The 72,089-nt window shown below is 39.3% G+C and overlaps 1 protein-coding gene and 1 pseudogene across 2 annotated transcripts; one reads left to right on the top strand and one right to left on the bottom strand.

Annotated features, from left to right (window-relative positions):
* Positions 1-2,298: 2,298 nt before the first annotated feature.
* Positions 2,299-5,557, top strand: LOC308611552 (UDP-N-acetylglucosamine--peptide N-acetylglucosaminyltransferase 110 kDa subunit-like; the record flags this gene model as incomplete). Its single annotated transcript, XM_081260277.1, has 1 exon — positions 2,299-5,557. Exon 1 carries the CDS (start codon positions 2,417-2,419, stop codon positions 5,555-5,557), a length of 3,141 nt encoding a protein of 1,046 aa, XP_081116403.1. The 5' UTR covers positions 2,299-2,416.
* An 11,432-nt stretch (positions 5,558-16,989) lies between these two features.
* On the bottom strand, positions 16,990-53,522 carry LOC308611559 (ferritin light chain-like; annotated as a pseudogene). The gene is made up of 2 exons: positions 53,515-53,522; positions 16,990-17,598 (listed from the first exon to the last, which is right to left on the bottom strand). The product of its transcript is annotated as a ferritin light chain-like (transcript).
* Between the last annotated feature and the right edge of the window lie 18,567 nt (positions 53,523-72,089).

Here is a 72,089-nt window from a genome sequence, read left to right as displayed (position 1 = left end):
TTTTCTCAGTGGAAATGTTGTTTTGCTTCAAAATATTTTACTCTACCTGGAAGTAGCAAATCTTCAAATTACAATTTGTTAAATGCTTTGAAATATCAATACTATAGGTGTCACAAAATCTAGAAAAATGACATTTGAAAATTAACTACTGCCAGATGTGTCTCTATAAAACTTTTTCCCCACTCTTGTAGCTATATATTCTTTAACTGCCTCCTGTTTTAGAAATAAAATTTTAAGAAATAAACTTTGTAGTTTATAGACATAGATTTCTTTTCACATGGTTGATTAGAGTTTGCTTTTAGTTATTAATAGTTTAGAAAAGTTTATTTCAGCATCACAATTTATTATTGATAATGTCGCATTAATGTTCATTGTTAACTTTGAGAAAACCTCTATGGATTACTTCCTCATAAATATTTACTATTATAAATGCATTACTGATTTCAGTACTGCTATAGGTTTGTGCATTACAGGAATTCTGATAAAATACTCATTGACACCATTCCATTACACACATTATTGATGGGGTATATTCTTTTATTTCTTTCTTTATTTATTTTTGACTGTGTTGTGTCTTCGTTGCTGTGCGCAGGCTTTCTCTAGTTGCAGCGACTGGGGGATACTCTTTGTTGCGGTGTGCAGGCTTCTTATTGTGGTGGCTTCTCTTGTTGCAAAGCACAGGCTCTAGGCACACAAGCTTCAGTAGTTGTGGCTCGCAGGCTCAGTAGTTGTGGCTCACGGGCTCTAGAGCGAAGGCTCCATAGTCGTGGCACACGGTCTTAGTTGTTCCGCGGCATGTGGGATCTTCCCGGACCAGGGCTCGAACCCGTGTCGCCTGCATTGGCAGGTGACTTCCTAACCACTGTGCCATCAGGGAAGCCCCTGGAGTATATTGGTTTTTTTTTTTTTTTTGCGGTATGCTGGCCTCTCACTGTTGTGGCCTCTCCCCGTTGTGGGGCACAGGCTCCGGACATGCAGGCTCAGTGGCCATGGCTCACGGGCCTAGCTGCTACGTGGCATATGGGATCTTCCCGGACTGGGGCACGAACCCGTGTCCCCTGCATCGGCAGGCAGACTCTCAACCACTGCACCACCAGGGAAGCCCTGGGGTATATTCTTGACAGAAGGAAATTTCCGTTTTGACTAAGCATTGAAGAAAACTGAATCTTTGACTTATCCTTCACATGCCTGATGATTGAAATAATTTTCCACAGAATAACTTCTGGTTTTATACTTTTCAGTTCTTTTTTTCTTCTTCAAACGCACATGCTTTGAGAGCTGTGAAGTGCAAGACATGGCTATATTGTAAGGTGGTTTTTGTCCTTACGCTTCTGTGTCTTGTGCTAGTTAAGTCAGTAGAGTAGTCAGTAAGAGTACTGGAAGTTATTCCTGTAATGGGATATTATATAGTCAGTTACATATGGTGGTGTCTGAAAATCACATAATAGCCTCACTTAAAACATCTCCTTAGCCAGATTTCAAGAAAGCCTGTGACCAATCCAATATGATCCAACATAGCAGAATATGATAGAAGGAAAATTGACAAAGAAATAGACGCTGGACTTACCTGATGGAAATTAAAATATCTCACTTTTGATAATTTTCCAAAAACCTATAATTACATGAACTAATTTCTAGGGTTCTTCGTAGGACCTAAAAAGGAACCCATAGAGTTGTGGAACAACAATAGAAGCTACTGTGATGAGAAGCCCGGACACCGCAACAAAGAGTAGCCCCCGCTCGCCGCAACTAGAGAAAGCCTGCACGCAGCACTGAAGACCCAACGCAGCCAAGATAAAAATAAATAAATAAATAAAAATAAATTTATCTTTTAAAAAGTGATACTCAGGTTTGAGGCATGAGAAATTTGATGAGGAGAAATTAGCTCATGTTTGCAGAACTTTTAAAATATCAAACTCAGTCTCTAAGATTTTAGCATTCTATACAACATCGGTTACTTATTAGTGGTTTGGGAAGGCCAATTTAAAATTTTCTCATCTTACTGTATTGAAATTCACGGCCCTAATGTTCTCCACGTTGACTATATGAATGATGAAGAAAAGTCAATCATGTATTTCATTTCCAACTGGACAGAAAACAATATTTTGAAAAGTGTTTGGCCTACTGACTTTTGATTTCTTCTAAGGCAAATGGATAGGTAATTTTTATTCCCTGATTAGGAGAAAAATGGGGGAAGAGGGCAGGGTTAAGAATTAAGATTTCAAGAGCATGAGAGGTAGATGGCCAACCATAGTTCCTAAGGTTCGGTGCCTGTAACTGTTGCCGCTGCTTAAGCGTGCCAAAGCAGTGGTACGGCTGCTGCGCTCGTGTTTGCTACCACTAGAAACATTCTTGCCAGTAGTGGCGGCAGCGGGACTCAATTACTCCCTTTTTTCACTCTCTCCAGAAGCTCCAGATGGCGTCTTCCGTGGGCAACGTGGCCGACAGCACAGAACCAACGAAACGTATGCTTTCCTTCCAAGGGTTAGCTGAGCTGGCACATCGAGAATATCAGGCAGGAGATTTTGAGACAGCTGAGAGACACTGCATGCAGCTCTGGAGACAAGAGCCAGGCAATACTGGTGTACTTTTATTACTTTCATCTATACACTTCCAGTGTCGAAGGCTGGACAGATCTGCCCACTTTAGTACTCTGGCAATTAAACAGAACCCTCTTCTGGCAGAAGCCTATTCGAATTTGGGGAATGTGTACAAGGAAAGAGGGCAGTTGCAGGAAGCAACTGAGCATTACCGGCATGCATTGCGTCTCAAACCAGATTTCATCGATGGTTATATTAACCTGGCAGCCGCTTTGGTAGCAGCAGGCGACATGGAAGGAGCAGTACAAGCTTACGTCTCTGCTCTTCAGTACAATCCTTCTTTGTACTGTGTTCGCAGTGACCTGGGGAACCTGCTCAAAGCCCTGGGTGGCTTAGAAGAAGCCAAGGCATGTTATTTGAAAGCAATTGAGATGCAACCGAACTTTGCAGTAGCTTGGAGTAATCTTGGCTGTGTTTTCAATGCACAAGGGGAGATTTGGCTTGCAATTCATCACTTTGAAAAGGCTGTCACCCTTGACCCCAATTTTCTGGATGCTTATATCAATTTAGGAAATGTCTTCAATGAGGCACGGATTTTTGACAGAGCTGTGGCAGCTTACCTTCGTGCCCTAAGCTTGAGTCCAAATCATGCAGTGGTACATGGCAACCTGGCTTGTGTATACTATGAGCAAGGCCTGATGGATCTGGCAATAGACACCTACAGGCGAGCTATTGAATTGCAACCACATTTCCCTGATGCTTACTGCAACTTAGCCAACGCTCTCAAAGAGAAGGGCAGTGTTGCTGAAGCAGAAGATTGTTATCGTACAGCTCTCCGGCTGTGTCCCACCCATGCAGACTCTCTGAATAACCTAGCCAATATCAAAGGAGAACAGGGAAACAGTGAAGACGCGGTTCACTTGTATCGTAAAGCATTAGAGCTCTGCCCAGACTTTGCTGATGCCCATTCAAATTTAGCAAGTGTATTGAAGCAGCAGGGAAAACTGCACGAAGCTCTGATGCATTATAAGGAGGCTATTCGAATCAGTCCTACCTTTGCTGATGCGTACTGTAATATGGGAAACACTCTATGGGAGATGCAGGATGTTCAGGGAGCCTTAGAGTGTTATACTCGTGCCGTGCAGATCAACCCTGCATTTGCGGATGCCCACAGCAATCTGGCTTCCATTCACCAGGATTCAGGGAATATTCCAGAAGCAATTGCTTCTTATCGCACTGTTCTGAAGCTTCAACCTGATTTTCCTGACGCTTATTGTAATTTGGCTCATTGCCTGCAGGTTGTCTGTGATTGGACAGACTATGATGAGCGAATGAAGAAGTTGGTCAGCATTGTGGCTGACCAGTTGGAGAAGAATAGGTTGCCTTCTGTGCAGCCTCATCATAGTATGCTCTATCCTCTTCCTCATGGCTTCAGGAAGGCTATTGCTGAGAGGCATGGGAACCTCTGCTTGGCTAATATAAGTGCCCTTCATAAACCACCGTATGAACATATAACAGACTTGAAGCTCAGTGATGGTCGACTGCGTGTAGGATACGTGAGTTCTGACTTTGGGAACCATCCTACTTCTCACCTTATGCAGTCTATTCCAGGCATGCACAGTCCTGATAAATTTGAGATATTCTGTTATGCCCTGAGCCCACATGATGGCACAAACTTCCGAGTGAAGGTGATGGCAGAAGCCAATCATTTCACTGATCTTTCTCAGATTCCATGCAATGGGAAAGCAGCTGATCGCATCCATCAAGATGGTATACACATCCTTGTAAATATGAATGGTTATACCAGGGGTGCTCGAAATGAACTCTTTGCTCTCAGGCCAGCTCCTATTCAGGCAATGTGGCTGGGGTACCCTGGGACTAGTGGCGTGCTTTTCATGGATTATATCATCACTGATCAGGAAACGTCACCTGCTGAAGTTGCTGAGCAGTATTCTGAGAAACTGGCTTATATGCCCCATACGTTCTTTATTGGTGATCATGCTAATATGTTCCCTCACCTGAAGAAAAAAGCCGTCATCGATTTTAAGTCCAATGGGCACATTTATGACAATCGGATTGTGCTGAATGGCATCGACCTCCAAGCATTTCTTGATAGTCTATCAGATGTGCAAATAGTCAAGATGAAATGTCCTGATGGAGAAGACAACGCAGACAGCAGTAATACAGCTCTTAATATGCCTGTCATTCCTATGAATACTGTTGCAGAAGCAGTTATTGAAATGATTAACAGAGGACAAATTCAGATTACAATGAATGGATTCAGTATTAGCAATGGCCTGGCAACTACCCTGATCAACAATAAGGCTGCCACTGGAGAGGAGGTTCCCCGTACCATTATTGTAACCACACGTTCTCAGTATGGGTTACCGGAAGATGCCATTGTGTACTGTAACTTTAATCAGTTATACAAAATTGACCCATCTACTTTGCAGATGTGGGCAAATATTCTGAAGCGTGTTCCCAATAGTGTACTGTGGCTGTTGCGTTTTCCAGCAGCAGGAGAAGCTAATATTCAACAGTACGCACAAAATATGGGCCTTCCCCCAAACCGTATCATTTTTTCACCTGTTGCTCCTAAAGAGGAACATGTTCGGAGAGGCCAGCTGGCTGATGTCTGCTTGGACACTCCACTCTGTAATGGCCACACCACAGGGATGGATGTCCTTTGGGCAGGGACCCCCATGGTGACTATGCCAGGAGAGACTCTTGCTTCCCGAGTTGCAGGTTCCCAGCTCACTTGTTTAGGCTGTCTTGAGCTGATTGCTAAAAATCGGCAAGAATATGAAGAGATAGCTGTGAAACTGGGAACTGATCTCGAATACCTGAAGAAAATTCGTGGCAAAGTCTGGAAGCAGAGAACATCTAGCCCTCTGTTCAACACCAAACAATATACAATGGAACTAGAGCGGCTCTACCTACAGATGTGGGAGCATTATGCAGCCGGCAACAAACCTGATCACATGATTAAGCCGGTTGAAGTCACTGAGTCGGCCTAAATAATGACTGTGTGCCCAGGAGAATTACCCCTGTAGCTGAGCCTCAACCTTCTGGGGGAAAGGGAACTACTTTTTCAATATCATGGTGCAGATGGGTGACAGACAATGATAAGAAATAGCACAGCCAGACTTGCTTCCTGCATGGTCACGATAGGGAGAAACCCAAGAGATGCGAAACTGCTGTTCCACAAGGAGTCTCCATCGAATTTTGCAGCAGCCAGGTGTCTGGAAGGTCTGGAAGGTGAGTCTGGAAGGTAAGTCTGGAAGGTCTGATCTCCCTTGGTCTTCCAGGGGATGGATGGTTAATGTGGAAGGGAGATAGAGATTGCCCGGCCGTTTTGTGATTATCACGGATTGATTGAGTCTTCTGAATTAATTTTTTTCTTTATATTTTGGGTATTGGAGCTTTTAAAAATGTTTGGTTTCAGGTATTTTTATTCATGTGAAGTGTATATGATTCTCTTGAGATAAGGTTTTAAGCTAAAATATTCCTTGTTTTAGTTTCTGAACTCTACCGATAAATGGGGACTTTGCTGGTGTAGTCTTTTTATAGGTTTTATAAACCACTTGAGCCTCTATCAGTCACTTTAGTGTCTGACATAACGTTTGGAACTCTCAGTGCTTTGTTGGTCTGTAGATGATGGCTTCAATTCTTTTTCTGGTCCGTTTCCTTCTTCCCTTCCCCCCACTTTAAAAATTCTCCTGTAACTTGGCTAACAAAATACCAAGTGTGATTCAAAACCTCCCAGAGTGTTTCTCTTCAACACATCATCTGGTGCCAAATGAAGATTGTTAGGAGTGCTTATTAATTATGAAGGGCACAGTTGTGGTACTGTCACTGACGATAATAATAATGGATTTTTGGCCTAGAGTTTTGACCTATTTCACCAGTGTTTTACCATTGACTGCCCCTCTATGCTGCTTCCAAAAGTGAGAGTGTGTGATAAGATTTTTACTTTCATTTCTAAAGTTTGTTTTTTTTAGGTGAGTCCTGTTTTTCCTTTTTCTTTCAGCAGAAATGAAATCCCAGGTAAGTATAAGTATTCAAATATTTGATCAGTAAGTCACAGTTATCTCCAGTACATTAAATAACTTTCATCAAAAAACATGTTATAGGTGAAAAGCTCTGAAGGACCAGCTATGTATATGATAATTATGTTTCAGGCCTTCTAGGGTATTATATATAATAACTTGTCTTCTGGTCGTGGTCTTGAAGTCTTTATGGATTCAGCCTCAGTAGTAGCGAACTGCACTGCTACTTGGTTTGGAGTACAAATTAGACTTTAGCCCTCCTGGAGGTTGAGTTTTTGGTATTGAAAACCATAGGAATGAAATTATTGTATTTCATCAAAGGATCGAGGGCTTGAGGCTTAAACAAGCCAACATATGTGTGGGAAGCAGTCAGCCTTGAGAGCAGGCTACGGACATGCCAGGCATGCCGCCGCTGCTCGAAGGGACTGTCCCTACTTGTTCCCCTCCTTGTTCCATTCCACGGGAGATAAATCACCAGGGCCCAGAAATCAGAAAGAATGTAAAATGAGACAAGCCAATCTGTCTCCACCCTGCACGTGCAGGTTATTTTGGATGATTCTGGGTTTATGGGTTTTCTCCCAGGGAAGTTATCCTTGAGCCGAGACAGTCATTAGATGATGTAAACCACCGTCTGGCAACCTTCCCTTTTCTAGTCGATATAATCTGCAACTGTAGCATAATAAAACTTGCCTTGCAACCGTCAGTTGTCTTGGTCCTTCTGACCCCATTTGTCGGTGCTACTTCAGTTCCTTACCCCGTCCCTTCTGACCCTGGGCGGTGAAATCCTCTTTCTGAGGCTGGTCCGCGGCAAGTGGCGCCTGAACAGGGACCTGAAGCGTGAAGCCAATGAAAAGAAAAAGAAAGTGCAGGTAAGAGAACCCTTATGCAAAATATGTGTGGACACGAGTAAAAGTGAAACTAACAGAGGCATAAGGCAACAGTCAGAAGTAAAATAAGATGGGGCAAAAGGGCTCAAAGGAGCGTGAATTATTTGCTCCGGTTTTACTTTCGATGCTTAAAGCTCGGGGTAATAAAGTTTCTACCTCACAGTTGACTGAATTTTTGCAGCATATCCATGATGTATCTCCCTGGTTTCCTGATGGCGGCTCTGTGACATAGAAATCTGGCAGAAAGTTGGAGAAGATTTTAAAAATTATTATGAGTCTCGAGGGCCTACTCATACTGCCGTTGTTACATTTAGTTTGTGGAATCTGATAAAAATATGTTTAGGTTCTTCTCATGATAGTGTTGATTTGAATGTAAAGTCAGAAAAACATAAGCCTCTGACAGAAGAAACGACTGTATTATCAGCTACTGTGTCGCCACTTCCTAAACCAAAAGAGCTAATAAATTTAAATATTTCAGATGAAGAGGAACATTTTGACTTAACAGATGAGGCTTTTAAACATAAAAGAGAGAAGTATCCTGAAGATGATTTTCTAATGGCTATAATAGATAAGTCAGTGAAAAAGCTGCAAATTAGTAAGGACTGTCTTCCTCAAAATTCTCCATCTGTAAAACTGCTCAGTCCCTTGCAACGTGCTGTACAAGCAGCAATAAAACGAGGAGAAGATCCTATTTTCTGTTGTCCTGTCACGGAAAGACCTGATCCTAATAATCCTCAACAGGCTATTAGGGAGCATCAGGCTCTTCCTTTTAAAGTTTTGAAAGATTTAAAATCTGCTTGTGCTCAATATGGGCCCACTGCTCCTTTTACTACTGCTATGGTTGACACTATTACAGGAGAAGCTCTTCCCCCTGCTGATTGGCAGTCTATTGCACGAGCTTGTTTAAATGGTGGAGATTATTTAATATGGAAGTTTGATTTTTATGAACGGGCTGCTGAACAAGCAGAAAAGAATGCTACCCATGATATTCCAGTTGATTATCATATGCTGATTGGGGAAGGACCATATATTTCTTTACAAGTTCGATTAACTTATCCCTTTGTTGCTTATCCTCAAATAAATCATTTGGCATTACAAGCCTGGAGGAAATTATCTTCTACACACAAAACTGAGGATCTTTCAAAAATTAGACAGGGACCTGATGAACCATATGCTGATTTTGTAGATAGATTGTTACAGCCGGTGGGGAGACTCATTGTGGATGGACTCACTGGTACAATTGTAGTTAAGCAACTTGCTTTTGAAAATGCTAATAATGCATGTCAGGCTGCGATTCGACCTTGGAGAAAACGGGGAACATTGGAGGATTATATTCGCCTTTGTGCAGACATTGGGCCTGCTTATATACAGGGTGCTGCTATGGCTGCAGCATCAACTAAAGTGGGGTTTAAAAACAATCCAAAGAGAACAAAGACTAGTTTTAAATGCGGAAAGGCAGGTCATTTTGCTGGAGAATGTAGATCTTTTCACTGTAACCCTGGTCCTTCCTTCCCTACTCAAAACCCTCCAGATGGTCAGAAAATCCCTGGTTTATGCCCTAAATGCAATAGGGGAAAACGTTGGGCACGCGATTGTTGGTCGCTCAGTGGCCCACAAGGATGGAACACCACTGTCGGGAAACTCCTCCCGGGGCCTTCCCCGGCCCCAACAGATAATAGGGGCAATGTCTGTGTATCCTCCTCAAACTATCAATCAGACATTAACCAAAAACAAAAACATACAATATCTTTGCTCTCCAGAGAAACAGCAGGAAGCGCAGGACTGGACCACAGTACCTCCGCCCGATATGTATTAACTCCTGAAATGGGTCCTCAGGCCTTCTCTACGGGCATCTATGGACCTTTACCCAAGGGTTTGATGGGACTACTATTGGGAAGAAGTAGTGTCACCATGAAGGGTTTAACTATTATGCCAGGAGTCATAGATTGTGACTACGAAGGAGAAATAAAAATCATGGCACAAACTATTAAAAATATAATAATGATTTCTCCTGGGGATAAAATTGCACAATTGCTACTTTTGCCCTTTGTACCTCATGGACAAATTTTACAACATCAAAAGAGAGACACAAAGGCTTTTGGATCATCTAATGCTGCCTACTGGATTCAGAAGATAGGGAAAGAACATCCAGAAAGGAAATGAACCATTAATGGAAAGGTTTTTTCAGGTTTGTTAGACACTGGAGCTGATGTCTCTGTTATGACACAGATTCACTGGCATAAACATTGGCCCGTTAGTCCTACTATTACAGAACTTCAAGGAATAGGACAGAGTTCTTCTCCTATGCAAAGTAGTCAGTTATTATGGCAAGATAGTGAGGGCCATTCAGGATACTTCCAGCCTTATGTTTTGCCTAGGCTGCCTTTAAACCTCTGGGGCCGAGATATATTAAAAGAAATGGGAGTATTACTTTATAGTCCAAATTCTCAAGTCTCTAATATGATGTTGGATCAAGGATTTCTTCCCACAAAAGGGCTGGGAACAAATCAACAAGGACCTGTCTATCCTATTGATGTGAAAATAAAATATGATAGACAAGGTTTGTGTTTTTCTTAGGGGCCTTGGATTCTCCTCCACTCACTGCCGATCCAATTACTTGGCTGAGTGATGACCCTGTATGGGTGGACCAATGGCCCCTCACAAAGGAGAAATTAGAAGCTGCAGAACAATTAGTACTGAAACAATTAGGGCATTTAGAAATTTCCAATAGTCCTTGGAATACTCCTATTTTTATTACCAAGAAAAAATCTGGAAAATATAGGTTATTACCGGATCTAAGAGCTGTTAATAAAACTATGCTAATAATGGGAGCTCTTCAAGCAGGCCTACCCTCTCCAACAGCCATACCACACGATTATCATCTTTTAGTTATAGATTTAAAAGATTGTTTTTTTCACTATTCCTTTGTTTCCTGAAGATAGAAAACATTTTGCTTTTAGCTTGCCTTCCTTAAATTTTAAGGAGCCCATGAGGAGCTTTCAATGGAAAGTATTGCCTCAGGGCATGGCAAATAGTCCTACATTATGCCAAAACTATGTGGCTCAGGCCTTAACTCCTGTGAGAAAAAGGTTTCCAACGTTATATCTCATACATTATATGGATGATATACTTTTAGCCACTGATAATATTTCTTTATTAGAGACTGCTTTTCAATTTTTACAACAATCCTTACAATCATTTGGCTTGGTCATTGCCTCAGAAAAAATTCAAAGACAATCTCCATTTTTCTATTTGGGAAAATATATTGATAACACTACCATTAGGCCTCAGAAACTGCAAATTCGAGTTGATAATTTAAAAACATTAAAGGATTTTCAAAAATTACTTGGAGACATTAATTGGCCAAGGCCTTCCTTAAAACTTACTACTGCTCATTTAGAGCCTTTGTTTGATATTCTTAAAGGTGACTCAGCTCCTTCTACTTCACGCTCTATGACTCCAGAAGCACTTCAAGCTTTACAAGTAGTTAATAGAGCTATCAGCTCTGCACAGTTAACTCGAATGCATACTCACCTGCCAATTTCTTTAATTGCTTGTCCAACACCTCATGTGCCTACTGCCATCTTATGGCAAACTGTTGGCATTATTGAATGGATTCATATGAAAACTACATCCTCTAAGGTTATTAACCCTTATTTTGAACTTAGTAGTAAGCTAATAATGCAAGGTAGAACTAGATGCTTACAACTTCTGGGTATAGAACCTTCTCAAATTATTATCCCTTATTCAGTTAGTCAACAAAATTGGCTTTTTCAACATAGTAATGAATGGGGTCTTGCTCTTGCAGGATTTTCAGGTGCCTTGGAATGCCATTACCCTGCTGATAAATTGATCCAATTCGACAAAGTTAACTGTTATATCTTTCCTTCTATAATTAGGCAACAGCCTATTCCTCATGTACCTTTGGTTTTTACAGACGGTTCTTCTTCAGGAGGGGCTACTGTAATCACTGACGACGGAACAAAACTCATTAAACAAACTTCCTTGACTTCAGCTCAACGTGTTGAACTGTATGCTGTCATGATGGCTTTTAAACATTTGCCTTCTATATCTTTTAATTTGTTTTCTGATAGTAAATATCTTATCAGCTTATTATTTCTTCTGGAGACTGTGACCAGAGGACATACTAATGACCCTGAATTATCATCCTCTTTTCGTTTGCTTCAACAGCTTATTCGTTCCCACGATGGCCGTGTTGCAGCTCTGCATATCCGTGCTCATTCTAACTTGCCTGGTCCATTGTCTAAACTTAATGTGACTGCAGATGTTTTAACTCGATCTAAACGTGATCTTTATCCTGTGCGTTTTCCTCCCAAAAATAAAGTTAAAGTTACTCTTCCTCCTCAATCTCTTTTCCCTAAAGCAGGACATATCCCAAATTACCGTCCTCCTCCTTTCCGTTCGTCATGCTGTCAAGAATGGCTAAGGTATTGCATTCATTATCTTCATACTGTTGATACTCATGGTCCATGTCCTGGACACCCTCATATTATGGTAAGTTATGATCAAACTGCTTCACAAGCAGCACAGCAGTCGCATGCTTTACACCATCAGTTGGCGGCTACGTTACGCAAAGAATTTTCCCTTACTCGTGAAGCCACCCGACAAATTGTTAAGCAATGCCCACAGTGCTTACCTCACCTTCCTGTTCCACATTATGGTGTTAATCCTCGTGGATTATTACCTAGTTATTTATGGCAAATGGATGTTACTCATATCCCGTCTTTTGGGAAATTACAATTTGTTCATGTCACTATTGATACTTATTCTGGTTTCCTCTGTGCTACAGCACAGACCCGAGAAGCTACTAAACATGTTATCACTCATTTATTACACTGTTTTGCTTTTGTGAACCTTCATTTTACAGGAACCAACATTACTCTTACAGGCCCGGCTACCAGCCGACGAGAGGATCTTAAGGATACCATCATTTGGTATAAAAATGGGCAAGCTATTAATATTAGAGGTCGAATCTCATATGCCTCGCCACTTTGGGATTCCGCTATTACTATAGCCAAGGTTCCAGGTGAAGATTCAGGAAATTATTTCTGTATGAAGCATTTACTTGGAGGACAAGGGATACTTATAGTTGGACATAAGGTTACTATTCTTAACAGAAAATCAAAACCTCAATTTCCTCCTTTTATGACCATTAACTTTGCTGGATCCAATTTTGAATGTTGCAATGCATCTTGGAATAATAACCAAATATGGTGTACTACAGATCATACCAAGGGGTCAATTCTTCTCTCTTCTATTCCCATCATAGATAGGTTTATCACATTTCAAAAGAACTGGGATATATGGAAACTAGCTCTAACTTATTCCAATACACCTGTTATAACTTGTGTTGCTCCTCCATATACACTTTTGATTGGTTCTATTAACATTGGTAATTCTTCCAAAGGAGGATATAATATTAGCTGTGTTCATTGTATTTTTAGCAGTTGTATGTTCCCTTCTGCAGGAACACAATCTGTGCTTATACTAAGGCAACCCATATATGTTATGGTGCCTGTACATCTGAGAGAACCTTGGTATGAAGATACTGGAGTACAGGCATGGGTGGAACTCTCTAAAGCCTTGCAGAGAAGGAGACGCTTTATTGGGTGGCTAATAGTAAGTTTACTTGCCTTGGCTGCTCTGTCTGCTACCGCGGCTACTGCCCGTCTTGCTCTTTCACAGAGTATTAATCATGCTCACTTTGCTAATCAATTATCTCAAAATACCAGTCTTGCTTAATCTTTACAAAGTCACATAGATTTACAGATTAATAACAAGTTAGATGAATTTAAAAACGCAATTTTGAGGATTGGAGATCAGATGGCAGCATTAAAATTGAGGATGCGTTTAGCTTGTCATGCAAAGTATACGTGGATTTGTGTTATTCCTTACAAGTACAATGACTGTATTTGGGAATGGGAAAAAGTAAAAATGCATCTGCTGAGTGTTTGGTCAGATAATAATATTAGTCTTGATCTTAAGAAATTAAATGCTGAAATTCAGGATATACAACATGCACATCTTGATGATATTTCACCAGAAGATGTAATTCAAACTTTACTGGATCATTTAAAGTGGTTAAACCCTTAGTCGTGGATTACTAGAGGGTTGTCAGGAGTTATTACCCTGGCCATAATTTGCCTATTATTGATAATAATCTTCTCATGTCTGTTTCGTATCCTCATGCTTCAGTATACTACTCTCGGCACTAAGCTTCATGGAATTATTTTGCAGCAAAAATTAAAAAATAAAGAAGGGGGACCTGTGGGAAGCAATCAGCCTTGAGAGCAGGCTACAGACATGCCAGGCATGCCGCTGCTGCTCGAAGGGACTGTCCCTACTTGTTCCCCTCCTTGTTCCATTCCACGGGAGATAAATCACCAGGGTCCAGAAATCAGAAAGTATGTAAAATGAGACAAGCCAATCTGTCTCCACCCTGCACGTGCAGGTTATTTTGGATGATTCTGGGTTTATGGGTTTTCTCCCAGGGAAGTTAACCTTGAGCCGAGACAGTCATTAGATAATGTAAACCACCGTCTGGCAACCTTCCCTTTTCTAGTCTATATAATCTGCAACTGTAGCATAATAAAACTTGCCTTGCAACCGTCAGTTGTCTTGGTCCTTCTGACCCCATTCGTCGGTGCTACTTCAGTTCCTTACCCCGTCCCTTCTGACCCTGGGCGGTGAAATCCTCTTTCTGAGGCTGGTCCGTGGCACATATGAATATGTTTTTGTCTTGCTGTACTGCACATATGCTGTCTAGTAACAGATATTTTGTCTGCTATTAGTGTTTTAGATTATGTCTTTCCAAAGCGCTGAGGCAGTGCACCTATTTTGATGTTGCAGCTGATGCCTGAACGTATCCTAGCTGACAAATTATTGATTAATAAAAACATGAATTTCTGAAAGATTTGTACTGTTAACCAAAATCTGAGCAAGGAGTCTCAAATGTAATTCTTAGCCAGAATTACATGTTAATGAACCATTTAACAGTGTAAATCAAGGAACATCAATGTAGGGATTTCTTTTCATTTATTTCTTACCTGCTTGAAATATCAGTTAAAGGTTGCCAGCTTGGTTGCAGATGAACAGACATTTGAAGTTCCCTGAACTACGTAATGTGGAATAGGATAGTAGACTTCCAACGCCCTCAAGGCTGTGACCTTGCAGCCATTTTACATAGCACATCATCCTCCTATAGGGATGAACCTTTCCCTGGCCCAAAAAGTAGCCACTCCGTTGAAGCTTTGCTTATTGTAACAGGCTTTTGTTTCCAGGTTACATGTCTGTGGAAGACTTAATTCTGAATAGAGATATAGATATTACTGGAAACTAATTGTTTTTGCTATTATACTCTGCTTTATCAAAAAAGTAAAACATTTAAATTGTGCTACAAAAATTCAGATGTCTTACAATCTTTAAACAATAAATGAATGAATTGCCCTTAAAAAAAAGAATTAAGCAGTTAGTTAAGCTGTTGGTCCCACATCAGACAAATTATCCTTATACCTCCTGTCAATATTGTTAACAGAGACTGTTATTTTATTAATCCTTATGATCCCATGATTCTTTCTTTCATGTTTCGGGGCACAGCAGGTGAGAGAGTGGGTTTGTTAAGCTGGGTGGGTTTATCCTTCTTTTATGCGTTCATTCAATTTTCTGTTCATTTACTTATTGTATACATATGGCAATAGAAGCTGCTAAGGCAATCATTGCTATTCTGCAAAACAACAAGGCACAGAAGCAGATGTCTTATTTCCGAGATTTCTCCCCCCAGGATTATTATGATTAAAGATCCTTTCCCCCCACTCCCTGGAGAGGACAAGGGGCTGCTCGCTGGAGGATTTTTAATGACTTGGGGAAAGGCTCAAATATCCCCCCATTATGGTAATCCACCCCAGGGGCAAACCACACAAGAATATTATGAATTTATTTTATTTTTCTATCCTTGCAAAGGTAATACTCAGCTCATTAGAATATGAAAACTATACTGTCAAATTTCAGAATTACATGGATGAAGAAAATCACCAAAGTGGCATCATATCATGTGTGTTATAGCTGTATTTACTATATTGACTATATTAAATATGTTGTGTTATCAATGTATTGTATAACTATATATTGAAAAGGCAAAATGCTGTAACGTATTTCAGAGAAAATAATTATGTTGGCCAACCCCAAATTGTACATTGTAGACGGGTCCTAGGAAAAGAAGATTCAATTCATAGTGAACAAGAGGTTAGCTTCTGTTTTCAGCCATGTGCTATTTCAAGAATTAAACATCATGAATAATACAGGATATAAGAGGAATAGTCTAAAGATGGAAAAGCACATTTTGATTAGGAAAGAGAATTTAAGTCTTTTTTTTTTTAAGGAAAACTGCCTTATTACTATGAGATAAGAAAATTGTTTCCTTCTTTTCTTCCTTGCTTTCTTCTTCTTTTTTTTAACCTTTTTAATTTTGGATATTTGACCTCTAAGCTGAGATGACTGAAAATGCCTCCTCTGGGCATCAACCTTTTTGAAAGACTTTTTCCCCCTCCCTGAGGGCTATTTGTCTCTTGGAGGCTTTGTCTACATTACTCCTCAAGAGGCAAGCATTTGTCCTTGCACTAAATGCTGACATCTCCTGATAAGAGGGAAGCTGCAGAGTAGAAGAATTGAAGGTCAGTATGTTGATATTGGTCTCAAGCGCATTGATGTACATTTGTGTATTGGGGAAGGGGAGTGAAGCTTGAGAGTGGGCCAGTGGGGAGGGGTAAATATTTTGTGATGCTGTCTACCTATGGGCTTATAAAGTTTATGGCTGCATTAGGAGGACAAGCATTACCATTAGCATGAAAAGTAGGGCAGACCTCAGTTGCAAAAGCTTCTAGCCATACACATAGGGCAATACGTAAATGATACACCTTATTGCATTCACCCATTCACCCTCCCCTGTTCACGCTAATTGGAAATTTCCATCCATTTCAGAGAAGTAACACAACTATCAATCATTTTCCCTGGCACGAATCTTCCAGGAGAAAGAAAATGGAATACACCTAGCGACAGAGCTCACGCACTAGTAGTCCATGTGTCTTAGATTTAATATCTGATGACTAGCTGCATTGAAGCCAAGAGGTGGTTCACAAAGTTGCTGCACATTAGAATCACCTGGGGAACTCTGAGACCTTCCCGTGCCCAGGCTCCTCCCTAGACCTACTGAATCAAAATCTCTGGGGCTGGGACCCAGACACCAATGTTTTTCTTCAAAGCTCTTTAGGTAATTCAAACGAGCAGCAAAGCTTGAGAACCAGCCCAATAATGGGAACAAACTTATTTCACACAGATAAAGTGGGGCAATTCATATGTTAAAAGAACGTGAATATATGTATATATTTCTTTTTTTCACTTTATTCTGTTTGTATTTCAAATAGGCTTTTTTTTTCCTTCTGCAAAAAGCATTATTGTTTCCATTTGGTCCAAGGCTTGGGAGAGGGCTCCAGGGCGGTTACAAAGCTGCCTAGTGGCTGCAGAGTGGGGCTTCAGGCAGAAGCTCTGACGCCAGAGGGTCTCCTCAGACGCGGCTGGACTTCAGAGACTCCTGTTTGGCTCGAGGGTGAGCCTTTCAAAGAGATACTCGCCCAGCACAGCCTGCGGACCAGCCAGCCTGCGGAGGTTGGTCAGGTGGTCTCCCATCTTCTGGATGAGTTTTACCTGCTCCTCCAGGAAGCGGCTCTCCAGGAAATCACAGAACTGGGAGTCTGCACGGGCAGGACCCAGGGCGCGCAGATCCGTTAGTGCCTGGTTCAGATTCTTCTCCCTAAGAATGGCGGCTTCCACAGCATCCTGGGTTTTACCCCACTCATCCTGAGAAGGCTTCTGCGCATCCTGGAAGAGGGCGCGGCCGCAGCACTGGTTTTGCATTTTCAAGAGGCGCTGGGCACCCTCACACTTCTCCTCAGCCAGTTGGCGAAAAATGTGGCCCATACTGTCCAGAGTCCCATTGTTGCTGTCGAAATAGATGCTCAGAGAGAGGTAAGTGTCCACAGATGCATGTTGAACAGGCGGTGGACGGCGGCCTCCACCTCGGTGGAATAATTCTGACGAACCTGTGAACTCGTGGTTGATCAGTGATAAGGAGCTAAGCTCAAAAACTGGTGTTGGCCTGTCCTGGAGGCTGAGGATAGCTGAGTGTCTGATTCCAAAGGTTGCGAAAGGAAGAAAGGTTGGAAGGTGGTCGGGGGCTGGAGCAAGGAGCGTCCCTGGGTCTGTTCATTCCAAACACTGTTGAAGCAAAAGACAGATCTGCAGGACTGCCGAACGCACTGCCTCAAATAGGCTTTGATATAAATGAACAAGAAGTCCAAGCAAGGACAAAACTTACCCTTCCTCCCACCAAAATAGCTGGTGATACTAGAATCTAGATCTGGGAAGGGATTCTTCCATTGCTTTCTTAACATTCCAAGCCACTAGAGCAGTGGTTCTCAAAGTATGGTCACCTTGTAACCAAGCAGTACCCTATGGGGCCTTCCTAGGACAGACCCATCCCCCATATCCTCTATTGTAGTTTCTCTCTGAAGTACTCAGATAATAGTATCTCAGGCATATTTCTTGAGTTTTCAGATGCTAAAAACCACCACCCAATGGAAGAAATGAACTCCTTGATGATCATGAGCACGTAGCCCTCAGACCTCCTGGCACCTAAGGATGGATAATGTTACCTGCCTTGTGGCCTCAACATCAGCCAATCAGAGGATTGTGCACCAGCTGATCACATGCCCTGGGATGTCCCTCCCTCACCTGGCCTTTAAAAATGCTTTGCTGAAATCCTTTGGAGATTTCAGGGGTTTTGGAACACGGACCACCCCTCTCCTTGCTCGATCCTGCAATAAACCTTTCTCTTCTCCAGACTCCAACCTTTAGGTTTGTTTGGCCTCACTGTGCTTCAGACACATGAACCTGCATTCAGTAACAACTTGACCAGCTTTACCAGCGTCCCCTGATAATGTGTCAGATATTCAAGTTTTAGGGCCCTATCCCAGCCCTATGGAATCAGCAACTCTAGTGGGGCTCAGTGATCTCTGTTATAACAGGCCCTCCATATGATTTTTATTCACCTTAAAGTTTGAAAATATCTGCATTGTCAGCTGGCCAAAGTGTCCACCAGCAGGTGAAGGGGAGTGATGCCTGGAAAAGATAGGGAGTAGCCAAGGCAAGTACAGCAGCATTTGCCGTGGTAGTAATGGAGAATGCCTTTTCTCCACTGGTTGGCACAGACTAGTATCTGGGAGCAGTGGCAGGGTTATTTAGGATGCTTTACAATTCAATGTAGTGACCGCTGTCCTGGTTTGCCAGGGACTTCCCCTGTGTGAACACTTAAAACCTCATCCTGGCAAACCCCTTAGCCCTGGATTTGAAAAACTTAGGGAATAACATGAAATTTAGGGGAAACATGATCTAGGATTTGGGCGAGTCACAAGTGCTAATTAAAGCTAAGCAAGTATGGTCAGCATCTAGCCTTCTTTACCCCTTTGTGGGAAGGTAAATCTGATTGGGTGAAAGGACTTATTGTTAAGAAATCTTTGTAGAAACATCCCCTTCTGCTTAGTCTGCTGGTTCTCAGTTCTGGCTAGACACTGGCATCGTCTGAGGAGATTTAAAGTTATTTTATTGGTCTAGGATGACCAACAGTCAGTGTGAGGGTTTTTAAAAAGTGCTTCAGATGATTCTAATATGCAGCCAAATTTAGGTGCCACTGCTTAAGCTTTTGAACCACTGCTACATATTTTCACCTCATCTTCCTATGAGAATATCCAACTGTAGTTGAGGTTTGTTTGTTTTTCTTTTTCTTTTTTTAACTCTCTTATTATAAGATTTACTGTCTTAAATAAGATTGAATGTACAGAAAATCCTGCTAGTCCATCTGGTACAGCTAGATACTTAGAATAATATCGTTAAGATATATACCATTTAAGTACTGTGACTGGCCTTTTTAAAATTAACATATGCATTGAATTAGTACAATCTCTTTTGAAGTTGTCATGTTGGGGAGCTATACCTGTAATCTGCTGCCATTGCTAAATATCTGGACAACTCTTATTAGGAATTGTTTTTAAAAATCTTTAGGGATTAAAACCAAGAGTGCTGTATTATTTGTACTGGGACCACAAAAACCTCACAAAGTTTCCCCACTGTACCTTCTACCCCCATCTCTAACCCTTGGCAACTTCTAATCTGTTCTCTATCTCCACAGTTTTGTTATTTTAAGAATAATACGTAAACATAATCATGAATTACTTAATCTTCGGAGATTGGCTTTTAAAAATTTTTTCTTCAGCATCATTCCCTTGAAGTTCATTTTAATTTTTGCATATATTAATAATTTGTTCCTTTTCGTTGCTCCGTAGTATTCTATCATAAGATTTTATCACAATTTGTTTCAACATTCATCCATTGAAAGACATTTGGGTAGTTGCCAGTTATTGGCTATGATAAATAAAACTGCTATGAACATTTATGTGTAAGTTTCTGTGGGAACTTAATTAAGTTTTTGTTTCTTTTGGATAAATGCTCAAGAGTACAAGTACTGCGTTGTAGGGTGAATCTACTTTTAGGATTAAAAGAGACTGTCAAGCTGTTTCTCAGAGTGGCTAAACCATTTTATTTTCCCACCAGTGACGTGATATAACTTTTCTACGTACTCGCCAGCATTTGATGTTGTCACTATAATTTTAGTTATTCTCTGATATCTCATTATGGTCTTAATTTGCATTTCCCTAATGCTAATGATGTTGAGCATCTTTTCATGTGCTTCTTTGCCATGTGTATATTCTCTTCCATGAAATGTCTGTTCCTGTCCTCTGCCTATTTTCTAGTTGGATTTTTTTAAGTTGTTTGGAGAGTTCTTTGTATATTATAGATACAAGTCATCTGTCTCATATGGGATTTTCAAATATGTTTTCCCACTGTGTAATCTGAGTTTTCATCCACTTAAAAGGATCTTCTATGAAGCATTTTTAACTCATTTTGATGAGATACAATTTATCAGTTTTTGCTTTTATTGATCATACTTTCGGTGTCAAGTCTAAGAATTATTCACCTAGTTCTAGATGCCAAAGATTTTCTATTTTTTTTTCTAAAAATGTCCTGCTTTTACATTTAAGATTATGATCCACTTTGATTTAATTTTTGTGTAAGGTGTGGAGGTTTAGGTTAAGGTTCATTTTTTGTTTGTTTTTGTCAAGGGATGTCCAACTGTTTCAGTACCATTTTTTGAAATGTCTATTCTTCCTTGATAGCTTTTGCACTGCTGTCAAAAACAGGTTAAATGTATTTATGTCAGTCTATTTCTGGGTTCTCTATTCCATTCCATTGATCTATGTATCTACCCTCCAAAATTACTGCAAAGTCTTGAAATTGGGTGGATTAATTCCTCCCATTTTAATCTTCCTTTACAAATTGTTTTAGCTATTCTTCAGCCTCTTCTTACCATACAAATCTTAGAAAAAGCTTGTCTATATCCGCAAAAACCTTGAGGGCATTTTAAGAGTAATTGTGTTAAGCCTCTTAACTTGGGGAGAATTGACATCTTTATTATGTTGTGTTTCCTAATCCATGAACAAGGTATGTCTCCCTATTTGTTTGGGACTTTAAAATTTTTCTTCATCAGCATTTTGTAATTTTCAGTATAGAGGTCCTATAAATGTCCTATTGGGCTTGTATTTAAGTATTTATTTAGGTCAGTTGTAAATGGCATCACATATTTTAATTTAAGCTTCTACACATTTGTTATTAATATATAATGTGATAAAATTGTGTTGATCTTGTACTCTAAAACATTTACAAACTAATATTATTTCTCAAGCTTTTTGTGGATTCCTTGGTATTTTCTCCATTTAGATTATCATGTCCTCTTCAGACACAGACAGTTTTACTTTTCCTTAGGCAATATAATAGGATATATTACTCTTCAACATTCAGTAGGATATATTCCTTCCTATTCAACATAGTAGGAATAGTCCTTTTATCCTTTAAATGAACTTTTTAAAAATTTAACTTTTAAATGTATGTATTTATTTATTTTTGCTTTATTTTCTTACTAGAACCTCCAGTAATACATTTAATAAAAGTGGTGAGAGCAGATATCTGTGCCTTGTTTCTGATCTTACAGAGAAAGCATTCAGTCTTTCACGGTTAAATATAATCTCGGTATAGGTTGTTTGTAGATCATCTTTATGAGTTTCAGTATGTTCCTTTTCTATTCCTAGTTTGCTTGGAGTTCTTTTTTCTTCTTTTTTTAAAATCATGAATGGGATTGGATTTTGTCAAGTGCTTTCTCTGCATTATTGGATAGGATCACATGACTTTTCCCTTTAATCTATTGGATATGGTGGATAACATTGTTTGATTTTAAAATATTTAACCAACTTTGCATAACTAGAATAAATGCCACTTGGTCATGGTATATTATTCTTTTTATATATTTCTGGATTTAATTTGCTAATATTTGGCAGAGGATTTTTACAGCCAATTTCATAAAAAATATTGGTCTGTAGTTTTCTTCTTTCTATCGTATCCCTGTCCGGTTTTGGTATCAAGGTAATACTGGCTTCATAAATTTAATTAGGAACTGTTCCTTCTACTTCTATTTCTTATCAAATCATGTAAAATTGGTGTTAATTCTTTATGTCTTGGGTAAAAGTGAAACATCTAAGCCTGAATATTCCTTTTGGGAGTTTTTAAATGAAAAAACAGTGTTTCTAATGGTTACAGGAAAACTGAGATTATCTATTTCATCTTGGCTGAGTTTTGGTAGTTTTGAGTGTAGAAGCATTGGCCCATTTCACCTACATTTTTCAATTTATAGTGTAGACTTGCTCATAACAACTTGTTCCTCATTAACCTGCAGGATATGCCATGGTATCCCTGGTTGCATTTCTGATATCTGTGATTTGTGCCATCCATCTTTTTATCTTTATCAGTCTTGCTAGATCTTTATTGATTAGATTGTTTATTTCCAAGAACCAGCCTTTTGTTTCATTGATTTTCCCCCCTATTTTCCTGTTTTCAGTTTCATGGATTTCTATTTCATCTTTATTATTTCCTTCTTTCTGCTTGTTTAGTGTTTTTTCCTCTTCCTTTTTTACTGTTGTAATATAGAAAATTAGATTATTGCTTTGAAACACTTTCTTTCCCAATTTAGTGCTATAGACTTCTCTTTCAGCATTGCTTTCACTTCATTCTGCAAACTTTGATCTGTTATATCTCCATTTCCTTTTATTCTATGCATTAAAAAATATTTCCTTGATGCTGTCTTTTTTACCCATGAGTTATTTGGAATTGTGATGTTTAGTTTTCACGTGATTGAAGATTTTCCTGTTGTCTTTCTGTTATTGATTTCTAGTCTGATTCCATTATGGCTAGAGAACATACTCTATGATTTTAATTCTTTTAAATCTGCTAACTTTTTATGAATATATAAATGAAAGAAATAAGAAAACCTCTGAGTCTTAGCATCCAACACTTAGGCACATTACAATTTAAATCTGCTAAGGTTCTTTTTATTGCCCAGTATATAGTATATGAGTGAATATTCCATGGACACTTGAATATGTATTCTGCTGTTACTGAGTGTGTTCTTTAAATGTCAGTTATATCCTATTGATTGATGATGTTTTCATTTCTTCCATATTCTTGCTGATTTTTCTCTCTGGTAGTTCTATAAATTGCTGTGCTGAAGTCTCAAATAATAATTGTGGATTTAAAATTTTCTCCTTTTACTACTTTTTTCAGTGTTTGCTTCATGTATTTTGAAGTTCTGTTGTTTGGTGCACACACATTTTGTATCATTGGGTCATCTAGGTGGATTATTCCTGTTATCTTTATGTAATGACCCTGTTTGCCCCTAATAATTTCCTTTGCTCTGAAGTCTACTTTATCTGATATTAATATAGCCATTCCTACTTTTTCTGATTAACGTTCACATGATATATCATTATCTTCCTTTTACTTTGAACTCCCTATATCATGATGTTTAAAGTAAACTTCTTATAGACAGTATATAGTTGGATCATGCTTGTGAATTTTTAATCTACTCTTCCAATCTCTGTCTTTGACTTGGTTATTTAGATCATTTACAGTTAATGTAATTATTGCTATGTTAAAGATTAGGTCTACCATTTTATTTTTTGTTTTGTCTTTTACCTTAGTTTCTCAATCCTGTGTTTCTCTTATTTTGCCTGGTGGGTTACTTAAACATTTTTTAATAAGTCCATTTTAATTTAATTTATTTATAATCATTTGTGTATACTGTTTGTATAGTTTTCTTAGTGGTTACTTTTGGCATCACAGTATACATATGTAACTTACCATAGCCTACTGGAATCAGTGTTTTATTACTTCAAGTGAAGTTTCAAAATTTTACTTCCATTTAGTCTCTTAATATTCCCCAGTTTTAAAGTATGATTTTCTGTAGTATTTCCTTTCTCTACATTGAGAACCACATCAGATGGTGTCATAATATTTGCTTTGACCATCAGATAGTATTTAAGAAACTCATGAGGCTAATGATAGTCTCTTATATTTACCCCATTTGTTTTCACCCATTCCATTGTTCCCCTTTTCTTTCTGAAGTTCCCAGTCTTCTGTTATTGTTTTTTTTTTATGTTTTCATAACATTAGGTGATATCTGGGCTTTCCAGTGCCATTGGATATGAGTTTCAGGAAACACTGAGTCTGGCTCACTTAATGCTGCTGAGTTGGAGGGTTTGTATATGTTGGGCCTGTTGGCGCAGCAGGTGCTAGCAGATTAGACTAATGTTGATGGGACTAGTGCCACAGGAGGATGGGTTCCCATTCAGGCTATGCTGCTGCTACAGTAGATCAAGTCCCCCTCTACCCCAAGTGTGGGGCAGTGACCTGCTGCTGTCACTGCTTTGTATTAGGCTGCTTTTGCCTCAGGTGTGTGGTGGGATCCCTTGGAAGCTGCTGCTGCTGTCAATCACAAGGTTAAATTCATTTCAGAAATACTTAAGTATAAATATATAGCCTGGCTCCTGTAGGACCCCTGTAATAGTTTTTTATTGCTTTCATACAAATTACCACAAATATAGTGACTCAAAACAATGTAAATTGATTACCTTACAAGTCTGACATTGGTCTCAATTGAGTAAAGTAAAAGTGTTGGCAGGATCGACAGATGAATGGATAAAGATGTGGCACATATATACAATGGAATATTACTTAGCCATAAAAAGAAATGAAATTGAGTTATTTGTAGTGAGGTGGATTGACCTAGAGACTGTCCTACAGAGTGAAGTAAGTCAGAAAGAGAAAAACAAATACCGTATGCTAACACATATATATGGAATCTAAAAAAAAGAAAAAATGGTTATGAAGAACCTAGGGGGCAGGGCAGGAATAAAGACGCAGCCGTAGAGAGTGGACTTGTGGATACAGGAAGGGGGAAGGGTAATCTGGGATGAAGTGAGAGAGTGGCATGGACTTATATACACTACCAAATGTAAAATAGATAGCTAGTGGGAAGCAGCCGCAAAGCACAGGGAGATCAGCTCTGTGCTTTGTGTCCACCTACAAGGGTGCGATCGGGAATGGAGGGTGGTAGGGAGATGCAAGAGGGAGGAGATATGGGGATATATGTATACGTATAGCTGATTCACTTTGTTATGAAGCAGAAACTAACACACCATTGTAAATCAGTTATACTCCAATATAGATGGTTAAAAAAGAAAAAAAAGTGTTGGCAGAGCTACATTCTTTTCTGGAGGCTCTTAGGGGTGTTTCTGTTCCCTGGACTTTATCCGCTTCCAGCGGTCACTTGTAGTCCTTGACTCAGAGTCCCCTTTCTCCACCTACAAAACCCAAAATGTTGAATCTCTCTGATTCTGCTTCTATTAAGACATCTCTCTCTTTCTCTTTCTACAGTTGGGAATGGTTTTCTACTTTTAAGGACTCATGCAATTAGATTTGTTCCATGAGGTAATCCAGGATAATCTTTCTCAAGGTCTGTAACTTCAGTCATATCTGCAAAGTCCTCTTCACCATGTAAGGTAACATATTAATAGGTTCTAGGGATTAGGGTGAGGGCATTTTTAGGAGCCATTATGCTGCCTACCACACCCTTAACAAGTGACCTTGAGAAAATTACTAAGATTTTTAAAGCCTTACTTTCCTCAAACATAAAATGGAAAGAAAGCTAACTAGTTAATATCATGAAAGTGAAACAGTATATATGAAATCAACTAATTCAAAAAATGAGATTTCTTCTTTTTCTTTATGATTTACATGATTCTCAGAGTTCGGTTACTTGAAGAGTTACTTTTTTTTTAAACAGAACTAAGGAATTTCAGGGTTCAGGTGCTGTAAGATTGTCTGAATTATCTGAGTAACAATTAGCTAAGCACAGGTGTAAAGCATTTGATTTACTCCCTGGTTTTCTTTATCTTCTCATCCCAGTAAATGCATATCCCTTTTCTAGCTCCAGCCAGTAGAGTCAGAGCTTGTTTTACTGTTTAACTAAAGTTCAATTTAAATTCTCTCTACATCTCCAGATTCTCAGCCCTGGTTGCATATTATAATCACCTGGGGAGATTTCAAGAACTACCGATGCCAAATTTCTACCTATCATGGATATTTGAGGAGGGACCTGGAATGAAATGCTCTAGCTTATGGTTTTTGGAACCAAATCATAGTCTACACTGAGCCAAATTATTTGTGAGATCACCTCTAAAAAGGAATTTATCTGTGGTGACTAATGCTCTTCCTTTGTCAGTATGCTTGATTTGTCCCTCTTTGGGGGAAAAAAAGAGGGGGAAAAAACCCCCAGCAGTTGTGCTCCCTGAATTATAACCTGATGCTGTGGAATTAGTGTTGGCTTAGAGCGCACATCTTCGGATACCCATTCTCTCTCCTGCTTCCTTGCATGAACTTATATCCTTGGGCAGTGTTTCATCCACCACCCTCTTTTGCTTCTAATCTTAGCAAGTAAAGTCTCCCCTTAATGAAATAGCATTTCATGAGGCTTACTGGGAGCATAGGTCTGTTCCAGACCTATCCTATGTTAGCTAAAGCAGATATAAGTGATGTATTTTTGGCATTCATCCTTGTGGGTTGGAAAGAGAAGACAGAATTTTATCCTTTAGGTGTCATCGGACTGGACAAATGGGCTCTTTCCCTCTGCTGCCTATCATGTAAAAACCTGAGGGTGTTACCTCTAGAAGGTATCTTCTAGTTATCAAAATAGTTCAGATAAGTCAAATTTCTCAGTAAAAGATGACAAAACTATGGCTTAGGTGGTTAATTTTCTATGTCAATTTGTCTGGGCCACCATGCCCAGTTATTTGGTCAGATATTATTCTGGATATTTCTGTGATGGTGTTTTCGTGTTTTTTTACAATTTTTATTTATTTATTTATTTATATTTTTGGCTGCGTTGGGTCTTCGTTGTCACACGTGGGCTTTCTCTATTTGCAGCAAGCAAGGGCTACTCTTTGTTGTGGTGTGCAGGCTTCTCATTGTGGTGGCTTCTCTTGTTGCAGAGCATGGGCTCTAGGTACACGGGCTCAGTAGCTGTGGTGCACGGGCTTATTTGCTCCACGGCACATGGGATCTTCCCAGACCAGGGCTCAAACCTGTGTCCCCTGCATTTGCAAGCGGATTCTTAACCACTGCGCCACCAGGGTAGTCTCCGTGATGGTGTTTTGGATGAAATTCATATTTAAATTGGTGTTGGACTTCGAGTAAAGCAGATTATCCTCCATAGTATGGGTGCGCCTCATCCAATCAGTTGAAGCTCTTAATAAAACAAAGACTGACCTCCCTGTCGCAAAAAGGAATTCTGCCAGAAGACCTACAGAAATTGAACTGCAACTCTTCCTAGAGTCTCTAGACAGCCTAACCTGCAGATTTTGAATTGACCAAGCCTCTATTATTGTGTGAACCAATTGTTTAAAATCTCTCTCTCTCTTTCTCTATCTTTATATAGATATGGATATAGATCTAGGTATCATTATTGATATCTAGATCTATATCTATCAATATATATGGGCACATTGTATACACATGCTGTTGGTTCTGTTTTTCTGGAGAAGCTTGACTAATATAGTGGCCCATATAAATAAAAGGATGAACCCAAGTTCACCCAGGTAGAAATTAGTACAGTGAGAACTGGAACTTAAGGCCTCATGACTCATTCAGCTGTGAACACTGACCCAGAACTGGGGTCCTCAAACTCTGGCCCACTGATCAGATCTCGCTTGACTCCTGGTTTTGTACATAACATTTTGCTTGAACACAGCCACACCCATTCATTAATGTATGGTGCATGGCTGTTTCTGTGCTACAGCAGCAGATAGGCAGTTGCAACGGAGAGGTATGGTACACAAAATCCAAAATATTTACTATCTGACCCTTTACAGAAAAGATCTGCTGACCCTTGCTCTAGGATGCCATCTGATTTCTGATAACACAGAGGAGAATAATTCATGCACATTGGGGTTGATTGTTAATCTCCTGTCCTCCTTAGGTCAAAGATCTCTTAAATGCTCACCCTTGCAATAGCCAGCTTGGGGAGCATTGTCTGAGGATGCAGAAACATTTCTTGCCAGGTCTTTCCAATCCACACTGCTCCCTGACTATGGTTCTTAAAACCTATTTTTAAAAAAATTTTTATTGGAATATAGTTGATTTACAGTGTTGTGTTAATTTCACGTGTACAGCAAAGTGAATCCGTTATACATATACATATATCCACTTTTAGGTTTTTTTAGAGTCATTTCCAAATAGCCCATTACAGAGTATTGAGTGGAGTTCCCTGTGCTAATAAGAAGAGCAGGTTCTTATTAGTTATCTATTTTATGTATAGCAGTGTGTATATTTCAGCCCCAATCTCCCAATTTAGCCTCCCCACCACAATCCCCTGGTAACCCTAAGTTTGTTTTCTACATCCCTGCCTCTACTTCTAAAACCTGTCTATTTTAACCAACTACCACTCATTGCTTACTGTCTCTGGCTTCATGTACTTCATAATAAATCTGCCTCTTGTTCAATCCTGGATGACATGTTCCAAAGACTGAGATAATATCTTATTCTACATAACTTGTGCTTGATATTGTCTAACTTGGGGTCTTTATCTATGTCCCAAAGAAGACAGTCACACTCTGTCTTCTAGTACTACTAATAATACCACATTTTATGTCATGAATTTGACCCAATGCACTGAACTATCCCTTTAGAAACTGTATGCAACCTGTCACTGGGTTTTAGCACCGGGATAGAGCTCAAATTAGTGTTCATATTTAAACAAATCTACTTGACCAGAAACTTTTTGTCTCACCATTTATTTTATTACACAAGTAACTTCTCTCTTTGCATCTATGATGTAAATATTTTTGATTTCCTAAATTATCTGGAAAATTATTTAGAGCTTCCATTTCAGTAGGCATTGGAATTGCTGTGTTATGACTATTTCATTATTTTATTTCCAATGTTAAATTAGGCTTCAAGCTTTGGCCAAGAGTAGACAGGAAAGGGTTTTAAAAGAAATGAAGAATGGGAAAGACTTCTGATGCAACGGAGACTTAATAAAGATTTGCTTTTGAATCAAGAATTTATAATAAAGGTTTGAATTTGAATCAATAAGTTATGTCATTGCAAAATAGCTCCCTGGTAAAATTCCATTCTTTTGTAATCATTAAGTACAGAAATTAACCATCAAAATATGCAGTGATCTTTTTCATTTTCTAAAAACAAACCTATATCTAGATGAGAGGAGAATTCATTTCATAACTCAGGCTCTGGACTTACGACTCCAAGTCCTGTTTTCTTTCAACCATGCCTGCTAAGTTTCTGTCTACCTTCTTGAGCATGAGGTAATGGCTTCAGCTTTCATCTCCTTACTCAGTATATAGCTTGGTGACTAAGAGTAAGGGATCTAAACCTTGAGAACTTGGGTTCCAATCTTGACTCTAAAATTTACTTGTTGAGTACTCTTGAGCATGTTATCTGTTTTTGCCTCAGTTTTCTCATCTATAATATAGAGATAACATTACTTCTCTCAGCGAGTTGCTATGAGGGTTAAAAAAATTCATACAATGCAAGAATTTATCAGTTCTTGGAACACAATAAATACTGAAAAGAAATGTTAGCCATTATCAAGGGCCCCTCATTTTATGGATAATATAGATTAGTTTATATAGGTCTAATATTTACATATACATAACTATTTTGTACCTATATGTGTGTATACGTTCTTCTTAGAAATTGAGCAGTCAACATTCACATCTAAAAGTATGTGCTCTGTGAAATGTAGATCTCCTGTGTACAGACACAGTGCTGTAGTTATCTATTGCTACATAATAAAGAAGTCCAAACTTAGTGGTGAAATAAACAAAAATTGTAATATGTGCCCAGATTCTGTGGGTCAGCGATTCAAACAGTACGCAGAGGAGATGGCTTGTCTCTACTCTGTGACTGATGTCTGAAACCTCAGCTCATGAGGATTCAAATGGCTGGGGCTGCAATCATCTAGATAATTTTAATTCACATGTCTGGCCCTTGAGATGGGATGACTTGAACACTGTGCCCAACAAAGACTGTTGCCTGGAGTGCCTATAGATGGCTGCCCATGTGGCTTGGACTTCTCATAACGTGGTAGTTAGGATTCAAGATAGAGTATCCCAAGAATGAGCGTTCAGGGTTGAAGCATTCCAGGAGAATCATGCAAAAGCTGCATGACCTTTTATGACCTAGTCTTAGATGTTACATAGTATCACTTTATACTATTGCAGGCGTTGGAGACCTTTTTCCATAAAGTGTCAGACGGTCAATATTTTAGGCTTTACACGCCATACAGTCTCTTTTGCAACTACTTAGCTCCGCTGCTGTGATGTGAAAACAGACACAAACAATACATATACTAAGGAACATGGCTGTGTTCCAATAAAGCTTCATTTATAAAAGCCGGTAGAGGCCTAGATTTGGCCCACCAGCCATAATTTACTGACCCCTGCTCTACTGTTTGAAGCCATGGAAAGCCTGCCCAAATTCAAGGGAAAATGCCCACATCTGGATGTGAAGAATGGCAACGAATCTGAGACCCTGTATTAAAACCACTACATATGGGATACTTAGAAGAAGATCTGTCTGCATACCTTGTTTCTCCCATGTATGGTGGATATGAGGTATTGGGACATGTTACATCTCTGTAAGCCTGGGTCAAGGTCAAAGTTGGAATCTGAACTCAATGACCTTGATTTCTGGAAGAATTGGTAACTCTACTTATGATATCCTTACACTCCTTACCCATATAAATACACCACAAAAGATAGATTTCAAGTAAACAGTTGCTTTATGGCAGCTTTTTATTATGTCTCCATTGACTGAATTATTCCATTTTGGTTAGAAACATGAGTTTTGTTTCTTTCCTAAAGAGATCTGCAACTTTTCAGATGCGGCATTTCATTCTAATGAGAGGATGATGTAGGTTTTTATAAACGGAAAAAGCAGGGCAGGCTGAGTTCACTCAGATCATACCAATGCTTACAGGAATAACCGAAGCTGGAACACAGGCTTCCAGGTTTTCCTGTCCTGTGCTCTTTTCAGTAGGTGCCATTGTCTGCTGGGCCTGGCAGTAATAAGTTTTGACCTTTACCTCTCTACACTATTGTGAAGTGGTTTTGGGCTTTGTTAGCTTTCTTATGAGTTTGTACTAAATTGTGTCCATAAAGTAGGCTGAATTCCTCAGGGAAGGATGATAGCTGTTACTGTGTTATTACTGCAAATGTTGTGTTGGTTACTTTTTTTTCTTTTCTTTTGTCCAGTTGTATCCTGAACTTAAAAGTTATATTATCTGAAATGAACGATGTGCATCTGGTGGAAAACACTAATTTAAGGGATGAAAATTCCTGATGATTGCTTCAGTCAACCCTTAATACACACTGAGCTTCATTAGTAAATAGACAACTCTCAGACCTTTCCCTTGGAAGAGGTCACATAATCAGGCTTTGTGTTGATTTCGCATTCTGTTCGTTAGAGACAGAACAAAGTAGAATAATTGGCTGGTACAGGGAAAGCAGAAAGAACTTTCTTCTATTTTGGTGATGCATCCCGTAATAAGGGTTGAAAATGAGACTGGAGGTAAAAACGTGAAACTCAGAAGAGCAAAGGAGAGAGGATATTGTTTCTTTGAAAATATTCTTTCAGTGTTGGCCCAGATGAAATATGAAGCTGAGGAAATTTTTTTTTAAATGATGATTTTTGTGTTAACAATGTGAGTGTGGAATTAGTAAGAATCAGAAAGCAAGCATCCTTTTCCACCAAGGACTTGGGAGCAAGTGAAACCATAAATACTCCCGGTTCTTGGAAACCCTTTTGGAGCAGTAATCAGAGAAGGGTAAAGGCAAAGCCTCAGAGCAGAGGTGTTCAGAGCAAAGGGATAGGAGGAGAACAAAAGGAGAGTGGATATTTTTAGAGCTGTCATTTTGAAATTTACCTGCTTCTGATTCAGTGCTGCTTTGCTACTGTGTTGATCCCGTGGAAATCCTCAAAGCAGGAGCAGCCCTATTTTAAAATAATAAGGTTAGAGCAAGTGACTTGAATCCAGGTCTCTTTAGCTCAAGAGCACAGAGGAGAGTGTGAGGAAAGAGTGAGGCCACAAGGAATTGTTCACTGGGTACATTTTCCCCAAACCTCACTAACTGGGAGAAACTGACCACTGGATTATGTGGCTTGAAGGAAAGCAAAAATGTTGAAAGCAAAGAGTGTGGAGCTTGTTTAGAAAGCAAGCTCTATCATTTGGTCACCTGCTGATGATAATAGCATTGGCTGAGTCCTGACCATTTACAATGAAGGCACTTCTGTAGGTCATAAGTTCCAGGAGGGCCAGAACTGAGTATGTCTGTTTCAGCATTTAGCATGGTGTAGCATCTTAGAGCCCGGTACATTATTGGCATATAGTAGACTTAAAAATGAATATTTGTGGATTGTCTGAATGAGTGGATGAATGTGTGTGATTCATATCCTATTTGCAGGTCCTATGCCCTACAGTGGATTTTCAGTGTCAGATTGGGAACGTATTTATGATGGGGATTGGCATTGTTCCCTATCTAATGGATAAAGATTACACATCAAAGGACTTTACATTCACATCCCAAAAACCTCATAGGAATTACTTAACAAAAAAATAAAATTGGATTCTGTATAATTTCTAATTTATAAGCTGGCTAGACCACTGGTATTTCTGCCAGTCCTCTGGTAGTTCCGATGATGTCCCCATGATGACCCAGGCATAATCAGAATGGCTTTAGGATTGGGGAGCCAAAATTTTCCTCAGTATTTACTGCTTTGCTAGTCCATTTAAGAAAATGGACTATTGAAAAAATAGCTTCAGACACAATATGGCATTTTATGATTTAGCATAAAATCTGAGAAATATAGAGGTTATCTGAAGCCTGCAATGGTAAAGTTCCCTCTGCTATTGAAGTTATTGTCTTTAAATAAAGATTCTACATCAGTAATGCTATATATATTTTTTTTTTCTGATATTCAGGTTAATTTCCTATTCTCTATAAGGAAGTAATTGGTTGGTTGATATGAGAGATAGTGTGGCTTCCAAAAGTGAAAAGTATTATTTTATTGTAATTTCCAGCTACCTAAGGATGGGAGAGGCCCAGGACACTGCAGTCAGTATATTATGTGGAGCAGGTTATATTGTGGTTTATTTATGACCTTTTACATGTTTATTTTCTATGCAATTTTGTGTGCTCCTTTTTGAGTTTTGGTAGATAAGTGCTTTGTAACTTCGGAATACTTGGAGTTATATAGATATATATATGACATATATATATATATATATATATATATATATATATTATCATAGTAGTTAAAGCCGTGGACAGTGTACTAGTCTACCTAGGTTCAAATTCTGGCTTGACCCTATGACTTCCCTGTGGCTTCCTCTGCTCACCTATTTAAAAGGAGTATAATAAGACTGCTGTGGTGAATTATATACTAAGTGCTATTTAAGCATTTGCTATAATGATTATGTATACTCGAAGGCAAGGGACTTGCCCCTTGATTGTCTCTGTATTCCTAGTGCTTAAGAATTCCTAGTGCTTTCCTAGTGCATTGTCTTAGGATAGAGATAGCTCAGTATAGTTCTTCTCACTATAAAGTACTGTTATGTTGAAAGTCTTTGCTTGTGTACTAATAATCTATGACATATCTGCTGAGGACAAGGAAAGGAATAGTTTTAAAACTGCAATGGATAACAAAAGATTGTATGATGTAATGCCTTTATTATGTAATTATAAAACTAACAAATGATCATGGTAGAAAATTTGAAAAACTCCTAGACAAAATAGAGATCAATAAAATTTGGAGTAGCGTTCAGAGTGTAGAGTTGTCCATGAATATTAGTGCTTTCACATTTTCCAGGACTTTAAGTAGACTCTGCTTCTTAAGAGTCTATTCATGATATTTTATTTTAATGATGTTTTCATCATGGGGACACACACACACACACACACACAGAAATCTGTTAAAAAAAAAGAAAGACATGTAAATCACTGATGTTTCAGATAGCCACATGAAATAAAGTGAGAAAGGTCAACAAGCTGAAAGAATGTGGAGTAGCATCTCCTTAACTGCTTACATAATTCTGATAATTACCTCTCTGTGGATAATGTAATTAATGGGGAATCTAATTCAAGAAAAATGTATGAACTTCAAGCCTTCTCGAAGCCAAGTATTTCTTTCCACAAAAGTTTAATTTCCACGGCCGTGCTTCCTTATTACCTGACAGGGAAAGTGTATTGTATGGCAAAGGATCTTCCCGAAGGAGGGTGCTTCCCACACTGATCGTCATAAATGACTTCGGAATTACTGTTGCTATATTACCAAAATCTTAAACTAGGGTATTTTTGACAAATGCGGTCCTTAGTTAATTTTTAGAGCTACAAACTGTCAGATGGCTCTGCAATAACAATTGTCTGGCTGTTCTTCAGGGTGATCACAATATGGTAATGACCTTGCGGTACCACTAAAAAGCAGGAAGGTGTGAGTCTTCCTTTGGTTCCAGAGTGAAATGCGAGTTGGAGTTGGAGTTGGAAAAGAGGCCGACAACCAAGTGATAGAGAAGGAAATGTGAGGTCATTAATGAAAAACCAGGTTTAAGTTAAGGTGAAGAGGCATGAGGAAATGGTCAGCTGTTACAGTATTACAAAGATCATGAAGAAGCATATCCATGAATGTGGTTTGTATTGCAATCTGCTGAAAAAGAGACAAATATCCTGGCCTGGCCTTCATGGAGATTATTTTTATTGATTCTGATAATAGATTATTGTTGAAAAGGGCTTCCTATAAATTATAACCATGCAAAGGCAGCAAGATAATTTGTTTTTTCTTTATGTATGTGTTTCTCATTCCTACTCACTTCTCTCTTAGGGGAAGAGAAAATCACAAAACACAAAAATGTCAAATCTCAGCTATTCATTTTCAAAATAATTTTTTTTCCAAATTCCAAAGGAGGCAATAGGTTAACTTTTAAGATTTGTAAGGCTCAAAAAACTAGATTTTTACAAAGTGTAGCCAAATTTTGTTCCATAAATAGTAGCTTTGGAAAGAATATGTGATGATGCAAAGTTGGAAAAAGCTGGTTTTTCTTCCGTAAATGACTTCACCGTGTGGGAGAAGAGGCAGAGAAGAAATCAAAGTAATTAAACATGGGGTGAGTTTTTCTGATAGGGGACTCTAGTGCTTTCAAATAGACTAGATAATCCTCGGGATAATCTGAGGGTAGAACAGACCAGTGCCTCATTTCCAATCTGGTACCCTGGAAGAAAACAGTGTATTTCCTTTGAGGTCTTGAGAGGTTTTTCTTCTTCTTTGTTTTGTTTTTGGTTCATTTTGTAATCAACTTTATTAAGGTATCATTTACACACAATAAAATGCAGACATGTTTAGTCAACGGTTCAATGACTTTTAATTAATGTACACATTTGTATAACTACCACCCCCATAAGATCGATAACAATTCTAAAACCCTAGAAAATTTCCTCCTAGGCTTTTGCAAAAGTATCCCCATCTCCCACCCCAAGGCAACCACGGATCTGATTTTTATCTTTAGAGATGAATTTTGCCCAGTTTAGAATTTCATGTAAGTTGAATAATATGGTAGGTGCCCTTTTGATCTGGCTTCACTTGCTCAGCATATGGTTTTTGAGATTCATTCATGTTGGGCTGTTTTAAACCAGGACTTTAGCCTGGGTGACTGATGTTGTCTGAAGGCACCTATAGGTACATCTGAGTCTCTGGCATTGTCACTGTCTGTTCTTGGCTCAGTATTTTCAACTTTACTAAGAAGCACAAGGTTGAAGTAAGGAAGATCATTGTCAGTATAATGGAGGTGAAGTGGGGTCTGTTATATAATATTCTCAGCATAAATTGACCTGCTTGGAATCATTGTGTTGATAATCGACAAGGATACTCTTCCTCCAAAAACCTTGATACTATAAAACTTCTAAAGGACGCTGTCCTAGGACTCTTTTAGTTTTCATTTTTGGGGAAACATTTCTGGAAAATTGAAATGCTCACAACCTGAAAGAAGCAATTATTCACCTGAAGGCTAACTCTGCTAAAGTTGAGTTGTCCGACCTTTACCTGCTGATAGAACCCAAATAGCCTTGCAAAACAATGCTCTTATTGGATATAAGCATATAGATTGTTTAAGACGGACGTGTATATGCAGTAAAGTAAACAAAAAAAGAATCTTTGAGTTTTCCTTGCTGGTTTTTTTTTTTCATTTATGCTTCTATATCATACGCTAATAGTTTAGGGTAACCTCAGGTTAGTTTTAGGTCCACTCTTTATGTAAATGTTGATGTACTCCATACGCAACTTTTTTCTACCTTCCTTCTTTTCTTCCATCTTTCCTTTCTAACTTCTTATAATCCATTATACTTAATCCTGCATTTGTTGAGGTGGCAATTACTGTAGGAAATTGAAAGCAGTGTGAAATTTTGCTGTTCAGAATGCATGTTGACCAAATTCTATATTGAGAAAAGGTCTGAATTTACCCACAGTAACCGTTTCTCAGCGTCTCTGAATAAAGGCCGTAGAAACTGGACTATATATAATATCCTGACAGGTATGTAGAATTCATAGCAATTACCCTCAAAGAGCTTACCTAGCGTAGATGCCTATGAATGCATTTAATGATTGCTTTATTGGCAGCAGTGCCAACACACACAGTCTATTTTGTTTTATATGATTATCATTACCTGCTGTTTACCACTGTATACATTGCTAATGGTGTGGTTTCTATGGCTTGTGAATTTCACGGCCCAATATTATGTAATTTATTGCACACTTTAGTGTAGAAGATGGAGACTCCATAAATTTTCGTGTGCTCTTTGCCCCTTTGGAATGTATTACACTGAGATCAGGCAAAGTAATAAATTTATTTCAAATGTGCGTGATAGCTAAACATCAATTAGGACTTGATGGGAAATATTTCTTCTTCCAGCAACATAACAGTTTTTAAAGACTAAGCCATTGAACGTGGAGTTCCTGAACATGGGACTCAGTTCACTGGGATCCCTTCTTAGAAAAATAAAGGAAAACTTGAATTGGATATGTGTGGCTTATTCAAGTAGTAACTAATCAGCTACATCTTGGTTAACTTAATTTGTCACAATGGTTTGGTATTTTATTAACTCTCTTCCCCTTCTTCCCCTGACTCTCACTAGAATGGATCATGAGTATCTTAAAACATACTAAGTCGTCTTCCATCCCTGTTAATCTAACTACAAAAACACACTTTCCTTATCCAATGTAACATACTGTCTTTTAGAGTAGCTGTGGTTTTAATTCTCTACAAAATTAAAACCAGCAAAGAGAAACATTTTCAAGGAGCCACCACATTGTAGAGCTTTAGAAAGAAGACTTTAGAATTAAGAGCAACTATATCATTTTATAGCTAAAGCACCTGAGACCTAAAGTAGGAAGGTAACCATCGAGGTCAGGGAAAGGGGTTGAAGATCAGGTTTCAAGCTGAGAAAGAGTCTACAGGGACTCAATCTGAGCAGGTCAAAAACTGAAATGAGACCACGAATGTTCTGGGAAGGGTGGCACCTGGCCTCAAGGGTGGGATTCAAACAGGGAGTGGGCCTGGGGGAACTGAGCTTCTGCAGTAGGCAGAGAAGGCCACCTCATCTGTGGAAAGTGCCACTGACATCAGGGAGTTGAGGGGAAAGAGCAGTGAATTCCAGTCCCCCTGAGAAAGCAGGCCAATCTGATTAACTCTGAATTTAGGCTTATTTCAGATACTTCTAATTTTTTTGTTTGTTTGTTTGCGGTACGCAGGCCTCTCACCGTTGTGGTCTCTCCCGTTGCGGAGCACAGGCTCGGACACGCAGGCCCAGCATCCATGGCTCATGGGCCCAGCCACTCCACGGCATGTGGGATCTTCCCGGACCGGGGCACGAACCAGTGTCCCCTGCATCGGCAGGCAGACTCTCAACCACTGCATCACCAGGGAAGCCCAGATGTGTAGTTCTTTAAAAATATTTTTAACATTTTTCGAGCTACATGTAGACTATAACTTAGCATAAAAACAATATGGGTTTTATTTTAAGTAATTTAACATTTTGACATCCTCATAATGAAATTAAATCCAGACGGTTTCTCTCCATGTTCTCTTGAAATAGTCCTTGATCATCCACAGTATTTCCCATCATCACAAAGGTGGTACCAAGGGCAGAGAACTCCAACATTATTAAAGTTTCATAAAGCAAAGTCAATTTTAAGAATATAATGTCCCCTAACTGCTAAAGGTCTTGACAGATAATTTCAAGGGAAGCATAAATTATTTTCTGTTTGTCAGAGGGCAAAATTATTTAGGTTGACTTAATGAATAGTAGAGTTTTTGAGTGGAGAGTGTTCTTAAAATATTATGTAGATCTGTCTAGCATCTGTCAACAGATGCTAGCCACGTGGCATTCTTTATGTGGAAACAAATTTTAAAATAAGGTTAAAAATTCAGTTCCTCAGTTGCATTTGCCATATTTCAAAGATGTTTATTAGCTCCATGTAGCTATTGAATACTGCTTTGCATAGTACAGATATAGAATATTTTCATTATCACCAAAAATTCTATTGAGCAATACTAAAATTATACCCAGATATTCACAGAGAAGGCAACCAAGTCTCAAGGAAATAATATAACTTCCCCAAGGTCACACAGCTATGTTTTTAAAGAAAAGCAAAATGACACAAAGGAAATAGTAACAGAGGCATTAAAGAAACCTAGTAAGTTTCTGGAGCAGTCAAAGTAGGGTTTAAAAGTGCACACTTAGCTGTTAGCAGGGTTGAAGCTCTTGATGGTTGGTAAGATCTACCTGCCTGAATTTGGACATTAGCATTTTATGCAATGAATTAAAAGCAAAAAATCATTTCAACGAATGCCTTCCAGCTCCATATTTTTAGCCACTGCCGTGCTTCCAGATTATGTTTATCACTTTCTTATACAGGGCACCACTGTGAAATGTGATGGTTTATCTGACCCCAGAGAAATCAGGAAATCTTGTGGGGGTTATGGCTCTATTTGAAAACGTTGATTTTTAAATGCATCATGCATACTGGCCCTGTTTTAAAAGGGATTCCTGCCATCAAATAATCAAAATGTAAACCTCTTCTCAGCTTGCAAAAGTCAAAGATAGTCCCTGCATCTTTATTATTTCATTGAAATCCAAATATTATTTTTCCTTTCTCTAACTTGTTTTCCTCACAGTGTGATCAACTATTGCCAAGGAAGGAAAGGTTAGATTTATCAATCAAAGTTTGCTAAAGGCCCCCTAGGTAATTGAACCCTCAGGAGAAACAATCCTCATGTATTCTTTTTCTGTTGTTTCAATAGCTTTGTAAAGAGTCATTTCAGTATGTTTGGTTCTGTAGCAGAGGTTCTGTGAAGTGCTTGTCGTCCTCAGAGGTCCAGAAAGTCTGCGAGTCTGTGGGTAAAGATGGGTAAGGAGAGAGAGGGAAGGAGGATAGAGAGAGGCTCAGGGCTGAGATAAGGACAGTGATCTAAAGACTCCTGGGGGTGAGGCTGGGGTGCACAGACACCCACGACTAATCTAGACAGAAACTGAGTAATCAAGGGGATGACCACTGTGAGGTCATGTGGTCACCTCTCCCTCTAGAAATAAACATTGCCCTCAGTAAGTCTCCTCCCACCCCAGAAGAGCATTAGGAAGGTCTGGAGAGGGGGCTTATTGGCAGAAATGGAAAAAGCAGGTTGAAGGGATTAGCCTGGAGCAGAGAGACCAAGAAACCCAAGCCAGTAGGTGGAAGGCAGACTTTTCATGGAAGTCTCCAAGCCCAAGTCAAGTTCTGGGACCACCAAGTACAAGTCAAAGAGTGCTCATTTAACCCCTTTGGGCCCCCATGGGTGTGGAGGAAGACTGGACAGAGAGGGAGAAGGGGCCAATGAAGGTACAGTATTTACTATGGGATTTAACACCTGAAAGGCCTCCCAGTAGCTTCAGGTCTGCTCAAGAATCCTTCATGTCCTGCTGGTTTGCAGTGAGTGGCTCACAGCTTCAAGGCCTCCTCTGCCAGATAGAGAACTATTTCAACCATCCTGCCTCTATTTTGGACTGTAGCAATGCAGACAGGAAACCTGACCCCATTTTCAGGTTCTAAAGAGAAATTCTAAGTACCTGAAAGACTGAGGAACATGGTGGCTTTTATTTAAGATGGGGAGCTAGAGAGCACATACCTGGACTTGGGCCTGCAGCAGCACCAAATTCCACCAAGAGTTCCCTTTATTTTCTCTCGCATCTCTGTTTCTCCTTTTCTCTCTGCTGGATTAGCCACGGGGACTCCAAGTTCTTCATTGTGTGGTCCTGGTACCAAGATTCTCCTGGGAATTATAAAGCTATTCACCTTCTACATCGAGCACTTCTTATTTTTTCCCCAGCAAAGTTAAGTCATCCTTAAGAGGAGTCAGGGTGCTAGCTCTTAAATATATTTTAGTCATCCCTTTGTACATTAAATGCTCTTTCTTGGAGACTGCTCCTGACGTGGCGTTCACCGTGCTCTCAGCTGGCCTCCTGAAGTTCTGCCCTGCCTTCCCCACCAGGTACAGTTCAGGAGCTGCCTACCTCAGGGTGATAGGTTATCTTCTAGTTGCTTTATTCCTTTCCCTTTTACATTTAGAAAATATAATTTGAATACATAAACTTCTCTGTGGCCACAGCTTTATTTGCAACCCACAGGTTTTGTTATGGCATATTTTCATTATCATTCAATTAACAAAATTCTAATTCCCATTGCGACTTTATCTTTGACTTACATAATGATCAGAAGTATGTTTTTAATATCCAACTATTTGGCAAAATATTGGTTATATATTTTTTAATTTCTTGCTTATTCGGAGTCTTGTTTTATAACCGGAATATAGTCAATTTTATAAATGTGCCATGTGCACCTAAAATTTTCTGCATAATATATATATTCCATCATTGTTGTTGCAGTGTTTTATGTAAATGTAGGCCAAAGTTTTTAATGATGGTATTCAGATCTTCTCTAACCTGCTGATTTGTTGTTGTGGTTCTATGTTACTGATCTAGGTAATTTAGATTTTTCTATTTCTACTTAGTTTTTTGGAATTTCCCTTCATCTATTGCATTGAAGTTTAGATTTATAATATATTCCTTGTAAAGTAACAGTGGGTTTTATTATCCTGCCTTATTGCCAGTGATACTTTTTGCTTTCAAATTTATGTTAATATTAAAAAATCTTCTTCAATTTTACTTATTGTTGTTAGGACATAATTTTTGAATCCTTTAATTTTCAATCTGACTCTTGTCTCTTGTAGGTGGCATAGAATTACGTTTTTTGTTTGAATAATCCTTGTCCTTTAATTTGAGTATTTACAGTTAAGGTATTTTCTTGTAGACCGTTTACTCCTCGTTTACTATCTGTCCCACCTTGTTATGTTCCTTTTGCTCTTCTTTCTTCCTTTTAGATTTCTTCAAATTCCATTTTCCCTTGTATTAGCTTGTTATTTGTACATAAGTAGCAGTTACACATGTACCATGACTTATTAGCTCTTTTACTGCTTCTCAAGCAATGCTGAGATCTTAAATATCTTTTACTACTTTTTCTCTTCCATTTTTTTAATGCATTTTAATTTTTGATATATTTTATTATTACTTTTTTGTGCTGTTAGATTTTATTTAGGTTTATCCACTTATTTATTCCTTCTGTTATACATAATTCTTTATAAAGTCCTTATTTTCGTCTATGATAATCTTCCTTCAGCCTGCGGGTCTCCCTTTATAATTTAATTCAGGCAGTTCTGATAAGAACATATTTTCTAAATTTTGTTTGTCTGCAAATTTCCTTATTTCATCTTTCCTTCCAAACAACATTTTCTCTGCCTCTAGAATTCCCAATGGGCAGTTCTTTTCTTTAGCATTTAAAAATATTATTCCATTATTTTCTAGTATCCAGTCAGTTTCGTTGAGAAGAAAGCTGTAATCTTAATCCTATTGTTCCTTTGAAAGTAATCTCTCTCTTTTTCGTCGGGCAGCTTTTAAGATGTTATGCTTTTCATTGCTATTCATGAATTGTACTGTGGTGATCTCATGTGTGGTTTTCTTTGGATTTGTTCTTGTTGCATTTTTTAGTGCTTATTGAATTTATGGCTCCATATATTCTTTTTAGTTTTAGAGAACTCTCAGCTGTTAATATTTCTGAAATATTGTTTTCATCCCAATCTCTCTCTCCTTTTTTCTTTGGACTCCGGTTTACACATATGATAAAAAATATTTACTGTGGCCCATGTGTCTCAAATGCGCTTTTGTCTACATTTTATTCTTTTCGTTTCCCATGCTTTAGTCTTAATATTGTTACTACTCTATCTTCCAGTTCACTTACCTCTCTTTACCTGTGTCCAATCCAGTACCGAGTTTTAAATTTCGTATAGTTTTTAATTCTATCAGTTCAACTTCAATCAGTTTGTAGTTTCTACTCGTCAAGTTAAGTTCTCCACCTTGTCATCTATTTTCTTGAACTTGATAATATTTACCGAAATATGTATGGACTTTAATGTTTAGGTCATCTATGATTCTGATTCTGTTTTGTTTTTTATTCTAATTCTCCTTTTCTTGGTTGTCTTGGTGGCTCTTCAGTGAATACCAGACTTGGGATATGACAAGTTGTATAGAATCTGAATGACATTACAGTTGCCCTTTGAACAACCTGGGTTTGAACTGCACAGATGCACTTATACATGGATTTTTTTTCAATAAGTAATACAGTACTACATGATGTGTGGTTGGTTGAATCCTCAGATTCAGAACCACAGATAAGAAGGGCCGACCATAAAGTTATATGTGGATTTTTGACTGCACAGGGAGTCAGTGTCTCTAACCCCTACATTGTTCAAGGGTCAACTGTATTTTCTTGAGGAGAGAATTTCCTATTCTTAGGTAGGGAGCAGAGGGGAAGATCACCTCAGTCACTGGACCAACTTCATACTCATTTTCCTTCTTTATAAGGTTCAATGTAGATGTTGCCTCAACCTTCCTAACACACACACACACACACACACACAAACACAGACACACACACACACATATGTAGAGATTTCAATGTCCTAATTCATATCATTAGTTTACCATTGGGCCACAAATCTTTCATAGGTTCTGAACCCCAATTTTGTCTCTTCAGCATTATGAACCAACTAAGTCTTTGTTTTGACTTCAGTTAGCTTTTGTTTGACTTCTTAGCATCTTGCCTTGTCTACCTATTATACATGGAAAATACTGCAAGGGAACACTGTTGCTGAATCCAGCTCTGTTCTCTGAATCTTTACTCTCTCTGTGATTTTGGTCTTTAAAATTCTAGCTGCCTTGTTATTTCTCAATTCCAATTCTGGTTTCCTTAGTCCTATGACATTGTCCTAAGATCTACTGGCTTTTCTACCTCTTAGGAGCCGCATTTGGTTTCTCAGCCTTTTGCTCTTCATCAGTAGTTTCTAAATGTCTGGGCTAGAAAAGCATGTGCAGAATATTGTTCTCACTTCAGTGAGTTTCTTTCTCTATTTTACTTTTCTAGGTCATGGCTACCTCAGTAGCTTTCTAACGCTCACAGTCAAATGTTGCTTATGATTTATCTGGCCTTTCTAGTGTGTTTTCCTAAGGTAAACTGATATAGTTGGAAACAGAAGTTCATACCCACCATTTAAAAAATGCTGTTTTGTCTTTCTATGAATTCTCTTTTCGTCCCATCTTCTGTCGCTTTTTCCCACCAAAAATTCCCATTCTCCCAGATAGATTATTTTAGACTAAAAATTATTATTAAGCTAATATGTTAATTTTGAAAGGAATTAATTTTGCTTTGAACAAGAACACAGATTGGTGAATGGAATATGGAAGATTCCTTAAGACCTTTTTCATCTCTAAGAGTAGTATCCAACCATCGGTACCATAATAAGTTTGTCAACAATGGAAGAAAGCAGTCTTTATAAAATCAGCATTATTCAGTAATCTCAAAAACTGCTTCACTTTCCTGCTCATGCCACCAATTTCCAAATGTTCAATAGGAGCAGAGAATCATGGGATAGGATGTGGAGAAATGGCCTGTCATAGTAACTATAAATATTGGAAAAATGGAATTATAAATAAAGAGGGTTTTCTATGAATATATTTGAAGTGTTTGTTCCTACAGAACTTCTAGAATAAGACTCAAAAGTTTAACATAGAAACACCTCTTAATAAGTATGAAAATCACTAAAATTTATCTCATAATACTTTTTTCTTTTGTGTTATGTGATTGTCAGAGTCACACAAAACTATTTTTATCTGGACTTCACAGATCTTCTTATTTTTACTATGGGATCAGTTACCCTACATTTTTGAAATTTGGCAAAATAGTTAAAGTTGGAACATTTCCCCAAAATCCAGGGCATATGACTTACATTTCTGTAGAAGGCAATATTATATTTCTGTCTAGTTCTGGGGTAAACATTTTCATACCTGCCAATCCAATTTGACGAATGTATCATTTTTCCAGTGCACTAGTGTAAAGTAAATGGTAAATTCAGTCAAACAGTCATTTCATACATCAAAAAGGAAAATCAGTCAACACAACTGTCTGACTGAAATGAATGAAGAAAACAAATCAAGGCAAACAACTGTCCCAGTAGACTTGTATAAATACAGTAGTGGTGTCATGTGCAGGATTAATCTTCCCTCACCCTTAACTGGAGAACACTGGGCCAGCCAATTCAGTCACTCAAATGATACTGAATTATAATATTCCAGTTTCATTTACTCTCAGTTACTGCTGACTGCCCTTCCTTCTCCTTCATCTGTCCATCAGTGGAGAATGTCAGAGCAGGAGAATAGTAATATTGGCATATTGTAATGTACTGTCGTGAATTCTACAGCTTCAAAATTCTTAGGATAACTCAATGATCTTAAAGAGTCTGGTGCAGAAAGGATATGTGAATTAAATCGCAGACCACTGTCTGACCCTACCAGCACTAACACCCCTTATTCCTGGTTCTAATATATCACAGAATACTCAAGAGGAAGGTTTTGAGTGGTCAGCAGAAATATGGCTCCAAAGCAGCCACATGGAAAAGAAATGTTGTCATCTCTGATCCACTTTAAAGTTGACTTGTCTTTTACTCATAAACCAGATTCAGTGTGAACTCTGTTCTGCTAAATGTTAGAGAATCTATTGGAGGAGTGTGGCCAATTCTTTTGAATTTTTTTACTCTCTAACTTTTTGTTTTTTTAACATCTTTATTGGAGTAGAATTGCTTTACAATGCTGTGTTAGTTTCTGCTTTATAACAAAGTGAATCAGCTATACATGTACATATATCCCCATATCTCCTCCCTCTTGTGTCTCCCTCCCACCCTCCCTACCCCACCCCTCTAGGTGGTCACAAAGCACCAAGCTGATCTCCCTGTGCGATGTGGCTGCCTCCCACTAGTGTGTGTTGTACATTTGGGAGTGTATATATGTCCAAGCCACTCTGTCACTTCATCCCACCTTACCCTTCCCCCTCCCCGTGTCCTCAAGTCCATTCTCTACGTCTGCGTCTTTATTCCTGTCCTGCCCCTAGGTTCTTCAGAAGAATTTTTTTTTCAGATTCCATATATCTGTGTTAGCATACGGTATTTGTTTTTCTCTTTCTGACTTACTTCACTCTGTATGACAGTCTCTAGGTCCATCCACCTCACTGCAAATAACTCAATTTCATTTCTTTTTATGGCTGAGTAATATTCTACTGTATATATGTGCCACATCTTCTTTATCATTCATCTGTCGATGGACACTTAGGTTGTTTCCATGTCCTGGCGATTGTAAATACTGCCACAATGAACATGGTGGTACATGTCTCTTTTCGAATTATGGTTTTATTAGGGTATATGCCCAGTAGTGGGATTGCTGGGTCGTACGGTAGTTCTATTTTTAGTTTTTTAGGGAACCTCCATACTGTACTCAATAGTGGCTGTATCAATGTACATTCCCACCAACAGTGCAAGAGGGTTCCCTTTTCTCCACACCCTCTCCAGCATTTATTGTTTGTAGATTTTTTGATGATGGCCATTCTGACTGGTCACAGAAAGAACTTTGGCATGGTGTTCATCATCTAACTTATCCTAACATGCAGACATTTATGAGAGTAAAGTCATGTCTTTGCCAGAGTGGGTTGCTTATCTGGGCAACTGGGTCAAATCAAGAAGGGCAAATGTAGGCTGCCAGAGTAAATAAGGAGAGGAAAAACAAAAAGAACGAGCCATATCATTCATCAGTGATTTTCCCCCCAATATTCTTAGACTCCACCTATCTCCATCTTACTGGTAACACAGGAACTAGACTGAACAATCAGGTAAAAGGTCTCTACAGAAACTGAGGTAATATAGAAAATTTAAAAAACATAAAATTGTAAATTTTCTTCCTAGGGCTAATTGAGATGATACTTCAATAATAACATAAGATCAGGTGAAGTCTAAAGAAATTTTAGAAAACCTGGATACAGTAAGAAAACATGTGTTCGCCAGCATCCGAATGTTAGAGAGACACCAAGACATGTGGGCCAAGTTCTGGAGAGAAGGGAAACACAGATGCAAGCTTGACATTTGGTGCAGCTTTTCTCCTTGGGGCATTTGCTGATTCAAATGTTATAGCCTAGGAGCTGAAAAGCCAAGGAGTTCAAAAGACTGTAACCACAGAAGCCAAACGGCAAGAGCTGAGGCTAAAAGCAACAACTAATGGAATGACAAGTTACACGTATCCTTAGTCTCACAGGGCTGGGGGAACCATTACATTTAAAGCCTAACAAATACAAGGGTAGTTGGGAATAGGGAGAATCCAAACTTTCACATGGTAATCCCAAACGGCAACACCCGTAGAGGAAGGACAAGACAGAAATAGAGCACCCTTCACACAGACGGAAAAAAAGGCTTTGAATGAGCTCAAACTGAGAATGGACTAAGGTTTCCAGTCCCTATGGTAACTGTCTGCCATGGGCAAAAGGAAATCTTTTCAAGAGAACGATAACAACATCCAGAATATGGAGGTATCTTTATAGTTTCCTAAAATAAGTTAAGCCCAATTTTAATATAAAAATAATTGGACATACCAGGAAAAAGACTAAATGATCAAAAGCTCAAAAAAAAAAAAAAAAAGAAAGAAAAAAGACAATATAAATAGACACAGGAGGACAAGAGTTAGTAGGCATTGGCTAAAAAACAAAACAAAACAACTATGATTGGGCTTCCCTGGTGGCGCAGTGGTTGAGAGTCCGCCTGCCGATGCAGGGGACACGGGTTCGTGCCCCTATCCCGGAAGATCCCACATGCCGCGGAGCGGCTGGGCCCGCGAGCCATGGCCGCGGAGCCTGTGTGTCCGGAGCCTGTGCTCCGCAACGGGAGAGGCCACAGCAGTGAGAGGCCCGCGTACAGCAAAAAAAAAAAAAAAAAAAAAAAAAAAAAAAAACAACTATGATTAAACAAAGAAAATAGACACATGGCAAATAAGCATATGAAAAGATGCTACACATTCCATGTCATCAGGGAATTTTAAATTAGAATAACGAGATACCACTACACACCTATTCAAATAGCTAAAATCCAAATAATGAAATACCAAAGTTGTTGATGATGCAGAACAACTGAAATTCTCATTTGCTGCTAGCAGGGTACTTGGCAGTTTCTTACAAAACTAAACATACTTTTACCATACAGTGATCTAGTAATCATGCTCTTTGGTATTTACCCATAGGAACTGTAAAGTTATGTCCGCATAAAAACCTGCACATGGATGTTTATAACAGTTTCTTTCATAATTGCCAAAACTTGAAATCAACCAAGATGTTTTTCAATAGGTGAATGGATAAACAAACTATGGTATATGTTGGTACAAAGGAACAACATTGAGCAATAAAGAGAAAATGCTATGAAGCCATGAAAAGACATGGAAGAAGCTTAAATGTATATTGCTATGTGAAAAAAAGCCAATCTGCAAAGGCTACATGCATATTATATGATTGCAGCTATATGAAATTTAGGAAAAGGCAAAAGTGTGGAGACAGTCAAAAGATCAATGGTTGCCAGAGGTTGCGGGGAGGGAGAAAAGGATGGGTGAAGTGCGGAATTTTAAAGGCAAAGAGACTTCCTGTGTATGGTTCTGTAATGGTGGATACAGGTTATTGCACATTTGTCAAAAATCATATAATGTACAAAACAAAGAGTGAAGTCTAATGTAAACCATGGATATTAGTTAGTAATAATGTATCAATATGGGTTCATTAACTATAACAAACATCTTACGCTAATGTAAGATGTTAATAATAGGGGAAACTGGGTAGAGAGCTAAGGAGTTATGAGAACTCTGTCCTTTCTGCTTAATTTTTCTGTAAACCAGAAACTGCTCCGAAATAGTCTGTTAATTTAAAAAACAAATCTAGACCTGCATACATAACTTGCACGTAAATCCAACCACAGCAGCATTATTCATAAGAGCCCCAAAGTGGAAATAACCAAATGACCATTTATTGTGAATGGATAAATGAAACATAGTAATATCCACACCATGGACTATTATTCAGCCATAAAAAGACATCAAGTACTGATGCATGCTACAACATGGATGAACCTTGAAAACATGCTAAGTAATTGTATGATTCCATTTGTATGCAATGTCCAGACTAGACAAATCTGTAAAGACAAAGTATATTAGTGGCTGCCTAGGGTTTGGAGAAATGGGGGAGTGAGTGACCTATAATAGATTCTTTTTCTTTTGGGGGGTGGATGAAAGTTCTAAAATTGATTGTGGTGGTAGATGCATAACACATTAAATTGTACACTTTAAATAATATGGAAAGTAAAATATATCTCAATGAAACTATTATTTAAAATTATGATTAATGTATTAAAAGAAGGGCAACATGTACAATTTAAGCAAAAATGATCTGTGAAATGCAACCAAAAGAAACTTCTAGAATTAAAAAAGTTGAAATTAAGCACTCAGAAGATTGGTTGAACAGTACCTTAGTCAAACAAAAGAAAGGAATACAAATGTCAATTAAAAAATAACTACACAAAAATTTGGAGGGAAAATGATGGAAAACAGAGAAATAAGTACTTAAGACATATAGAGTATATGTGAAACACTGTGTCTAGCCAGCCCCAAGTCACACAGCCTAGGAAGGAGACACACAGCCTACCTGAATCACAAGGACTTCTCCAAAGTAAAAATGAGGTTCTGAGGCCAGAAGTGGAAGGAATGAATTACAAAGGAAAAGAACAATGGTAAACTATAATGTAGATATACATCGGTAAATACATAGGTTCCCTGGGGTTGTGATCTGGTACAAACAATAAAAAGAAAAAAGATAATACTCATAGTAGAGGCTGCTAGATTCTGCTGAGGAAAATGTCCAGGGAGGGAAGAGTTGATTTATTTCATTATTTTTCTAGAGTCCACATATAAGTGACATCATGCACTATTTGTTTTTGTCTTATTTCACTTAGCATCGTGGCCTCCAGTTTTATCCATGTTGACTTAAATGATAGGATTTTCTTCTTTTTTAAGGTTGAATAATATTCTATTCTATATATATACCATATTTCCTTTCTCCATTAATCTACTATGGACACTTAGGTGGTTTCCATACCTTGGCTCTTGTGCATAATGCTACAATAAACATGGGAGTACAGATATCTCTTCAAATTATGATGATATTTCCTCTGAATATATACTCAGAAGTGGGCGTGAGGAAGAACTTAGGACACAAATCGACCCTATGTAAAAGATGTTGTAGGAATGAAAAAGTCTGAACACCTAGAAAGAGTGTGGAGTATTTGGAAAGGTCATTGTTCAAGGTCATACATAGTTTAAAGTTATGACATTTCAGTGAGCCTGTGTGCATGAAGGCTTGCTCATATTTTGGGATTTGAATACAGTGCAAAGAAGTGTTGCTAAATTTTCGATCAACATCAAAAAAAGGGTGGAAATGTTTTTTCTTTGATTATGAAACTGCAGGAAAGGCAAGCCTAGAATTCTAGGCCCACTAGAATTTTCCCTGATGATAGTGCTAATTTAGGAGAAGAAGAAGGATCCAAGGCTATAGAACAATTTTGAAAGCAAAATAAGACCGCCGAGTCTTCACACAGTGTATGAGATTAAGTTTTAATGGCATATGATGAAGTGGCCATGACACAGCCAGCAGAGCTCATTGAGTTGTGGAAAATGGCTCTTGAAGCTACAGGAAATGGACCGTAGACATAGAAAAAGAACAAGGTAAATCCCAAAGAGTGGAAGGACAAAATTAATCAAGAGAAAAGTCAAAAATAGAGAAGAAAAGCAGTAAACGTGACAAAGAAAACCAAAAGCTTGCTCTTTACAAACACCAATAAAATAAGCAATATTTGGCAAATATGATAGAGATGGGACTAGCTATAAAACAGAGAGAATTTTTTTTTAATTACAAAAGAATACTATGGTAGCTTTATACCAACACATCTAAAAATCTGGACAAAATGGCTGATTATGATTAGTTATATGCAGCCATTATTTACTCCTGTTTTGAGTAGAGAATACAAGAAGCTTTATGAAAATAGAAAACATAATCAAAGATATACACCTTAGAAAGACATCAGTTATTTTCCAATGTATATAAAAAATTAGAAGAGTCCTAATACGAAAATCAGATACGGGGCTTCCCTGGTGGCGCAGTGGTTGAGAGTCCGCCTGCCGATGCAGGGGACACAGGTTCGTGCTGCGGACCGGGAAGATCCCACATGCCGCAGAGTGGCTGGGCCCGTGAGCCATGGCCGCTGAGCCTGCGCGTCCAGAGCCTCTGCTCCGCAACGGGAGAGGACACAACAGTGAGAGGCCCGCGTACGGCAAAAAAAAAAAAAAAAAGAAAGGGAGTGACAACTTAAATGATATATGGAATATTTTGCTGACTTACAAGAGCATGCAGAATTAACTATGACCCAGTTGAAATGTTAATTTTATTTTAATGTGTATGTTGGGATGGAGTCTTCAAGGTGCCAGAAAACAACCATTCATCCATGCTGTTTGGAACTGCAGCACACAGACACCTTCAGTTACCAGTTCTGTTCATGCCACAGAATCACCTTCAGAAAACATACTGTTTTTTATGGACCTGGTATATATCTTAATTAGTTTGAAGAATTCCCCAAATACCTGTTAATATGTAGTGCTCCAATTCCAATCTTGCCACGACCTGTACCAGTGACACAGCACATAGGAGTTTTATTTCTCTTTCTTTCTCTGGGTTGTTCAGAACCCAACGAAAGAACAATGGAATGGCATCAAAGAGATCAGGGTTCTTGTCCCAGAGTTACCATAAAATAATAGTGTCCTCTTGGGAAAATTATAGTTATTCTAGGCCGCTTTCCTTTTCTTTACTTTGACAGAGCTGCACCAGATGACCCCAAGTAACATTGCACTCTTTGCAGTAGTAGCTTAGATGTTATTGGTTTTCTGAAACAAATGAAGACAATGACACATGAAACTGTGCAACATCTCTGTAACTATGTTTTCTTAGAGTTGCCTCCATTTTACAGATGATAAGATGGCTGAGCACAGAAGTAGATGTCTTGACCAGAGTTTGCAGAGTAGATGGAACGGAACCACAAGTTTCCTTCTTTCCTGAAGCTCACTTAGCCAAAACATAGGCTTCTGAATATTAAGCTGTAAAGCATATTATCAGTATGCTTTAAAAGAAGCGGTTCTTCTAGGATTTCCAATTAATAGCAGGAGGTTTTGAAATTCTTCAAAGATCATCTAATTTTGTGAGATTTACAGCTCAATTTTCCTGTCAAGCAAGTTGTATTAGTGCCAATCATCTGAGCTGCTGGATGCTTCTCTGAACTTCTTGAAGTTTTCTTCTTGCTCTCTGAAATTCATGCCAGATAAGCCTTTTTCTAGAGCGTATATACAGACTTGTGTATTTTTTATACAGAAAAGCAATGCAGTGAGTCAGGACGGGGGTTAAGCCCTCATTCTCAGAGTGGTATTGAGCTCCTGGTGAAATATAATCATCATTTCCTCAGAATCGAAAAGCAATTATCTCTAGTTTTTAATCCCATTAACTATTTATACATTTATGTATGATACATGTATTTATTGTACCTACTAGGTGTGTTCTCTTTGGGAAGTACAAAGCTCTTTGAGATATAGGTAGTTCATTTTTTTGTTTTCCCACAAATACTGTGACCTTTTGAGCAGGAAGGTCTATATTTTACTAACATCTAGAACCAGCAGTTAACACGGTGTCTAAGATGTAGTCAATAAATATGAAATACATAAATGAACACATTTTTAAGGAAGGGCCAGGAAATGAACAAATAGAAATTTTTCATTTTCAGTCACAAAGCAACCAGAGACATAAAAATGATACAGACAACGAGTGCTACGGTCATTCAAATAAGGCATAGAATAGATACAACAAGGATCTCCTTATTGGCACAGGGAACTCTACTCAATATTTTGTAATAACTTATAAGGGAAAAGAATGTGAAAAAGGAATCACTGTGCTGTACACCTGAAAGTAACACAACATTGTAAATCAACTATACTTAAATTAAAAAACAAACAAACAGACAACAACAACAACAAAAAAACACAAAAGAGGTCATAGATGTTTTTATGAGATTCCATAAGAGAAGCCAAATGAGGACGGGAGAGACAGCTTTTGAATCAATTCAGAGGAGAGGTCACAGAGAAACTTGTCTTTGACCTGAACTTGAGTTTCCATTAAGATTGCAACGCAGGGATATTACAGATGAAGGTAATCACATAAACTTACTACACTGAAACTTGCAGAGGTTATGAGTGTTGTTCAAGATCCCAAAGCAAGTGCATTGTGGAATCAGAATTTTAAGTGAGACCTAATGAACTAAAAACAAACAAACAAAAAAACAAACCTTTTCTGTGATACCATGTTGCCTTTGAAGTCGTTATTTTGGTGGGTTGGTAGAAAGTGGTTCCCGTGTTTCTGGCAGCAATGACTAGTTCTGTGCCCCCTGCGGCCCCCCACCCCCGAGTTGATCCTCAAAGTTTCCTTTAGAATGGACTTGCTAAAATGCAGACATGCAAGTATTCATGACGCCTGTGTCCAATCATTTCTCTTGCCATTGCCTACTTCACTTCTGGATTATATGAACAATTCACTGTCTTCATTTATGCTTTTCCCTCCTCCAAGAATTCCTTTCTCCCTATGGGGCACCTGGGAAACCCACTTCATTTTTCAAACCTCAGTTTACATATTATGTCTTTTGTGCAGTCTTCTTTTTAGTGTTGTGATCACATGCTCCTTTTTGCTACCCTTGCACTTCTGCATGCCTGATTGTTGCACTCGCTACACTGTATTGTGATTGTGTTGTTTACATATATCTGTGTTCTCCTGGACAACGTTCCTTGGGGCCAGGGACTACCGTTTTTCATCTATTGGTGTTGCCTTAGCATGTTGCTTGTTGTGAAGTAGTTAGTTATAAAAATGAGATTTGTTTAAATTGAAAATTGTTATGTACATATTAGTTATTATCATTTACAGATATAACAGGAAAAAATATTAATGCTGGTGCTGAAAGTTCACTTCTAGTAAATGATGGTGGTACTTGACTTCACTTATATTATTTTCCCCACTATTTTATATCTTTCTACCTGATATCTCTTCTTTATTTCCATCTCTTTCTTTATTACTAAACCAAGAAAAACAGGGATGAGGGTAGGGCTAGGCCATACTTGGCTGGAATAGTAAAGAAATTGTGTGGGGTTTTGGTGAGAAAATCCTGAAGCATACACGTCTGCATCTTCCTTTTATTTTTATTTTTTTGCGGTACATGGGCCTCTCACCATTGTGGCCTCTCCCGTTGTGGAGCACAGGCTCTGGAGGTGCAGGCTCAGCGGCCGTGGCTCACGGGCCCAGCCGCTCCACGGCATGTGGGATCTTCCCGGACCAGGTCACGAACCCGTGTCCCCTGCATCGGCAGGTGGACTCTCAACCACTGCGCCACCAGGGAAGCCCCTGTTTGAAGTTTTTTGATAAATTAGATTTGATAACACAGTTTTATAAAAACTTAGTTTGGACATTTCTGAACCTCTTTTTTTGTTTCCTTATGTAAGAAAGCTGCTTGCTTAGGGTTAATACTAATTCAATGGGGGTAAGATTTACACAGGACTAACCCTAACATTCATAGTGTGTGGCACAGGAAACAACTTTGAATGGCCATTTCAAGGAACAATATACTTAAGTGTATACAATGAGTAAAATGGATGAACTACACAAATTTATGAGTTGAAAACCATAGAATCATAGAATTTTCTCACTGTAAAGGCTCTTACTTTTCCAACTGCTTAACTTCAACCTCTGTTAAAGCACTTCAGTAACAGGGAGTTCTTGAGTTTAAAATGCAGTCGGTCCATTTCATAGTTGAAAGGTTCTACTTGTCAAAATATTCATCCTTTTATCAACCTAAACCTGTCTACTTGGTCTAAAATCTTCAGTGTGGGACAGTCTAAACCCTTTTTCATAGGACAACTCCTAAAATAGTTTAGAGCGACCACCTACTTCTCTCCTGGTCTTGCTTCATGTCATCTATTCCCAGTTCCTTCAATTACTTCTTATTTTAGATTCCAGACACTTTACTGAATTCATCACTTTCTTCAGTATAATAACTCATTTGCTGAATGTGATATTTTAAGCCTAAAAGGATTTGTTTACTGTTTTCTGTAAAGAATTAAAACATAAAATGTCCAATCAACCAATAATTCTTCACCTAACATGATTCATATACACCAATTGATAAGGAAAATTTAAAAACTCAAATTACTTCATTCTTAAAGAGTGATCATAGTATGTCCTTATTTATAATGTACAGGAAATATGAATTTTCTTTCTGTGCATCTATAACAGTGCCCTCTTGCAGGGTACAGAGGATCCTCCATTGATGCTGCCTAATGATGCGTATGTGATATCCTGATATTTACTAAGAAGTTAGATATTCAGGAGGATTTTTTGTTCCCAGCAGACATACACATATGAATTTTTCTTCTCTATTTTTGTGTGTTTCTAACTTTTATTATTCATCTATTGGCACTTCAGTGCATTCACCAAACTGCACCATAAACATCAAAGTAGATTACTTCACTTTTCCTTTTATGAGATTATTATACTTATCAACCAATATTTGAGCCCTTAATATGGGCAAATCATCCTAGCCTGTTAAGCACAGAGGTAAAGAGCATGGAGTTGAGAGGGCACACACCAAGATTTGAACAAATTACTTAATCTCTCTAAGTCTTCATTTTTGTATGTGAAAAATGAGAATAATTACAAGGATTGAACTCATAAGGTGGATCGTAGAAAACATCTAGGTGCTACATGCAAAGAGCTTGTTTGACTACCTGGCAAATATATCCATTCTTTATTAACATGATGGTGATGATGTTGATGGTGATGATGATGATGATGCAGCTACCAGCAGGTGTCCTTATTAGGTTGGTAAGGATGGTGAATAAACCACAAGATCATGTCTGTGAACATTTGCATTCTAAGGCTACACTGCCTTTGCCTTCTCAACTCCGGCTCCACTCCTCATCTGTTTAAACATCTCCCAAGATAGCTCAGGTCTTCTCCTCTATGAAGCTATTCTGAACTACTCCTCTAGAATGAACTTAAAATACATTGCTTGCACTTATATTAATTTATATCAAGTACAAACTTCTGCAGTGGAATCACTCATCCTCCGTCAACCTTATATGGACCTTTACCTCCAACACTGATGCCTAGCAAATCCTTCCACTACATTATAAATTATTAACCATAAGGTTTAGCATGTTCTCTCTTCCAAGGTGTTTAGAACTTTAAAGGAGAAAGAAGCCTGCCCAAGTGGACAAAGCTAACACTTATCAAGCATGAGCTCCCAACATTTGCACCAGACAATTTCACATCATCTCATTATAAACTGACAATAATCTTTGTGAGGTTGGGGTCCTAACCTTCTTTTTACTGTGGATCCCTTTGACAATATGGAGTAGCCCATTTAAATAGTCTTAAAATAACACTTTTAAATTCACAAAATATAATACATAGAATCTCAAAAGAAACTAGTTACTATGTTTTAAATGTAGTCATTAGAATATTTTAAAAACCAAATTTGTGATATAGAAACGAATGGGTATTTAAACTCATCAAATAACAAGATATAACAGAGACTCTATTAACTACTATACTTAAAAATAGTGATGTTGGGGAGATGGGTTCACAACTCTGATACATGTGTACTGAAATTGGAACAATTAAATAAATAGATGGTGGATGGTGGTAGCCACATTTCTCAATATTGAAGTATGAATTTACAGATAAACAAGAGGAGAAGGCTAAACTAATCTCAGCGTTAATGCATTATAGTTGCAGACATCAGTATACACTCAGCTCAATATAGATATAGATAGTTATATATAGAAGTATTTACTGATATGTGTATATACATGGGTTAGTATACATATATATTTCTTTGTTCTCTCAGTTAAGAGAGCCTAATCAAATAATAGCCCATTAGCAACAGCACATCTAGAGCCCAGATCTTGGTTTCTATTACTACTCTCCAATAAAAGGAATCAGGGCTCCTCAGAGAAATGACTGATTCTAGGACTGGGGCAGGAAATACACAAAATGAGCCTGGAGCATCTTGTGGTACCAAAAAGTCAGGAAGTGTTAAACACACACACAAACATGCATGCTAAACACAGATACACACAGATACACACACACACACAAACTCACACACCCCAAAAGGAGTATGTCAAAGGAGCACAGGCGCCAAAAGCAAAAGCTCCCAATGGCCAAAGCTGGAACAATTCAAACAACAAAATAAAGTAGTATTGGATTATAACCCAAAGGATAAAATAGATATCCATGAGTCTATACTGATATAAATAAATATCAATAATTGAATAAATTAATGTTTAGGGGAAAATAGACAAATCTGTGTGGAAGAATTCCAAATACTTTATGTACATACTCTGTCCTCAAGGAGGTGGATCATAACTCTCCACTTTTTGGGTTTGTGCTTCACATAGTGACTTCCTTCCAACAAGTGTAGTGTGGAAGGGGTGGAGGAGTAACTTTACAGTGGAGAAATCTGAGACACGACCTCAGCCAGGTTATCAAGGTCAACATCAACAGGCAAATCACATTGATAGCATGTACCCTTGATAAGATGTTATTAAAAAGGCACTTTATCTGGTTGTCCTCCCAATAAACCATAATCCCAGTCTTACCGTGAGAAAAGCATTGGACAGTTTACATTAGTGAGGTATGCTACAAAACACTTGATCACTGCTCCTCAAAACCGTCAAGGTTGGGGCTTCCCTGGTGGCGCAGTGGTTGAGAGTCCGCCTGCCAATGCAGGGGACACGGGTTCGAGCCCTGGCCTGGGAAGATCCCACATGCCAGGGAGCAACTAAGCCCGTGAACCACAAATACTGAGTCCATATGCTGCAACTACGGAGGCCCACGCGCCTACAGCCCGTGCTCCACAATGAGAGAGGCCACTGCAATGAGAGGCCGGCGCGCTGCAACGAAGAGTAACCCCCGCTCTCCGCAACTAGAGAAAGCCCGCGCGTAGCAACAAACACCCAACACAGCCAAAAATAAATAAATTAAATAAATACATTTAAAAAAGAAACTGTCAAGGTTATCAAAAACAAGAAAAGCCTGAGAAACTACCACAGCCCAGAGGAGCCTAAGGGGGCTTGATAACTAAATGTAATGTGGTGTCCTGGATGGAAGCCTGAAATGGAATTAAGGACACTAGGCAAAAGCCAAGGAAATCTGAATAAAGTACAGACTCTGGTTAATATTATTGTATTAATATTGGCTCATTAATTGTAAAAAAGGTACCACACTGGTGTACGGTGTCAATAATCGAGGAAATTGGGAATGAGATATATAAGAACTCTGTATTATCCCCTTAATTTTTCTGTATATCTAAAACCATTCTAAAATAGATATAGTCTATTAGATAAAACAAAAAAGGTAATGATGATTTGATTGTAACATCAGACTAGTGATACTTTGAGATATCTATAAAAACTGCCTTAGGAAATTGTCTGTGGTATCTGCTGGGGATATAGTCACAGGTACTCCTAATATTATTGTGGTTTGTTGTCTGCATTTAGATTTAAAGGACATGCTAAATACTAAATTGCAGCTAGAGGTTAGTGAAATTAAAGATGTAATATTCCCATCCAGATTCCACATACACTTTGATACATATTAAGAATCCCCTGCTCTTTGGTGAGGTCTAATTTTATGAAGGTGAAACTCAGAGAGATGAATTAGGTTGTTCCAGCTTTTAAAAAGCCCGCATTCTAGGGTCAAGAATTCTTACTGAGCCTTGTTGAAACTGTTTGCTACACTACCTCCTAATTTTGGAACTGCTAAACAGAGAGTTGGGAACTCTTCCTAGATTAAAAGTACTGCCTTGGCCTTGTGCAATTATACTGTTTAGGTTGCTGGACAAGTCCAAGGATAAAACTGGCCTGGACCTAGTGATGGGCAATTCCAAAAGCAAGCTGAATGTGAGAAGTTCACTCACAGAGAACCCTAGGGTCAAAAAGCCTCTCTACTTGGGAATGGCTGAACACCGGGAAAATAAGCCCTGGTTCAGCTGTAAAGAGAGCACATCCTTGGCCTTTTTTTCCCCCTTAAGTCCGGAAACTGATGATCTGGTCAGCTTAGGAGAGGGAGGAAGGGAAGGAGGGAGGGAGGAAAATGAGAGAGAGAGAGAAACCTGTTAATAGCTGGTGCCAATTTAAAGAGAAGGAAAGGGTTTATTATATACGTATATGCTAATATTATTCCTAAAGCCAATTCTGATAAATCCTTCGGGAAAGAAAGAGATGCAGCCACCTGTTAATGTGGCTTCAGCTTCTTTGTGTCCAAATGTTACAGCTGTCACCAGACCAGCCATTCCACTTGGGGCGGGGCCAGGGGGTTAGAGGGGGAACATCTGTCCACTAAGGACACTACTGAACAGCAACAAAATCTTGGGGCGACCCCTCTCTCTTTCCTCGAGTGCTTTCGCTAGCCGGTCCTACTTCCCCACTCCTTTGGGAGTTTCCTGTTCCATTACGTAGGCAAGAGGGCGAGAGGTCCCAGCTTTCCTAATTGTGAGTGGTTTGGCTGGGTGTGTACGTGCGAGTAACTGTGTGTGTGTGTGTATGTGTGTGTGTGTGTGTGTTGAGGGAAAGTGGAGCTTGCTACATGGGCTTGGAAAAACTAGTCGCCAATTTAAAATATTTTCGGAGTGTTTGAATGATACCTTCAAAGCTAATCCCACTCTCAAATTCAGCGAAATGAACAATACAGATAAGGAAGATGAAGAGGGTGGAAAACCCACACAGCGGAATGGAGCTGTGCATGCCGCGGGAGTGACAGGGGAGCGCTCAGAGGTAAGGCGCTCTGCAGAGAAAGTCACTCTGGCTCTTCTCTCTCGGTCCACCAGCCGGCGACGCTTCTTCTGTAAAAGCATTCCTAGAAAATAACCCTACAACCGGGAAGGGTAGCGATCTTTGAGCGCAGTTTCCAGGAGCCGGTCCCCGCAGCAGGAAGAGGCCCCTCTCCCCCCGCGGCTGGCGCGGAATGTGGCGATCCGGCCCGGCGCGGGGGATGACTTCCTGCGGCCGGAGCTCGGCGGCGGAAGCGGCGGGAGCAGCTGCTGCAGCTGGCAGGTGGGGTGGGGGCCGGCCGAACTGACCAAGCACAGACCCGGCGCGGCGGCACTGCGGCCCCGGGGCAGCCGGCGCGGGGACATGCGCTGATTCGATCCCTCCGGAGAAGGTAAGCAGCCCGGCTATTATTAGCCTCGGCCACACTAATGGGGTTTGTAATACAGAGGGAAGAAGGGGAATATCCCTGCCGCCTTCTGCAATGGGAAAAGGAGCAGCAACTGGAATTGAATTATCAATCAGCCAAGTGCTTGAGATTATTGGAGGAGCGGTGTTAGTGGGCAAACAAAGAAGGCGGTCAGCCTCTGTAATCTTAAGATAATCAACCATTGCTGTGCCACACTCGCTTAGATATTGAAGAGGATTCAGAATGTAAAATAATTTGAGTTGCACTTTTACGTTGCTACCTTCAACCTTCGCTTGGTTATTTTTGGTTTGCGAGCAGCAGGTTCTTGTCAGCAGCCTGGAGAAGTAATCGGAAATCTTCCCTCTTCTTTTGCCTTCCTCAGTCTTCTCCCCTTCCAGTTATTAGAATGGGTCTGCACATTTCAACGTCAAACACCCACTTCAATACTGAACCTTTAGAAAGAATCTCCAATTAGAGGAGAAACTTACCTCCTGGAGTTCAGCTTGGGTTGAGCAGCACTTGTCCCCACTTCTCCCTTCATTTACCATCTTCTCTTGTCAATCATTTCATGGATTCCCCCACCCCCCACCCCGGGGATGCTGTGCTCATTAACAAGCCAGCTCTTGTCAGCTCCTGTCCACCACCTCTGTTCCGTGACTGATTTTTCAAGGACCCAGAAAGGGCATTGCCTTACACCATGTTTGGACTATTATCTGTGTCCTTCCCCAAAATGCATGGCATGAAAAATCCTTTAAACTCAGTACCAACATGGTTTCAGATAACTCCCTTCATTGTAGTCACTGCAGCTACCAGATGGGTTTCGAGGACAGCAGGATCTGTTGGGGTGTGAGAAAGAGGGCTATACCTACATATTTTGCTCCACGTGCATAAGAATAGGTGGAAGTAGAAATGCAAATGTCAGTCTGTCCCGTTTTTCTTGAAGCTTTTTTAGTCCAGCTAGGTTGTGAGACACCTAGCTGGGTAGGGTATGGGGCAAGTCCTCCTGCAAAAGCAAGCAGTGTGTTTGTCCTAGGATTCCCCCAATAACCTCAAAAGAGTTTCCAGAGAGGCTTTTCCCACAGGCAGTCAGAAAGCCAGGGGAGGTGGCCAAGGTAAACCTCAGGTTATTTGGGCATCCTCAAGTTAGTCTCCCCTTTTAGGGGTTCTGACCTAGGATTTCCCCACAAACGCTTTGCTGCTGAGCTCAAGTGCCCATTCTTGTTGCCACCTAGGGATGTACAATTGAATGATATTCTGTGAAATAGTGAAGATTGCTATGGTGGGGATTACAAACGTGCCACTTCACCAACAGAGAACAGTTGCAATAAGCCAGACTGTGTGGTGTCTGTGTGCCAATATTCCATTTAAGAAGAGATTTGTTATCTTTAAATCTGAAATTAAAGAGACAGTTTGACTCAAAAGGCCATGGATTTTATTTTAACAAATTAAAATAGGAGATCAATGAAAAAGAGGTCCAGGGTTTATAGCTAACCTTCTTTTTTATATATTGCTTTAGAACAAGATACTGGTTCTGAAAAATCATGTTACTTCTATTATATATTGTTATTGTTTTTCTGATTACAAATTCTCTATTTATAAATACACTTTGGAAAGATTTGAGTTGGTTTCTTTGTCTCTATCTTCAGTATATGAGGCAGAAGGAGTGGAGGGGGGTGGGCAAATCCCACTCCAAGTGGCCCACTCAGAGAACTGTTCCCCGGACCATGCAAACCTCTGGACCGATATTGTTTTGGCTGGTTGTTATTATTATCTTTAAATGTGGTTTGGGTTTGAAATATTAAATTTTCAATATTCTAAAATTTTGACTCAGGCACACCAACTAGAAGAGAGAACAAAGAACAAGAATAGCAAAACTATTTTCCACCTTTCTTTTTTTCTTCCCCCAATGTATTTATTTATTTATTTATTTTTATTAGTTTCTGCTTTATAACAAAGTGAATCAGTCATACATATACATCTGTTCCCACATCCCTTCCCTCATGCATCTCCCTCCCTCCCACCCTCCCCTTCCCACCCCTCCAGGCGGTCACAAAGCACCGAGCTGATCTCCCTGTGCTCTGCGGCTGCTTCCCTCTATCTATCTACCTTACGTTTGGTAGTGTACATATGTCCATGCCTCTCTTTCGCTTTGTCACAGCTTAGCCTTCCCCCTCCCCATATCCTCAAGTCCATTCTCAAGTAGGTCTGTGTCTTTATTCCCGTTTTACCCCTAGGTTCTTCATGACATTTGTTTTTTAATTCTGTATATATGTGTTAGCATACGGTATTTGTCTTTCTCTTTCTGACTTACTTCACTCTGTATGACAGACTCTAGGTCTATCCACCTCATTACAAATAGCTCAGTTTCGTTTCTTTTTATGGCTGAGTAATATTCCATTGTATATATGTGCCACATCTTCTTTATCCATTCATCCGATGATGGACACTTAGGTTGTTTCCAGCTCCGGGCTATTGTGAATAGAGCTGCAATGAACATTTTGGTACATGTCTCTTTTTGAATTATGGTTTTCTCAGGGTATATGCCTAGTAGTGGGATTGCTGGCTCATATGGTACTTCTATTTTTAGTTTTTTGAGGAACCTCCGTACTGTTCTCCATAGTGGCTGTACCAATTCACATTCCCACCAGCAGTGCAAGAGTGTTCCCTTTTCTCCACACCCTCTCCAGCATTTATTGTTTCTAGATTTCTTGATGATGGCCATTCTGACTGGTGTGAGATGATATCTCTTTGTAGTTTTGATTTGCATTTCTCTAATGATTAATGATCTTGAGCATTCTTTCATGTGTTTGTTGGCAGTCTGTATATCTTCTTTGGAGAAATGCCTATTTAAGTCTTCTGCCCATTTTTGGATTGGGTTGTTTGTTTTTTTGCTATTGAGCTGCATGAGCTGTTTATAAATTTCGGAGATTAATCCTTTGTCAGTTGCTTCATTTGCAAATATTTTCTCCCATTCTGAGGGTTGTCTTTTGGTCTTGTTTATGGTTTCCTTTGCTGTGCAAAAGCTTTGAAGTTCCATTAGGTCCCATTTGTTTATCTTTGTTTTTATTTCCATTTCTCTAGGAGGTGGGTCCAAAAGGATCTTGCTGTGATTGATGTCATAGAGTGTTCTACCTATGTTTTCCTCTAAGAGTTTGATAGTTTCTGGCCTTACATTTAAGTCTTTAATCCATTTTGAGCTTATTTTTGTGTATGGTGTTAGGGAATGATCTAATCTCAAACTTTTACATGTCCCTGTCCAGTTTTCCCAGCACCACTTATTGAAGAGGCTGTCCTTTCTCCACTGTACATTCCTGCCTCCTTTATCAAAGATAAGTTGGCCATATGTGCGTGGGTTTATCTCTGGGCTTTCTATCCTGATCCACTGATCTATCTTTCTGTTTTTATGCCAGTACCACACTGTCTTGATTACTGTAGCTTTGTAGTATAGTCTGAAGTCAGGGAGCCTGATTCCTCCAGCTCCGTTTTTCGTTCTCAAGATTGCTTTGGCTATTCGGGGTCTTTTGTTTTTCCAAACAAATTGTGAAATTTTTTGTTCTAGTTCTGTGAAAAATGCCAGTGGGAGTTTGATAGGGATTGCATTGAATCTGTAGATTGCTTTGGGTAGTAGAGTCATTTTCACAATATTGATTCTTCCAATCCAGGAGCATGGTATATCTCTCCATCTATTTGTATCATCTTTAATTTCTTTCATCAGTGTCTTATAATTTTCTGCATACAGGTCTTTTGTCTCCTTAGGTAGGTTTATTCCTAGATATTTTATTCTTTTTGTTGCAGTGGTAAATGGGAGTGTTTTCTTGATTTCATTTTCAGATTTTTCATCATTAGTGTACAGGAATGCCAGGGATTTCTGTACATTAATTTTGTATCCTGCTACTTTACCAAATTCATTGATTAGCTCTAGTAGTTTTTCGGTAGCATCTTTAGGATTCTCTATGTATAGTATCATGTCATCTGCAAACAGTGACAGCTTTACTTCTTCTTTTCCAATTTCGATTCCTTTTATTTCCTTTTCTTCTCTGATTGCTGTGGCTAAAACTTCCAAAACTAGGTTGAATAAGAGTGGTGAGAGTGGGCAGCCTGGTCTTGTTCCCGATCTTAGTGGAAATGGTTTCAGTTTTTCACCATTGAGGACAATGTTGGCTGTGGGTTTGTCATATATGGCCTTTATTATGTTGAGGAAAGTTCCCTCTATGCCTACTTTCTGCAGGGTTTTTATCATAAATGGGTGTTGAATTTTGTCGAAAGCTTTCTCTGCATCTATTGAGATGATCATATGGTTTTTCTCCTTCAACTTGTTAATATGGTGTATCACATTGATTGATTTGCATATATTGAAGAATCCTTGCATTCCTGGAATAAACCCCACTTGATCATGGTGTATGATCATTTTGATGTGCTGTTGGATTCTGTTTCCTAGTATTTTGTTGAGGATTTTTGCATCTATGTTCATCAGTGATATTGGCCTGTAGTTTTCTTTCTTTGTGACATCCTTGCCTGGTTTTGGTATCAAGGTGATGGTGGCCTCGTAGAATGAGTTTGGGAGTGTTCCTTCCTCTGATATTGTTTGGAAGAGTTTGAGAAGGATGGGTGTTAGCTCTTCTCTAAATGTTTGATAGAATTCGCCTGTGAAGCCATCTGGTCCTGGGCTTTTGTTTGATGGAAGATTTTTAATCACAGTTTCAATTTCAGTGCTTGTGATTGGTCTATTCATATTTTCTATTTCTTCCTGAGTCAGTCTTGGCAGGTTGTGCATTTCTAAGAATTTGTCCATTTCTTCCAGGTTGTCCATTTTATTGGCATAGAGTTGCTTGTAGTAATCTCTCATGATCTTTTGTATTTCTGCAGTGTCAGTTGTTACTTCTCCTTCTTCATTTCTAATTCTATTGATTTGAGTCTTCTCCCTTCTTTTCTTGATGAGTCTGGCTAATGGTTTGTCAATTTTGTTTATCTTCTCAAAGAACCAGCTTTTAGTTTGGTTGATCTTTGCTATCGTTTCCTTCATTTCTTTTTCATTTATTTCTGATCTGATCTTTATGATTTCTTTCCTTCTGCTAACTTTGGGGGTTTTTTGTTCTTCTTTCTCTAATTGCTTTAGGTGCAGGGTCAGGTTGTTTACTCGAGATGTTTCCTGTTTCTTAAGGTGGGATTGTATTGCTATAAACTTCCTCCTTAGAACTGCTTTTGCTGCGTCCCACTGGTTTTGGGTCGTCATGTCTCCATTGTCATTTGTTTCTAGGTATTTTTTTATTTCCTCTTTGATTTCTTCAGTGATCACTTCGTTATTGAGTAGTGTATTGTTTAGCCTCCATGTGTTTGTATTTTTTACAGATCTTTTCCTGTAATTGATGTCTAGTCTCATAGCATTGTGGTCTGAAAAGATACTTGATACAATTTCAATTTTCTTAAATTTACCGAGGCTTGATTTGTGACCCAAGATATGATCTATCCTGGAGAATGTTCCATGAGCACTTGAGAAAAATGTGTATTCTGTTGTTTTTGGATGGAATGTCCTATAAATATCAACTAAGTCCATCTTGTTTAATGTATCATTTCAAGCTTGTGTTTCCTTATTTATTTTCATTTTGGATGATCTGTCCATTGGTGAAAGTGGGGTGTTAAAGTCCCCTACTATGAGTGTGTTACTGTCGATTTCCCCTTTTATGGCTGTTAGTATTTGCCTTATGTATTGAGGTGCTCCTATGTTGGGTGCATAAATATTTACAATTGTTATATCTTCTTCTTGGATCGATCCCTTTATCGTTATGTAGTGTCTTTCTTTGTCTCTTCTAATAGTCTTTATTTTAAAGTCTATTTTGTCTGATATAAGAATTGCTACTCCAGCTTTCTTTTGATTTCCATTTGCATGGAATATCTTTTTCCATCCCCTTACTTTCAATCTGTAAGTGTCTCTAGGTCTGAAGTGGGTCTCTTGTAGACAGCATATATATGGGTCTTGTTTTTGTATCCATTCAGCCACTCTGTGTCTTTTGGTGGGAGCATTTAGTCCATTTACATTTAAGGTAATTATTGATATGTATGTTCCTAATCCCATTTCCTAAATTGCTTTGGGTTCGTTATTGTAGGTATATTCCTTCTGTTGTGTTTCTTGCCTAGAGAAGTTCCTTTAGCATTTGTTGTAAAGCTGGTTTGGTGGTGCTGAACTCTCTCAGCTTTTGCTTGTCTGTAAAGGTTTTAATTTCTCCATCAAATCTGAATGAGATCCTTGCTGGGTAGAGTAATCTTGGTTGCAGGTTTCTCTCCTTCATCACTTTAATTATGTCCTGCCACTCCCTTGTGGCTTGTAGAGTTTCTGCTGAGAGATCAGCTGTTAACCTGATGGGGATTCCCTTGTGTGTTATTTGTTGCTTTTCCCTTGCTGCTTTTTTTTTTTTTTTGTGGTACGGGGGCCTCTCACTGTTGTGGCCTCTCCTGTTGTGGAGCACAGGCTCTGGACGCACAGGCTCAGTGGCCATGGCTCACAGGCCCAGCCGCTCCGCGGCATGTGGGATCCTCCCAGACCAGGGCGCGAACCCGTGTCTGCTGCATCGGCAGGCGGACTCTCAACCTCTGTGCCACCATGGAGGCCCTCCCTTGCTGCTTTTAATATGATTTCTTTGTGTTTAATTTTTGACTAATATGTGTTTGATTAATATGTGTCTTGGTGTATTTCTCCTTGGATTTATTCTGTATGGGACTCTCTGTGCCTCCTGGACTTGATTAACTATTTCCTTTCCCATATTAGGGAAGTTTTCAACTATAATCTCTTCAAATATTTTCTCAGTCCCTTTCTTTTTCTCTTCTTCTTCTGGAACCCCTATAATTCGAATGTTGGTGCGTTTAATGTTGTCCCAGAGGTCTCTGAGACTGTCCTCTGTTCTTTTCATTCTTTTTTCTTTATTTTGCTCTGCATCAGTTATTTCCACTATTTTATCTTCCACCTCACTTATCCGTTCTTCTGCCTCAGTTATTCTGCTATTGATCCCATCTAGAGTATTTTTCATTTCATTTATTGTGTTGTTAATCGATGCTTGATTCATCTTTAGTTCTTCTAGGTCCTTGTTAACTGTTTCTTGCATTTTGTCTATTCTATTTCCAAGATTATGGATCTTGGAAATAGAATCTTGGATCAGCTTTACCATCATTATTCTGAATTCTTTTTCAGGTAGACTGCCTATTACCTCTTCATTTGTTAGGTCTGGTAGGTTTTTATCTTGCTCCTTCACCTGCTGTGTGTTTTTCTGTCTTCTCATTTTGCTTATCTTACTGTGTTTGGGGTCTCCTTTTTGCAGGCTGCAGATTCGTAGTTCCCGTTTTTTTTGGTGTCTGTCCCCAGTGGCTAAGGTTGTTTCAGTAGGTTGTGTAGGCTTCCTGGTGGGGGGGACTAATGCCTGTGTTCTGGTGGTTGAGGCTCGATCTTGTCTTTCTGGTGGACAGGTCCACGTCTGGTGGTGTGTTTTGGGGTGCCTGTGGCCTTATTATGTTTTTAGGCAGCCTCTCTGTTAATGGGTGGGGTTGTGTTCCTGCCTTGCTAGTTGCTTGGCATAGGGTGACCAGCACTGTAGCTTGCTCGTCGTTGACTGAAGCTGGGTGCTGGTGTTGAGATGGAGATCTCTGGGAGATTTTTGCTGCTTGATATTATGTGGAGCTGGGAGGTCTCTTGTGGACCCGTGTCCTGAAGTTGGCTCTCCCACTTCAGAGGCACAGCACTGACTCCTGGCTACAGCACCAAGAGCCTTTCATCCACCCGGCTCAGAATAACAGGGAGAAAAAGTAGAAAGAAAGAATTAGTAGAAGAAAGAAAGAGAGAGGGAAAGAAAGGAGGAAGGGAAGAAAGGAAGGAAGGACGGAAGAAAGAAAGAAAGGAGGGAGGAATGATGGAAAGAAAGACGGAAAGAAAGGAGGGAGGGAGGGAGGAATGAAAGCAAAAGGAAGAGTGAATGGAAGAAGGGAGGGAGGGAGGGAGGAAGGAAAGAAAGAAAGAAAGACAGGAGGGAGAGAGGGAGGAAGGAAAGAAAAAGAAAGTGGAAAGAAGAAGGGTGGGAGGGAGGAAAGAAAAAGAAAGAAAGAAAGGAGGAGCCGAGGGAGGGAGGGAGGAAGGGAAGGTAGGAAAAAAAGAGCAGGTAAAGTAAAATAGAATAAAATATGAAATATAGTAGCATTATTAAAATTAAAAAGTAATTATTGAAAAAAAAAACGGCCCGATAGAACCCTGGGACATATGGTGGAAGCTAAGCTATACAGAGAGAATCTTACACAGAAGATTACACATACACATTCACAAAAAGAGAGCAGGGGGAAAAATCAAAAATCTTGCTCTCCAAGTCCACCTCCTCAATTTGGGATAATTCGTTGTAAAAAAAGGAAAAGGGCGAGAAGTCTGAAATCTTGCTCTCTAAGTCCACCTCCTTAATTTGGGATAATTCGTTGTAAAAAGAGGAAAAGGGGGGAAAGTCTTAAATCTTGTCCTCAAATTCCACTTCCTAAATTTGGGATGATTCGCTGTCCATTCATGCACTCCACAGACACAGGGCACATCAAATGGACCGTGGAGCTTTAATCCGCTGCCTCCGAGGCTGCACAGAGAGATTTCCCTGTCTCTGCTCTGTTCTCACAGCTCCCGGGTCTCAGCCTTGGACCTGGCCCCGCCTCTGCGCGTAGGTCGCCGGAGGGCGTCCGTTCTTCGCTCAGACAGGACGGGTTTAAAGGAGCCACTGATTCGGGGGCTCTGGCTCACTCAGGCAGAGGGGAGGGAGGGGCGCGCAGTGTGGGGCGGGCCTGCGGCTGCAGAGGCCGGCGTGACGTTGCAGCAGCCCGTGGCGCTCCGTGCGCTTTCCCGGGAAAGCCGTCCCCGGGTCCTGGGACCCCGGCAGTGGCGGGGTGCACAGGCCCCCCGGAAGGCGGGGCGGACAGTGACCCGCGCTCGCACACAGGCCCGGCGGCGGTGGCGGCGGTGGCGGCGGCGGCGGCGGCGGCGGCGGCGGCGGCGGCAGTAGCCCCAGCATCTCACGCCCGTCTCCGAGGTCCGCGCCTTACCCGCGGCTCGCGCCTGTCTCCGGCGCTTCCCCAAGCAGCCTTCTTAATGCCCTCTCCTCGTGCACCAGGAAACAAAAGGGAAAAAAGTCTCTTGCCTCTTCGGCAGCTCCAGACCCTTTCCCCGGACTCCCTCCGGGCTAGCCGTGGTGCACTAACCCCTTCAGGCTCTCGTCCTTTCGCCAGCCCCAGTCCTCTCCCTGCGCTCCGACTGAAAGCCGATACCCGAGCCTCAGCTCCCAGCCCCGCCCGCCCCGGCGGCCAAGCAGACAAGCCTCTCGGGCTGGTGTGTGCCTGAGGGCACCGATCCTCTGTGCCGGAATCTCTCCGCTTTGCCCTCCACAACCCTGTTGCTGTGCTCTGCTCCGCTACTCCGAAGCTTTCCCCCTCCGCCACCTGCAGTCTCCGCCCGCGAAGGGGCTTGTAGTGTGTGGAAACCTTTCCTCCTTCACGGCTCCCTCCCACTGGTGCAGGTCCCGTCCCTATCCTATTGTCTCTGTTTATTCTTTTTTTCTTTTGCCCTACCCAGGTATGTGGGGAGTTTCTTGCCTTTTGGGGGTCTGAGGTCTTCTGTCAGCGTTCAGTAGGTGTTCTGTAGGAGTTGTTCCACGTGTAGTTGAATTTCTGATGTATCTGTGGGGAGGAAGGTGATCTCCGCGTCTTACTCTTCCGCCATCTTCCTCCGAAATCAGATTTTCCACCTTTCTTACCTAATTGTAAAATATTTAATTATATGAATAATTATTCTGAATAATAGGTGAAAAACATATTAAAATAATAATTCATTTTTTGAAAGTAGCCCAAGGTTTATGAAATACAGGTTAGTGCAATTGATCTTAAGTACAGTAAAAATTTCTGTAATTTTGAAAGGTGTTTTTATGTTGAGTATTAGTACATGAAAATATGCTAATGATGGTTAGAAATTGAAATGTCTGTTACTTGGTTTCTGAAGAAACTGAGTTCTTTGGCAAGAAATGGGTCAGGATTAGGCGACTGGAGCCGCCAAAGCCGGCATCATACCTGCCAGTGATTTTATAGGTGAGATGAATGCATTAAGTTATGGATTAGGGTTGGAGAAGCCTTCTGGGGAAGAAAGAAAACAAGATAGAAAATAGAATTTGTTATTTTAGTGCAACTAAGATAATTAAATTTAAGGTATTTCTGAATTTGGACTTCGTTATATTTAAACAATTTCTGAGGAAAGTTTCTAAATTCAAAGCCCTAGGTAGAAATAGTTGTATGATTTCCTAACCGAAACTAATTTATGACTCTATTTCCTTTGTTAAAAACGTTTCCCAGAGAAAGGAAAAATTAATTGCCCCGTGTTAAGGAGGAGTAATACCAAATAGAAGGATGTATTCTATTAGTTGCTAAATGAACTGTAGGAACTTTTTTGTAGATATGACAAGATAGAATTGAAATCAATCTGTTGCTTTCCAATCACGTAAAAAAAAACATTTAGTCTGGTGGGTGGTCAGTGTTATCAGTAATTTAAGACTTGAGTACCCACTTAGGATTCACAAAGTTGCCCTCTCTTTACAAAAGGCATTTTCTGGTGCTGCTTTACTGCCATTAGCTACAATTGAAGTAGACTTATCCTGAGATTTTGAAAAACAGAAAAAGAAATAGTAGGATTCATAAGGCTTTGCCTCCACTGAGAATAGGTAGAAAAAGTGCTATTTTGAAAGTTATCAATGGCCTCTTAATTGCCAGATTTCTGCGCTGTTTCAACCTGCTCTTTATGTCTTTATTTTTAAGTTCTCTTCTAAGTTCTTTTTTAAAAATTTTACTGCTTAGTGTTTTATTCACTAAAATAGCATTTTTAATTGAAGTATAGTTGATGTGTAATATTATATAAGTTACAGGTGTAAAATATACTGACTCACGATTCTTAAAGGTTATACTCCATTTATAGTTATAAAATATTGGCTATATTTTCTGTGCTATGCAGTATATCCTTACAGCTCATTTTATAATAATAGTTTATACCTCCTAGTCTCCTATCCCTATATTGTTCTTTTTTTAATTAAATACTTGTGTTCAAAAGTATTATTAATAAGTAATACATAAAGAGATATCTCTTTATCTAGTTTCTCACTAATCCCCTTAAATTACCTCATGACCAGCCTAGAACAAGTGCTGTTTATTTCTAGTTTGTGCCTCATGATATCACGACTATATGTCTTCATTTGTTCCTTTCACTCACCCTGCTACACGTTGAAACCTTGCTCACAGCATACACTCCTCTTCCATGAACCCTTCCCCATACCCACCTTCCTTCTCATTTCAGATGTGTTTCTCCCTTGTCTAAACGCCTGTGGCACTTTCTATTTTGGTCTATCCTTTAGTTTGAACATGATTTGCTGTTGTAAAATAACCCTAGGGAGCAGAGTCTTTGACTAACAACTTTTTATTACCTGAAACTCATAATACAGTGCCTAGCTATGTATATGCAAAGTAGATGTTCAGCAATTTGATTTTAGTGAAGAAATTAGCTATTATTTTCCAGGGGTGTATATCCACCTACTCAAATATCCAAGTTAGGCTCTAAATAGTGTGTGCAGGTACATTTTAGTTTAAAATCCCTATATAATAATATAGTGAAAGTACATTCAAACAGTTATATTCAACAAAAGTTATTGTGAGCTTACATGCCCTTAAGTGGATATTGGCTCATCCGTATCAAAAAGCATAGTAAGCATTACAAAAGAAAACTTTAAAGAAGACATTGTACCAGCTTTCAGTATGCTTTCATTCTACTGAAAACAAGTAAGCAAGGGAAGATGTCTTGCATAAATAAGTACTAGTCTTAAAGCGCTCTGCTAGGTACTTTCATCTATGGTGTATAATTTCATCCTTCTACTATATGCTAATTTTACACTGAGACTCAGAGATCTTACCTAAATGGCAGAGATTCTTTCCACATTCACATGCTGTTCTTTGAAGTGTTAACGAGTGAAGGAAAACTATAAAAACATAATCAGAGTAGTTTAAAATGGTTTTGTGGTCAGGCTTTCCAGTGCTTTTTAAACTTTTGGGTCTTAACATCCCCTTTAATAATTCACTAAAGGCTATGCGTCCACTCCCCAAGTACATACACAACACACACACATAGAATT

The sequence above is a fragment of the Mesoplodon bidens genome, assembly GCF_964165515.1.
Source record: "Mesoplodon bidens genome assembly, contig: HAP1_SCAFFOLD_302, whole genome shotgun sequence".
Classification (NCBI taxonomy): Eukaryota; Metazoa; Chordata; class Mammalia; order Artiodactyla; family Ziphiidae; genus Mesoplodon; species Mesoplodon bidens.
This window is presented reverse-complemented; position numbering and strand designations above follow the sequence as displayed.